The sequence below is a fragment of the Hordeum vulgare genome, chromosome 1H, assembly GCF_904849725.1.
Source record: "Hordeum vulgare subsp. vulgare chromosome 1H, MorexV3_pseudomolecules_assembly, whole genome shotgun sequence".
Classification (NCBI taxonomy): domain Eukaryota; kingdom Viridiplantae; phylum Streptophyta; class Magnoliopsida; order Poales; family Poaceae; genus Hordeum; species Hordeum vulgare.
In genome coordinates this window covers 507,988,292-508,052,534 of record NC_058518.1, presented here as the reverse complement: position 1 = coordinate 508,052,534, position 64,243 = coordinate 507,988,292, and the positions used below count along the sequence as shown (strand labels likewise).

The 64,243-nt window shown below is 43.8% G+C and overlaps 4 protein-coding genes across 4 annotated transcripts; 3 read left to right on the top strand and 1 right to left on the bottom strand.

The window, feature by feature from the left end:
* Positions 1-25,410: 25,410 nt before the first annotated feature.
* On the bottom strand, positions 25,411-28,399 carry LOC123451794 (anaphase-promoting complex subunit 10). The gene is made up of 6 exons (XM_045128338.1): positions 28,157-28,399; positions 27,980-28,040; positions 27,786-27,878; positions 26,962-27,032; positions 26,212-26,316; positions 25,411-25,673 (listed from the first exon to the last, which is right to left on the bottom strand). The coding sequence occupies exons 1-6, from the start codon at positions 28,369-28,371 to the stop codon at positions 25,604-25,606; spliced, it is 615 nt and encodes a 204-aa protein (XP_044984273.1). The 5' UTR covers positions 28,372-28,399; the 3' UTR covers positions 25,411-25,603.
* Positions 28,400-38,859: 10,460 nt separating this feature from the next.
* On the top strand, positions 38,860-39,785 carry LOC123451785 (protein RADIALIS-like 3). Its single transcript, XM_045128327.1, has 2 exons — positions 38,860-39,265; positions 39,403-39,785. The coding sequence occupies exons 1-2, from the start codon at positions 38,997-38,999 to the stop codon at positions 39,422-39,424; spliced, it is 291 nt and encodes a 96-aa protein (XP_044984262.1). The 5' UTR covers positions 38,860-38,996; the 3' UTR covers positions 39,425-39,785.
* An 11,835-nt stretch (positions 39,786-51,620) lies between these two features.
* Positions 51,621-52,516, top strand: LOC123451776 (protein RADIALIS-like 3). Its single transcript, XM_045128316.1, has 2 exons — positions 51,621-52,084; positions 52,169-52,516. The coding sequence occupies exons 1-2, from the start codon at positions 51,804-51,806 to the stop codon at positions 52,188-52,190; spliced, it is 303 nt and encodes a 100-aa protein (XP_044984251.1). The 5' UTR covers positions 51,621-51,803; the 3' UTR covers positions 52,191-52,516.
* An 8,824-nt stretch (positions 52,517-61,340) lies between these two features.
* On the top strand, positions 61,341-62,506 carry LOC123451766 (protein RADIALIS-like 3). The gene is made up of 2 exons (XM_045128305.1): positions 61,341-61,695; positions 62,166-62,506. The coding sequence occupies exons 1-2, from the start codon at positions 61,421-61,423 to the stop codon at positions 62,185-62,187; spliced, it is 297 nt and encodes a 98-aa protein (XP_044984240.1). The 5' UTR covers positions 61,341-61,420; the 3' UTR covers positions 62,188-62,506.
* The last annotated feature ends 1,737 nt before the right edge of the window (positions 62,507-64,243 follow it).

Sequence of the window (64,243 nt, the reverse complement as noted above, 5' to 3'; positions counted from 1 at the left end):
TTATTTATTTTTGGAATCGTTTGATTTGAGTATGATATGAATATGCTCAATACGCATGCAATTATAGTGCTCTATTTTAAGACAGCTGTTGCAGCAGTTTAGTGCCCTACCATCGGCCTGTTATCGGAAAAAAAATCCAGGCGATGTAAAATGCACTTTTTGGTGCCCAACAATAACATTTTGGTGCCCTATTATAGGGCTGCTGTTGGAGATGCTCTTACCAAGCAACCAAGAAGCAAAACATCAAAACCGCACCTAACTTTATTAAGGACAACAAAAATGATGGCAATGTGGTAACATAGTGCCAGATCCTAGTATCACCATAGCATCATACCCCTGTGAGCAGTCCTTCAAAATAACAAAAACATTTTTTCCTTCTGGAAAACATGTAGAAATAACAATGAGGATCCAATATATAGTCCTTTCCAACAGAGAGAGGGAAACCATCTTTTTAATAATGAATTAGTTGATATGCTACTGTCCATAAATCAACTTGTAGAAGATGTTGTTTCCTTAGACATGGATGAACCCTCTGAATTGACAGGCAAGTGGTTGGAAGGAAAGCATGTTTGTAGTCAACAATGATACTCCGCTGTATTGCATCTGGAGTATGAGTATCAACTCAATTGAGTTTTGTAAGACACTTTTTGTTTTGTTTTTTGGTTCAAACTTTGACAATGAATATGATTAGCAAAATATAAGTTATACGTTAAAAAACATTGAAATATCAGTTTCCTATTAAAAATAGATTTCGATTGTATTCTTAGTGGCTTGATTTTGGCCACCTTCGAGTCCCACCAACTTGTCTCACCCATGCAAAAGTCAATAACATTTAGTGAGTCTGATTCGACCTCCACTCTTTGAAAACCCATTAAATTAGCAAAACTAAAAACATTTATCATATATCTAAAGCTCCATAGTCATCACAGCAACATGGATATATTTGCATTGAGCCGCCGTAAAGTTACCCTTTTTCATCTCTAATAATTACAGACGTTGTAGCTCCTACTCCTTCCTCTTCAAGGAAAAGATGTATCCACGTCCCTTTACTTCAAATATATTTTGGTTCTGGCTTCTCCCATTTTTGTTCACTAGCCACTGTTTGCTTCAGGGACGCACCTTTATGGAAATTATGTGCAATTGCTAAAGTTGATAAAGATAATCTCAATGAATGGGGAATAGATTCATCGTGTGTAACTTGTCTTCACAACCACCATGGATACCAACAACCCACAGCTAGAACCCCTTTAAAACATAAGCTGGGCATGATCTCGAGAGAACTGTCTGAAAGATTAAATAGGTGCTCGAAAATAACAGTACTATCACATAGATTTACATGGGATGTCGAGGACATTAATTATTCCCTGCATACCAAGACGCCAACAAAATCGACCTTGGTGATAGTCTGGTAGACAGCGCAAAGCTCCATTCTGTTCTTATATGCCTATTACTTCCTTTGTATCTAAATGCTTGTAGTTGAGGAGATTTTTTCTTCAACTATGAATAGCAAGCATGGATTCAGCAGTGCGATTCGCCGCAACAGGATGATCCGGAACTAAAACGAGGGTGACCTGCAAGCCCGCAAGGCAATTGCAAACACAAAGCGCATGAGCGTGCTGCTGCATGCCCACCACCACCAACCTTATGACCGGACGAGATTCACATCATTCATGTGATGATGTTGTTGATCATTTGCCTATCGTTACGCCTAATCAAAGGACATCGGTCCTTAGTTAATTCCAGGACCAAACCCAAAAGCAGTTAAGCAAGGCTTCATGAGCGCTTATTACTACTGCTAGCCCGTCACGTCGCCGGCCGGTACGTCGTTGCCGTCGACCGGAGATGGACATGCACCGTACCTACACCTACACGACCGCGATTAATGCCCTCGCTATCTCGCACATGGTCCGAGGCCACGTGCTACGGTGCACAAGTTATTAGCCGTCGCTGGAAAGACCGTACGTGTGCACTGCACGCACGGCCGATCGAATGTGGCTTGCACGCCAAACCTTGTGCGACCGAGTGACTGACTGACTGACTGACTGACAGCAGGCACAAACAAAAGAGGTCGCACGCACGCACGTACTTATGCGTGCGCCAGTACTTATGTGTGGTCTGCGTTAGATAGAGAAAAGCAGCGGCTGCTGGTGCATGCTGCGGGACTGGCCGGCCATGCATATGCATGATGCACTGCACCCACGCAGTGCAACATGTCGGATCAGCCACAGCTTTTTTTTAAACACGACTCGGAATAACATCCTAAAATGGTACTGCATACGTTACGTGCTCTCAAGCGGGAGTATAATATACTGTACTAGTTGACATTCTACATACGTACAGTTGATATTCTACATATATACGTATAGCTGAGTAGAGTTGACATTCTCTCAAGCACGTCGGTTGCACGGCAGTATCATTGAGGATGTTCGGTTCACGTTGAACAAAACTACTTATCGTAGAAAAGCGCTTACCTTATTTTATTTAGATTTACTTCCTTCGTCCAAGTTTATTAGTCCTCCTTCAAATTTGAGTCAAAATTCAACTACGAAATTGAATAACATATTATGGTTATATGTCATTGAATTCATATGCAGAAGAACTGTCAAATGATATAATTTTCGTGCACAAAACTCGTAATTCATTGGCTAAATTTAGATCAAAGTTAGCCTCAGAATTTGTGAGGGTCTTGTAAACCCGAACATATAGGAAGTAAAATAATCGTTCATAAATAAAGGGTTGTGACGGAAGGCTGCCTTCTTGTAGGTCAACCACAGTATCTTATCTGATTCGTTAGCGGTTGCAAGGAGGACTCCGTTTGGTCAACCCATCCATAATACAGTAACACACTAGTATTTGATTGATTGAATAATATCTAGTCAACTAAGAGCATCTACAATCGAACTTAGTAAATATGACACCACCCCCCCCTCCTCCCAATACGTCTGAGGGCACGTCCGTTTTAAGCACCTATTTTTTCATGTGCGCAACCCCATTTTATATATTTTCTCTCATATGTGTTAGAGCATATATCTCCATATGTGGTTTTGGTAATTGATGACAATTCCTATGGACTAATGGTTGCCTTAAGTTATATTTATAGGATTTGTCCATAGGCACTTCTTGAAGTCCATCTGTTGGGTTTAAGGAGTTTATATGTTGACCAAGATGTTATTCAAGGTATTATTCAAAGAATAGTCATAGAAACACTAGGTTGATCAAGATCTCAGACAAAGAGTAAATCAAGATAATCAACACACAAAGCGAATACGATGTACCGAGAGGGATCAAGTGATCCCATGGTATGGTAAACATTGTCCATTACGTGTTTGTGTACTAACCCATGGTCTTTGTGAGACTCCTATGTGGGGGTTAGGTATGTTTCCATTGGGCTTGTGTGAAAAGGAAGATCTCATACAACCCATGAAGGATGACGTCAAGTGGTGATCGTCATCAAGATTTTGGTGTGCAAGTTCAAGTGGATCAACACGAATATATCATTGGAACTATTATCAATGATCATGTGTTGATAAGGACAATCTCATGTGCTAACAAGGACAATATCAAGATAAGTATTCCTGAGCACTACATGCTTGATTTTTGTGGATGTTCACATGGTGGACAGGACAAGATCAAGATAAGCATTCTTGAGCACTACATGCTTGATTCTTGTGGATGTTCATATGGTGGACAAATGAAGATAAATACATAAGCTAGGCTTTCCGCATTGTATATGGGAAAGCTACTTGAAGACTTCATCATGTCTTGCTTCCAACTTGAGCCAAGAAGGAACAACAACATCAAGCTCAAGTGAAAGGGCTAACTCAAAGGTATCAATTATTTTGACGTTAGTGGTGCGGAGTGATGATCAGCGAATAAAAGTATACACTCAAGTATGGATCATCAGTACTCTTTTATGATTCTTGAGTCCTTAGGGATCCCGCACTATTAAGAGGGGATCACAGGTTTTGCGATGAACTTGCTCAAACTACAACTTCACTTTCTGCTCAGACCACATCTCCACTGCTTTGCTGATTCTGAAATCAGAACCAGTGCCTCGGACATCCGGCTTCCTCCGGACGTCCGAGGGCCGGACGACCGACTGCCTCGGAAATCCGGAGCCCTGCACCAGAAGAACATGAGCTCTATAACTTGGATTTCCGGCTCCCTCCGGACGTCCGAGGGCCGGACGTCCGACCCCCGTCGGAAATCCGAAACCTACCACCAGTAGAATTTGTGTTGTATAACTTGGATTTCCGGTCCTCTTCGGACGTCCGGTCACTGTTTATTTCAAAATAGTTTCAGTCGTATCTACAGGCCTCGGACGACCGACCGTTGTCGGTCGTCCGACCCCTCGCGGACGCCCGGACTTCCGACAACTGTCGGACGTCCGGATCCTGTGTAACTTAAAGTGCCCACAATATTTTTCAGTGATATCTACAGGCCTCGGACGACCGACCCCTGTCGGACGTCCGACCCCTCGCGGACGCCTGGACTTCCGGCAACTCTCGGACGTCCGGACCCTGTGTGACTTAAAGTACCTCCAACGGCTGGATTTCACTCCACACTATAAATACCTCCCTCCCACTTCGTGAGAGGGCAGCCTAACACAGCCTTATCCTCATAAGAACACATTTCCACCTCACACACATTTGCTCACTCCAAATCTTAGATCCCAAGAGCATTTGTGAGCCCCTTTGAGAGTTGTTCCAATCAAAAGATAGATCGTCTCCCTCTCCTTCTATCAACCCAAGCTATTTGTGATTTGAGCAAGTTTTGAGCATTCCCCGTGATTTTGTTACTCTTGGAGGTTGGAGACTCCTAGGCGGTAGGAGTTCTTCGGAGAGGAATCAATCCGTGTGATTTCTCCCGGAAAAGTTTGTGAGGGTTTGGAAGCCACCTCAAAGGCTTACCACTAGTGGTTGAGAAACGCCTTCGTGGTGTTATATCAGAGGGAGAATAGTGTGAGCCTTCGTGGCGTTGGTGTGCCTTCGTGGTAACATCCACCTCTCTAACGGTGACTAGCTTCCCTCCAAGGAAGTGAACATCGGGATACATCTTCGTCTCAGTGACCTTGGTTATCCTTAACCCTAACTCCTTACTTGTTGTTTACTTGTGTTATTTGAGCATACATACATTGCATATTGGTTGTGCTCATTATATTGTGTTGGCTATTTCTTGTACAAGATTAATCATTCAAGCATACCCTCTATATCCACACGTTCATACTTGCAGCCCTTGATATATCGTGTTGATAAAGTGTGATCTAGTATCTTGTGTTGTTCACCTACTTGTTGTGTGATATAACTCAAGTAAGTTTGTGTAACTTACTTGTGCTTGTTAGTAACTGTATTGTGTTCATCTTGGTAGATCGTGTTGTTGATACACGTTGCAGTGCCTAGTGCATTTAGGATTTGTGCTTGACAAGTACCCTCTTAGTTTATTTCCGCATTAGGTTCAAGACAAATCCGAAGAAGTTTTTAAATAGCCTATTCACCCCCCTCTAGGCGTCATCGAGGTCTTTTCAATATGTTGGATCATTTGCATGTGATTGATGTAAAAGAAAAGAGGAAAAGAGAAGAATGAATAAAGAAAAAAGAAAGGGTGATCCGGATTGGGGTCACGTCCTATATGACGGAGTGACCGGGCGTGCCCGAACGCATCCGGGAACCCTCATATCATCCTCAAATTTAAGACGGGTCTATTTGGGTCACCGTTTTTTGACTGGTCACTCATTGGACAGCTTGCCCAAACGTTTGAGACAGAAATGAGGAGTCTGGTTGTAGATGCTCTAGCGTCGCTGCACCATACAAAGCATCATGATTCATGTATGTAGTTTCTCTTTTTTCACCTTATCTGGCCACCGTTCGTTGGGAGGGAATGACATTTACGAACATTTTGATGGCAATTTTAGTTGATCAAGATGGCGATACAACTAGCCCGCAAAAAAATGGCGATACAACTACTCTCTCTGTTTCTACATATAAATCTTTCTGGAGATTTCATTAGGGAACTATATACAAAGCAAAATGAGCGAATTACACTCTAAAGTATGTCTATGTACATCTGTATGTAGTTTTTTGGTGAAACCTCTAAAAAATTATATTTAGAAACGAAGGGAGTACAACTTAAAAAAAAAACTTTTGAGATGACACGCTTTTCCGCGAATGGTCGCCAATTAGCTTTCTTTTTTCGCTGATAGTTTTGTAATGTAATCATCATCATATACTAGTACGTACTCATGTTGAGGATCGTCTGCCGAACGGTACACCAGAACCTTATTGCACCCAACCAACCCAAACCAAACCAAGGCAGAGCTTCATGCGTGCTTAATATTGAACTGAAGTCGGTCTCGTACGGTACGGTGCTGTCGTGGGAGGAGATCGGGGACAGCCGGGGACACACACGTACGACCGCGATGAATACCCACATGGTCGTTGACGATCCGTCGATCGTTTTAGGGAGTGCCCGTGCGTACACGGCACAAGGCACGCACGCACGAGAGACTAGCACGTACTACGGTGCGGGCTAATTAAGCGCCCGACAGGAGACCGGTGGATTGCACGCCAAACCTCGCGTGAAGCTGACACGCTGACTGACTTGCGGACGGCGACCAACGAGCGGTCAGGCACAATCCCAAAAAAAAGTCAAGTCACACTCGTTTAGACGTATGTTCATCGTGCGGGAGCCATACCCGCAAGTCGACCGCCAAGGCGCCAACGCCGACGTACGGAAGAAAGCAAAGCAACCTGGCCATGCACGGATCCATGCATGCATGCATGGAATTTTTTTGGGGACTGGCTTAGGGGTCGGATGAATGTAAGAATAATTTGTGTCTGTCGATTTTTCTAAAAACATGGTTAATAATATAATCAGTTGTTGGCTATAATCCGTTGACATGTTATATAACTCATCTTACAGCGAGTATGTACTCACCTTCAGCTGGAGTATAATACTCCCTCCGTCTCAAAATAAGTGTCGTAAATTTATAACTAAACTAGTTCAAATTGTATAATAAGTAAGCGATACTTATTTGGGACAAAGGGAGCAGTGGCCGTGTCAGAAATAAAATGATATATGGTCAACTTAATGTTGTGTAGTCAGATGTATGCATTTTTAAGAACTTTTGGCATGATTTCTACTTGATATATGTCGTTCATGCAAAAAGTTGTGTAGTCAAATGACTACCCAGGTGAAGTGTGGCTTCGCCACTGAAAGGGAGTAGTTGATTAGAAGAGTGTATTACGTTTTTTATTATATGGTTCACCTCTCATTCTCACAAAGTGCCTAGGAGCACGTGCCAGAGCAGATTCTTAACTTAGAGCCCGCTTACCTTCACTTTCCTTTTCTCTTTCCTTCAACTAAGCAAAAATATACTATTTTATTTCTTATAGTCGGCTCACTCATCTTTATTGTACTTGTTCTAAATCGGATGTTAATCCATTGGTCAGATGGCCTTCTTCCACCTCCACATCACCGTGTTCATCTTCTTCCCTTAAACCTATGGCCACCACCGACTAGACCACGCGCCCGCATCCGTTGCCAACTCTCTGTGACCGCCTCGCTGTCCCGAGGAGTGACCGGGCACGCCTTAAATAAACAAAACTGCATCCGTATATCTTACACTAGATTCTCAAATTCATACAAAAATATGCAAACAAAGAAACCTACATACTACATAAAAACCTAGCTATTGTTCCTCGTCGGAGATTTCGTCGATCTCCGTGCCTTCCAACGGGTACATGGACGACAACCGCAACTCCGCCCCCTCCGGCTGCTGTGCTGCGGCCTCCTCCGCCGCTATCTCCGCGTCGAGCTCGTCGAAGTGGGCGTCGGCCTCCGCCTACCTCTGTCGACGAGCCCGCGGTTGGCCGACACCTCAGCCTCTCCAGGATGGCGTGCTCCTCCGCCATGTCCTCGGCTTGGGCGATGACGAACTTTGCACCCGCCTTCGCAATGTTCAAGCCCCGAGCAGGCTGGTCCTCCTCGTCATCCTCCACCAGCTTCAGCAGCTCGTCCTCCGGCTGCTCCTGCTCCTCCTTCTTCGGCTTCGGCGAGTCCGGAGGCAGACTCGCAGCGATGCGGGCAACGCGTCGAGCCTGGATCTCCGCCACGATCTGCATCTGGCACTCCGACGTCAGCATAGTGTACGTGGTGATCCTACGGCGGACCATACTGACGGAGGAAAGCGTGCGAGAGCGGGGGAGAGGAGGCACACGGGCTCGGATGGCGGTGGAGGATGAAGAAGGATGTGCTAGGGTTGGGGGACACCCGCCGACTTAAATATAGCCGGCTATGGCCTCGGGCGGCCCCATCATCAGGCCGACGTGGTGGATGCCCGGGCGTCCCATATCTGGCCTATATTTGGGCTGTATATGAGGGGTGCCGGTCAGTCCGAACGTTTGAGGCCCGTTTAAGACGCTCGGTTAAAACAAAATTTCATGACGGGTCAGCGATTGAAGTTTGTTCGGACGTTTGAGACATGTATGAGATGTTTGGCTATAGATGCTCTTAAACTTTTTTGCGCGATGACAAAAATAAGAGCACGAGAGAGCCGGGCCGCCCGGCCGGAGCATGCAGTGGGCGATCTCATTGGGCGGCCATGTGTTCATTTTGTCTGTCCTGTTTTCCCCGGCACACATCATTGCCTATCCGTGCCTGGCCACACCACCTTTCCCTTTCAAAATTTCCGGTGCCCCTTCTCAATCATCACCGCTAGGCTAAGCTCCGGCCAGGCCAGCCAACACCACAAACTCAGCTAGCGAACTCCTGTAGCAGATGCATGTTGCCGTGTCGTGTCTCGTGTCTGCTCTAGCTACCACCCATGTCTCTCTCTGTGTGTTGGTTAGTTAACTAACAGCTGGTGTATCGTGTGTGTGACCACCCGGCCAGTGCACTATGTAGCTAGCTAGCCGGTCCTCTCCAATTAATCAAGCACGCATGTCCAAACAAAACAAACAAACAAGTAATCTGGCCATCATGCATGCACATATAGATATAGCCCCACGACTTTAACGTCTCACAAGTGGTGGTATTACAAAAAGTCTAGCTTCCATATTATTTAAGCACCAGCGTGGGCAAAGTAAATGGCTTGTGTCATGCATGTATGTCATCTCGTCACCCGCACATGCGGGTTCAATCGGCAGTTGTGGTGCCGTTGGTTGCCAGTTTGGGTCATATGCATGCCGTCCCGGGAAATTGGTAGATTATCCATCTGGTTTTGCCACAAATATATTAGTATTCCTCATGCATGCACATGCATGCGATATACGGAGTATGGTTGTGTGTGGTTGGCTGGTTGGTCGGGTCAAGATTAAGGGACTGTTTGGATTGTGACTATCTTTGTCATATCTTACCACATTATTTTTATCACATTTGTCACACTTGTCTTACTTGAGTTGCTTAAATTGTTAGCCTCGCATTGGGTTGCCTAAGGGAATCTTGCCACACTTTTTGTGTCTATGACATGTGTGGTTTAATGCTCATTAAAAAATGCTTGTCTTAGGTATGACTAGAACCAAACACCCACCTAACTTGATCAAATTTACCTAAGGTAAGTTGTGCCAAAGTGTGGCAAGGTGTAGCTAGAAACCAAACAGCCCCTAAGTTTTGGCATCAGCTGACAGCTGGGGCCGTTCACATCCATCGGTTGGCACCTAATTGTTGTCTCGACCTAAATTCTTCTCTTATGGAATCATTTTATATCTTTTTTTTTGCGGGGAATCATTTTATATCTGACGATGAATGAATGTGGACGACGACGTGCCTACGCCTACTATGTGCGTGGCCAGCCCATACATATGCATATACAAATGTGCAAAGGATCCGTGAATGATGGATACAATGGACCAACCATTTCATGATGAGATGGAGCTAATTCTAAGGTAACTAGATATCTGTACCTTGCTCTCATCGATCTTGTCATCTTTTTGTTTGTGGGATCACTCTGCATATGCAACCAGTGTCTCCACCTCACCTGTGAGCTAGCTATAGAATATTGTCCGCATGCCATGTGAATGAAACCTCAGCGCGTACTCCTTCAATTCTTCTACTCCATCTTCGACGTGGAACTCCGCCGGCCCATCAACCGACAGAAAAAAGAAGATGGCATGGCACTCACCTAACTACTTCATAAATTTCACTACGGATTACACACGGATGTATATAAACATATTTTAGAGTAAATTTACATACTTTAGGATGACACTCTAAGGCCTCGTTTGGTTAAGGGGGATTGGGGAGGTTTTGAGAGGGAGCGATTTCAGGGGATTGGGTGAATCCCTTTGTTCCACCCAATCCTCTCAAATCTTCGAAGTTTTGCTTCCACTAGTCCCCCGAAAAGTGTTTTAAAACACATGGATAGGAAGGGATTGAAGGGGAACGGAGGGGATTGGGCTAAGCAAACCCGTCCTATCAAATGAACGCGCGAGGATCTATGGGGTTTCTGGGCCCCCCGAAGATTTTCTTTCAAACCCTCCCCAATCCCCCTTAACCAAACGAGCCCTGAAGAATATCAAAGAGAAATTCCTACACCACTCGATGACAAGTCTAGCTCTGGGATCGAGCCTGCCCCTGCCGTCGTCTATGGTCATGCGGCATCGACATCCCAACGGCCTAGCCAGGCCGGACCACTTTAGAAGCTCAACGCACTGGATGCATCCAGTCGTCACCGGATTCACTAACATTGTCGCCGAGCACCGCTTGATAGAGACTTTCAATTGAGCCCTAAGCTCCTTCTCCGAACACAACAGTTCTCCAAGACCTTCAAAACTTCCCCAACAAGTCGGCCCTTAATCGGACCCGGCGGCGAGCCCTAGTGGCTGCCGGAGGTGAAGGCGGCGGGATGTGGCTACGGTTTGGCGATCGCCTTAGCCTCTATCTAGCACGAGCCTAACGCTTCGTAGCTAGTTAGAAGAAAATTTGGACTATCAGAGTCATTTTGTCTCTTACTATCTAGACATAAGAAGAATTAGCTGCCAACCAGTCTACAGAAAACAAAGAAAACAGTAACTTGTCCAGCTGAAAAAGTTTTGCCCGATCGAACGGGTTTTAGGTTATTTCAGTTGCGCGGTGGAGGAAAAAAAGGAGCTGCCAAATATATCCTCGTCTGCTTTGGACACAATGACTAGAATGTACGTATTGTTTCCATATTCCCATTTTAAATTACTGGCAATGTCGATATGCATGTACACAACCAACTGGTGGTCAAATAAAGCAGTGTATACATGCAAAGAGAGAAGGACGTGGCTTCATCTTCCTGCTGTGAGCTCTGTTGTGCATCAAGTTGATCGTCAAAAGTTTAAGATTCCTGACTCCGCCCCGCCCTGGCCTCAATATACAAATCTAGCTGCTTGCTTTACGGAAATCCATGGCTTGGATACAAAGGATGCGGAAAGAAAGAGAGCTGGACACAACTGGGAGATAAAAGGGATCGTCCGATCACGAATCTGCTGGATGGATACGTTCGTATCTCCCAAATTTAGTTCGATCTTAATCTGTTCTTAAAGCAAAGAGAATGAACGCCGCCCTGGTTTGTGCTTTCACTTTACCTAGTACTCCGTACCGTCTTAGGTTCACGCCTTAACGCAAGGTTCATTGTCATCCCATCCGGAGGAGAAGAACGACGACAATTTACTGGCTCTGGAATATCCACTTAGTTGGGCTGGAATGCAAATGAATTCCCCTGAACAATGTTTGTGGCTCTCGACAGTGGCGTAGCTAGCTTGGTGAGTGAGGGTGGTCCAATAATAAAAATTTCATGTAATTTTATGCATTGTAAAAAATATATGTCTTTTTTCTACCCTATATATTGGCTATGGTGGAATTTCAGGGTGGTCCATGGACCACCCTGTCCATCCCCTGGCTACGCCACTGGCTCTCAAATATCCACTTGGCCGGATTATTCAAGTTGCAATCTACCTATCTCTATCGTGTTTGTCTGCCTGCTGACCAAATATCTTCTACGGCTAGGCGCCTCATATCCATCTCAAACATTCGGACGGACTGCCTAATCAGTAACAGGTAAAAAAGGCATGACTCAACCGGCCACATTAAATTGGTCTTAAACGTGTGGGCTGACCAACATCACCTCATAGTTAATCCAAATCTGGAGTGGATATAAGGAGGCCCGGGCGCGCCGGGCGTTTCCACCATGTTGAATCCAGCCCACACTAGCCTATCCTGACCCCACATACATTCATCTTCATATGTTTATCGGATCAAACTCTAGCCAGATCACTTTACTTTCCTCTGATGCGGCCTCAAGCTCAGTTTCGACGAGCTCAGGCCTTCTTCGATATGGCGGACAATGGATTTGACTCTGATCACTCTAGATTCGCCAATTGGGGAATCGTCCCATGTGGGATGGAGTAGGCTATGGGTCGTCCGCATTGTCCTCCCCCAGCTCCCGGGAGGATTATGCACGACCGACGATCAGATCAGTCCGGCACGCATCCATTGTGTCGACCCAAGGGGTGCTCGAATCCATTGGGACCGGAGTGTGAGTGCTACAGGACCGATATGCCCACCATGATGCGGGGGCGCGTGTTGCGGCAAGGGATGAAGCAATCCATGTCCGCATCCTAAAAAAGCGACAGAGGAGAAACACGTGCGCCTTCGCTCGAGAGTAAAATCAGGCAGTCCGTGCCAAGACAGGATTGCCCAGCCCCCCAAAAAGGAGTAGGAGGACAATGATGGGTCACTCAGCTTCGACGAAGAGCAGATCCGACTTTATCTGTTTTGTCCTTTTGAGCGATACTTTCATGAGATAGACGGCAAGGGCAAAGCGAGTTATGCATTATCCATAGTACTATGTTGATAGAATATGTCAAATTTTGATAGTCTAATGATAGTCAGACGGTTTATGTTGGTTTATCTTGTAATGTACGTTACATGCGTTTATAGAGATTTGAGATTTGTTAATTGAGATGTCCGAGTGTGCAAAGAGAAATTTAAGGTCTACCTGTCATTCGCGCACGGCGTTTGAGGGTCCAGTAGAAGGTGACGGTAATTCCTTTTCTCCTACTCCAACTCCTCCTTATAGTTTGTTTATGACTCGTGGAGATAGATAAAGTACACTCTTATCCATCGAAACAGACAAACTGTATGAATCAATAAAAGTGCCCCTTAAAAAAAAATACTTCTAGTTGTAGAATATGTGTGCAACAATGTACTCCCTCCGTTTTTAAATATATGTCTTTAAAGAAGTTTCATTAATGGACTACATACGGATGTATATACACATACTTTAGAGTGTAGATTCAGTCATTTTACTTCATATGTAGACTCTTAGTAAAATATCTTAAAAGAATTATATTTAGGAACAGAGGGAGTAGCTGAAATGCATGTGCAGCCGCGTCTGTTGACCATGCTTTCGTCTGCTTGGCAAAGCAGTGGAATTTTTAGAGCACGACACTTGCTGGAATGGCATTATATTTTTAGAGTATGTTGACGGTTAGGTGGGCGCGTCCGGCCGGCCAGCCACCGCGGCGGACGCCATCGTCACCAGCCGGCCGGCCAGCCAGCCAGCCATCGTGTACGGTGAACCACGCACGTGATGGCACGTCGTGGACCGCGATAACGACAGTCCGAAAAGAGAGACGTGGCTTGATCTGCTAGCACATCAATAACTCAGGTACAGTTCTTTTCTTTCTTGTTTTTTTTTCTTTCACAAACAGAGAAATGGTATGTTCATACTTTCACTGGCAGCAGGCCCGGTACACTCCCTGGCCTTCGTGCTTTCAGTAGTGGCAACGGGGGCAAAATGGGAATAAAAATGGAAGGCTTCCACAGTAGGGAGAGAAAATTAAACATAGATGAAGAAACTTCAAACTCATTCCAACAAAAATATACTATTAAGAGCATCTACAGCCGGACGTTCTAAACCCGCTTCAAAAGTCCAAACGGATTGCAAGTCACAAGAATGCAATCCAAACGAGCGCGCCAAACAACCCTCGAACGCCCGAACCAACGAACGTCACAAATTACATCAAATCCATCCGTCCATCCCATTTGCTCTCTTTTCTTCTTGCTCCTCCCCGACATCTTTCCCACAGCTTCGCCGCTGCGGGCGCTTCACACCTGTTCCGGGCATCTACGTCGCCAGCACTACCACAACACCCCTCTCTCTCATCACGTCATCACGGTATGTCCGACAACTCTCGCGTTGCCCCTTGCATGCTTGTCTTTGACACATTGTTTGAACCAGTTTGTTGTGATTTTTTTTTAGAAAAAACGATGAATTTGGCGGACAAGTAGTATGGATGAGGGAGAAACCGTATAGTCAACTACAAAAACCACGTCAAGAACACAAAGCGCATGAACGTGCTACCCACCAACCGTATAACCACCGGGGTAGTACTACTAGTAGTAGTAATTCACGTCACTCATGTGATCTTGTTCATCATTCGCCGAACGTTACGCCTAATCAAAGGACATCGATCCTTAATTCCAGCACCAACCCAGAAGCAATTAAGCAATGCTTCATGCACGCCTATTATTAACCCCATCACGTCCATGGCCGGCCGGGCCGGTACGGCGTTGCCGTCCACGTTCCACCGGAGACAGACAGACGACACCGTACGTACACGACCGCGATCAATACCCTCGTTGTGTCGCACATGGTCCACCACGTACCTAGTACGGTGCAAGCAAGCCGTCGCCGGAATTTGGCCGGCGTAGCATTCATGTAACGTGCACCCGACTGACAAGACAAGATACGGTCCATCAAATGGCTTGCACGGCAAACCTTGTGCCAAGCTCTGACTAACCGACACAACGAGTCAGTCCGGCCGGCACCAACGAAAAGGGTCGCACGCGTCTACGTTTACACAAAAGCACAGGCGCAAGTGGCTGTTGCTGCTGCGGGAATGGCCGGCCATGCATGCATGTCGATCACCAACGGTAACGGAGAGGAAAGCACCGTGAGCATGCATGCATGCGCATGCGCCTACGCATGAAGGGTGTGTAAGCCCAAAAATTTCCTTTCCGACTCATTTTTTGTTTTGTTTGGTAGAGTGTACGAGCTGAGGAGATCATAGCTCAACCAATGCAAAAAAAAAGGACCTCAGATATGCTAAGCCAGCACCCCCGCGGAGGCGAGCCGAGGAGGGCATAGCTGAGTTCGACCCACCTCGCCCTTCCCTCGCCCCACCGCTCCCCGGCCGCCTCGGCCTCGCCCCGCCTCGCCTGACCCCGGCTACCACGCCCTCGCCGCGCCGCGCCTCTCGCAAGCCCCGACGGCCTCGCCCTCGCCGCGCTGCGCCCCTCCCAAGCCCCGCTGATCCCCGGTCGCCTCACCCTCGCCCCGCCACGCCGCGCCCCTCCCTCGCCCCGCCGGGCCGCGCCCCTCCCGAGCCCCGGCGGCGGCCTCGCCCCTCCCGAGCCCCGGTGGCGGCCTCACCGGCGCCCCACAGGCCCTCCTCTTCCTCCTCTCGAGCCCGACGAAGGCCTCGCCCGCGTCGCGTCCCTCTCAAGCCCCGGCGGCCTCGCCCTCGCCCCGCCGGGCGCTGCGCCCCTCCCTCGCCCCGACGGCGGCCTTGCTGGCGCCCCGCAGGCCCTCCATTTCCTCCTCTCGAGCCCCGACGACGGCCTCGTGTACACCCCGCCCCTCGCAAGCCCCGGCGGCGACCTCACAGTGCACCTCTTCCAAATATCACACATATTCTACCAAACACAGTCTCATCCAAGCATGTCTCAACACATACATGACCACCAAACAACTGAAGATGTATGTATTCATCATGTTTATACTTAGCATGCATCAAGAGGGAACAACTATGCTCGGGTGAGAACTACTGCCAAATACACCCGCAATGTAAGAGCATCTCAAACGCCTGTGGTGACCGGCCGTGCCCATTTTAAACCCCTACTTTTTCGTCCGTGCAACCGCACCTTTCATATATTTTCTAATATGTCCGGTAACCTGTACGTGATTGGTGAAGTAGAAGGGAGAGAGAGAAAAAAATGAATAAAGAAAGAGAAAAGTGGCCAGGGTGAGGTCGCGTCCTATGTGGCAGACTGATCGGACGTGCTCGGACGAGCCCGCGAGTCCTCATATCGTTCTCATATTTGAGATGGATTTGAGGGGTACCGGTCAGTCCGGACGTTTGAGATGGACATGAGGGGTTCGCCTGAGTCGATTTTTTGTGACCGGCCGGCTGACCAGACGTTTGAGATGGGTTTGAGGGGTCCGACCATGGATACTCTAACACATTGGAGGGATCTGCCACAACTTTTTCCAAAAAAATACTTTTCTTTTACTCTGTTCATTCCAAATTACTTGTCACGAAAATAAGCCGATTAAATGAAGTTTGATAGAAATAATTTAAAGTTTGCAGCAATTTACCCTTACACGGTATGCGTGACACATCCGTATGCTTGACATTCTTTCGAGACCAAACGGATCACATTATCATCACTTTGATTGGAATAATATTTCGTAAGAGCAATGTTATGTTATACCACCATTCCTCATTAGATGTTCTTTTTTTTGCGAATCTCTCTAGACTTTCTTATTCAATGAATCATCGTTGGATCACATTAATGTATGGCTATCATAGTATCCTAGGTAAATCAGACGCCAATCTATCGTACACACAAACATTTTGATTTTATAATGGCTACATATGTTGCGTTGTCGCCTATTATGTCAAAACATTACCTGATTATAAAAAAAAAGTTATTTAGCTTAAAACTAGGTCAAGATCGACTCGAGATTGTTACAAGCTGAATACAAGCCATTTTCTATAACTTGATCCTGAGCTTCACTCAATTTAAGCTCACTTAAATTAGTATAAGTTGAGACGAGTCTAGTCCAATTCACTTGAACTTGAATTATTTGTAGCCCTATGTGTGCCACATCTCCAACAGACTTCCCTATTTTGTACCTACCGATTGGAATAAAAATTGGTCTCCAATAGACATCCCTACTCCCATCCTGATTATTGAAAATCCTCCACTTTGATGTCAAATGAACATGCGGCTTACTCGAGTATTTGTAGTTGTTGTTAGATATTCTATGTATCCAGTTGTATTTTTTTTGTTACTTTTGGTGCTCTCTGCACCGCCATAACAAATGATGAATATATTCAAAGTTTCTACCACAGAAAAAAAAGTGTAGGGAATGCGCATATTGTCCGCCACGTCGATTCGACAACCTACCCTCATCCACAACCCTCCTCTGACGGCTCCCAACCATCGTTGTCGTCAGAGGAGGCACTGTTGCTGTTGCTCGCCATAGATATGAAGGGGATATGACTGGGGAGGAAGGAGAGAAAGAAAGAGAAAGATTTGAGTGGAGTGTTTGATTTCCATTTAGGATTTGTGAGTATATGGAATATATGTGGTGTCCGGATGAGCCCTGTTGGGCCAGCCCAACGTAGCGGATGCGCCAAAGCCTCCCAAACCCCATCCCAGATTTGGGTTGGGTCTAGGGATGTCAATCAACCCAAACGCCCATGACCAATTTGGAGAGCCCGGTCGGGTCAGTTGTTATGACCGGACTGTCCGTTCGGTCAGTTTGGGGAGACCGACTGTAGATGCAGTTAGACGAGAAAGACGAGAGCGGTGCATGGTGCCCCACCACCTTTGAGCTTCGCCTCCACTTCGGGTACTATAGTCTTCCATAGTTGAGTTATATTTAAATGTAGTTTGAATTAAGGTATGTTTGCAATGATCTAATGTTGCTAGCATATACTGTATTAGAGCATTTATAACCGGACTTAGCAAATATGACTCTTTAAACGTCCGCGCACGCGCGTGGTCACTGACCGGGCATATTTTTTATTTGTCAGTTCGGGCAGCCATATCCTTCATTTTCCTCCTCGTATGTCCTCTCACTTGCACGTGATTGATGAAGAGGAAGAAAGAAAAATAAATAAATAAGAACAGAAAAAATAGCCTGGGGTGGGGTCGCGTCCTACATGATGGACTAACCGGGCGTATCCGAGCGCGTCCGCAAGCCCTCATATCTTCCCTATATTTATTCTCAATATGAGGATTTGCGGGCTACCTGAACGTATAAAGATGATACGAAGGATCCGGTTGGATCATTTTTTTTCCTTTTTCCTGTCCGTTTACTGAGCAGGCACATCCACACTACACGAAAGGTTGTTCGAGGCGTCCGATTGTAGATGCTCTTACTATGTTTGAACGTCTGAATGATCAAGGAATACAGTTGGATATTCGGACAAGTAGGCTCGTTTTTTTTTTTGGGCAAAGAGTGGGTCCGGGAACAAATAGATAACTTCATTTGATGAATGAAAGCTCATGGAAATGCCCTAAAATAGAGGGGGCCGGTGGCGGCATCGTAGCCGGCCATGAGCGACGGAAGAAAGCAAAGCAACCTGGGCATGCATGCATACATTTTTACCAGTAGTCCTTGAGATGGGCTAAAACTCTGGATCAGACGGATAGAGCGCTGGTGATCTCATTAGCACCCCCACTAGCCGTTAACCCTTTTTGCACAATGGATGACAAGAGCACGCAGTGGGCGATCTCATTAGCCGACCATGCCACCGGGTGTTTCCCCGGCACACATGATTGCCTGCCGGTGGCTGGCCACACCCGGCACCTTTCCCTTTCCAAATTTCCGGCGGCTGTCCCTTCTCGATCATCACCGCTAAGACGTTGGACGAAAGCCTTTTGGCTATTACGTCGGCGTTTTGTTTCGTTTTGGCGCGAGTCAGTTTTCAGCCGCGCCCCAATTTTTGGTTCTCAGACGTCAACTTTTTTAAATTTATCTTTCCCGCTGCGAAAAGACGTCACAAGTTCGACGATCATTATGTCATAAGTCGACGATCAACATGTCATAGTTCGACGATCAACACAGTAGTTTGGCGATCAGAAAGGAAATGATAGTAGACATGAACCGAATCAAACGACCGGCTCGGCGCAGTGCGACACCTTTGCCGCGGGACTGGCTGGGGTAGTCGGGCTCGTCGACCGGGTAGTCGGGGTCGTCAGTGTGGTCTCGGTCGGGGTCGTCGGCGTGGGTTCTGTCGGGGTCGCCGGCTTGGTTGGAGTCGTCGTTGTCGTGATCACCGCTGCAGTCGCCGCCAACACCGGTATCTGGTTTAAGATCTGGTCGTGCTCCACGAAGTACCACACCTTCACCTGTTCGTCCATCGTCGACGTGTCTGCACCCATCACCTGTTTCATCCTTCACGCTGAACTATGGGTGCGACGTGGCGGCGACAAAGCCGCTCGTGATGATCTCGTCCATGTCGACGTCCATGTAGTTATTAGACTGCAGCGATGAAGTGGGCGCGAATGGAGGAACACCCCGGTGTAGAGACGACGCAAGTGAGGCTGCCGACGAGTACGTCAGCGACAAGTAGTTGTACTGGGTGTTGAGGCTGGCGTTGAACGCGGACGCGGGTCGTGTCAGAAGCCGGTGGGGGAAGAACGCTGCGGCGCGCCATGTGGAAAGGTGGTGTTGGAATTGAAGCCGCCATACGCGTCGTCGTAGGAGTAGCCAGGTGAGGACACGTACCCCCAGGGCGGCATTGACGGCGAGAGGTTGGCCGGCGACGCAACACCCTGACGATCCCTCCATGCGACCTACGTGTTGCGGCCAGGCGGATCCATCATCCCTGCGCGGGATGCCCCTTCCTGATCGATTGCCCCCGCCGCTGTCGCGTCCCTGATCTTCTTGGCGTCGAGCCTCCTCCGCCGGTATGTTGTGACCGCCTCCCAACGTGCGACTTCCGTCCTCCACTCGACATCAGAAACGCCCGCCGGCCTAGGCATCGACTTCCGTTGCTTCGGCTGGCTAGAATCGACAGCGGTGACGGGGCGTGGGAAGGTGTAGTTCTTGTTCGGTGGCATGACGAGAGCCGGAGAAGAATGGTGGGAGGAGGTGGAGAAATGAAGTAGAAGGGAGGAGGAAAGGAGAGAAAACGACGAAAATAGGCCTGGGTGTCGCCGATAGAGCAGGCCCGTTTGGCTTGTCGCTTGAGCCAGCGCTCCCAGGTGCCTGAGTTCGGCTCGGGTTCACCAGGGTGTGGAGAAGCTCTAAGCTAGCTCCTGCTCCTCCGGCCGGGCCAGCCAACGCCAGAAACTCAGCTAGCAAACTCATGTACAGTACCAGATGCATGTTGCCATGTCGTGTCTCGCCACTCTCGTGTGTGCTCTAGCTAACACCCGTGACTCTCTCTCTCTCTCTCTTTCTGAATATCTCTCTGTGTGTTGGTTAGTTAACCAACAGCTGGTGTGTCGTGTGTGTGCCCACCCAAATTGTAGCTAGCCCGTCCTCTCCAATTCATCATGCATGCATGCATGTCCAAACAAAACAACCAAACAATTTCGCTATCATGCCCCACGACGTTAACCTCTCAGGATGAGAGTCGTTAATTTATTCTGAGCATGGGCAAAATGGCTTATGTCACGCGTGTCATACCGGTTCGATCGGCGGTTGTGGGTGGTGCTGGTTGCCAGTTTGGGTCATATGTCGTCCGGGCAGATTAGATTAGAAAAAGGTCCATTTTCAAGCTGAATTCGTACAGGTTCGGCGAAACGAACTTTTAAGTCGAAATCCGGATCGATTACACACTGAACTATACAGTCTCGATCTAAATCGAATCCTAACATCGTTTGAGACCTAAACATGATGACGTGGTGATGATTCGTCCGGCTGATGGGTCAAGGCGCGCATCCGTCCTCCGTCCTTGATCAGCCCATTTGCTTTTTTATCTTTTAAAAAGTTTATTTTTGTTAAAGAAAATACCTATTGGACGCAAAGAACATCGCACACATGGGATCTCACGAGAGCTCGCAAGGCCGGCACACATCATTGCGTGCCCCTTTTCCTTGACAAATTTCCGGCGGGCGTCATCACCGCTAGCTATATAGCTGGTCCGGCCAGGCCGTCAACACCACAAACTCAGCTAGCAAACTCCTGTAGCACTAGAGAATGTTGCTGTGTCGTGTATTCGTTTCTCGTCTCGTGTGTGCTCTAGCTACCCACCCTGCGTGTGTGTGTGTATGTGTGTTGGTTAGTTAGTTAACAGATGGTGTGCTGTGTGTGCCCACCCAATATATGTAGCTAGCCAGCCCAGTCCCACTCAAATTTACAGCAGGCATGTCCAAACAAGACAAACAAACAACGTCGCGCTATCATGCATGTGGTTGCCCCACGACGTTAACGCCTCACAAGTGTTAAGGAAAACAGAGCTAGCTTCCATAATGTTTTAGCATCCGCGTGGGCAAAATGGTTGGTGTCATATCTACTTCTCGTCAGCCACACATGCGGTTCGATCAGCGGTTGTGGTTGTGTCGGTTGCCAGTTTGGGTCGATCTGATCATCCATCTGATTTCTGCATGCCGCACATAAGTATTACTCCCTCCGTTTCTAAATATAAGTCTTCTAAAAAATTTCACTAAAAGAACTACATACAGATGTATATAAACATACTTTAGAGTATAGATTCATTCGTTTTGCTTCGTATGCAGCCCTCGTTCCTAAATATAAGAGCTTTTAGAGATTACAATATGGACTACATACATATGTATATAGACATAGTATTTTAGAGTATAGGTTCATTCATTTTGTTTCGTATGTACTCCATACTCGAATTTTCAAAAAGTCTTATATTTAAGAATGAAGGGAGTATTTAGAATATTCCGTATTTCCCATGCAACCACATGCATGTATGCGGATATAATTATGTGAGGTCGGCTGGCTGGTTGGGCGCGTCAAGATTAAATTTTGGCATCAGCTGGGGACGGTCATTCCGTCGCGTCGGTTGGCACCTAATTATCTCGACCTTAATTCTCCTCTTCCGGAATCATTTCATATCTGATGGTGCTGCAGGAATCTAGACGACGACGTGCCTACGCCTACTTTTATTTGTGCGTGGCCATACATACATACATATACAACGAACCTTGGATTGGATGCGATGCGTGCATGATGGATACACTGGACCAACCATTTCATCTTGGAACGGAGCCAACCAGCCACAGACATCGATATGATCTACTCCTAGCTAGTTCCCTGCTCATCGACTTGTCATCTCTATGTTTGTGGGATCACTCTATAGACTTTTGTCCGTATGCCATGTGAATGAAACGTCAGTACCGCAGAGTACCATATTAACAATTACCATGGCACAGTTAATTAACCAAGCCGCCTTTCCACACATGTTACGCCGGTACCGCGCGCATGCAACGTCACTTTCTCTCTCACCGGCTAGCCAAACTTCACTGGAATTAGCTGTCCAGCAGCCTAACAAAAACAAACAAAGCGTAAATTGTCCAGCTGAAAAAGTTTGCCCAGCGGACCCCCCCCCCCTCCCTTTTCCTGCTTTGTATACAGTGACCATAATGTACTTCATCCGTTTCATAATATAGTTCGTATAAATTTTAAAAAATGTCAAACTATGTAAACTTTGATTAAGTTTATAAAAAAGTATTTATATCTATAACGTCAAATACGTATAATATGAAACTATGTTTTATGATGAATGTAATGATATATACTCCCTCCATTTTATAATATAGTGTGTCCGCGTTTTTAAAGATTTAAATTTGACCATGAATTTAACATATATGAACAACTACGGTGGGAACAAAAATTATACCACTGAAAACTTCTTTCGAATACGAATTCAACTGTATAGTTTTTGTTCCCACCGCAGTCGCTCAAGTTGATTAAATTTAAATCTCGAAAAAATGTGGGCGTACTACATTATTGGAATGGAGGGAGTATTTGATATTCTAGATGTAATTGTTTTTCTCCATAAACTTGGTCTTGATTTTTCAAAAAATCTATATGCACTACATTATAAAATGATAAGAATAGTATTGTTTTCTTATTCCTATTTTTAATTCCTTTTTTTTACAGCACCATTTGAATTGCTGGCAATGTCCATATGTACAACCAGCTGGTGGTTAAAGCAGTCTACATGCCAAGAAAAAATGGCTTGATCTCCTGCTGTGTTCTGTTGCACCAATTTTGATCAAAAGCTTAAGATTCCCGGCCCCGCAGCCTGTCCTCAATATACAAATCTGATTGCTTTACGGAAATCTGTGCCTTGGATACAAAGAATGTGGAAAGAGAGATCACACAGCTAGGAGATAAAGGGGATCGTCTGATGAGGAATCTGGAGGATGGACATGTATGTTCGTATCTCCCTCCTTTAGTTACATCTTAATTTGTTCTTAAAGCAAAGAGAACGAGCACCATAATCATGTGCTTGCACTTTAGTTATAATAACGTAGATTGATGAAACAATGGGGTAAACAATGGTGAAACAATGGAATGTAAATCATTGGTTTCGGAATATCCACTCGGACTGGATTGCAAATGAATCAATTCACCTGAATATCTCGCTGGTCAGACATGAATCACACAGGAAAACAAGCATCTGCATTCAAGTTTGCACTGTATAGGACTCATCAAGTAAGAGAGGAGGCCGGAGGCAGCCCACCGTCACTACTATTTTTTAACACAAAAATACATTCATCCTTATAAACGCATACACGTACGAAAATTAGCAATGATGCACGGGTATCTTAGTGCCTGTTTTTGAAAATCATTTTTCTGCAACATAAAGAACCGTTTTTTTATTTGTAAACACACACGCATGTGTATATTATTTTATCTGTAAAATTCTATATCATTTTACTCTCACACATGGCGTATATAAAAAGACAAATGCGTATTTTCAAATGGGCCTCTTTTTTCTGTTATTGGGTCGGAATTTTGTTATTTTTGCACACCACACGAATTACATTTTTTTTCAAAACCAATTTCATGGATCCATAGTGAATACATACAAGTTTCAACTGAATTATTTTTGAATTTTTTGGAATCCTTTTAATATGTTTATTTTGATTTTTCCTATAAAGGGCACCAAGGTGCCCGAGCACTACAACTTCACACTCCATACACGTACCCCTATTCCTATGAGCATATTTGAAAGACTGAGCCGACTTATCATCTTGAGGTTGATAAAGTCGTCAAACACGCCTTCGTTGTGAGACGGGAATGTCCCTCCTACTGAGTGTACATCGTCGAACGCCAACGTCAAGTTAACACTTAAACTCTGGTGGACCGGGCATACCACTGTCCTCCTATCTGTCCAATAAAATGTTGGTCCACACCGCCACTATGATTCGAGGCCCCTACCCTACATGGCTGCAATATTCAAGTCGCCGCCTAACTATCCCTGCTGACCTAGACGGACAGAATATCTACGATCCTCGAGATGGGCTGACAGTCTTAATTCGGAGCATCTTTGCGTTGTTGTTGGGTCGGACGAATGGACCGATAAGTACCCTGAATTTTTTACTGATAAAATCAAATCAGCAACAAGATCGTAGCTGGAGAGAGTATCTGGTGCACCGGGGAATTTTGTGCTACCTGTGCATCGTACCCCGGTAGCACATTGAAAAATGTTTTCAAAAAAAAAAAAAATAGTGCATTGACCCACAATTTTATATCAAAATCCGAAATATTGTATGAGATACAAAAAAGATAAATATGGCATCAATGTAATAATGAGTCAAATCTAAAGCCCAACTTATATTGTAGTGTTCGGTGTCAAATTTGTTATTTTTTGTATAGCACGCTAGGTCTTGCATTTTGATTTGAAATTTTGTGACATCTGACAATCATGTAGTGTCTATGCACTAATTTTTTTTTCTGTTTTTTCAAATATTTTTTGATGTGCAACCAATAGTACCAGATGCCCCAATGCACTATACATATATGATCACATTTGGCTGTTGACCAAATGTTTTCCTTCTCTTGGCAGCGCAACGGAATTTGAAGAAGATGACAGTTGCTGGTAGGCACGGCAATCATGTCATTTATGTGACGGATGACACAGACATGGCATTAGTTTTTTTTTCTGAGGGGTAATACTGGCATGAGGTAAATATTTATTTATTGCTTGTTTTTTCTTCTGTCCTGGACGGAGTGTTCATACTCAAGGCCCGACCTGGGCCCAATTTATGTTAATAGGCCCAGCTCGGTAGTCCCCAGCATTCCTGCTTGGCAGCTTCCACTGTAGAGGATCTTCCAATCCATTCCAGAAAAAATTTACTACAACTCCAAATTGATAGATGGAATTAAATCTGGGCATGGGCAGCCCGGCCCGGTGACCCGGCACGAGCCCATCCCAAAGAAGCCGGGCCAGGCCAGGCTTGCAGTTCGGGATGGGTTTTTAAGCCCAGGCAGCAGTTCAAGCTGGGCTCGGGCTTGCACAAATCACCATTTACACAGAGGCCCAGCCCGGCCCGGCCCAAAAATTCCCTTTTTAGTTCATTCAGGCCGGGCTCGGGCCTGAGGTTTGCATTTTTTGACCGGGCTGGGTCAGGCTCGGGCCTGCGATTTTTGGTTCGGGCATTCCAAAGCCCAGCCCGAGGCCCGGCCAGGTTTAGATGGAATGGAATACAACATCAGCCACATGGTAAATGTTCACACATACACTCCGATGCTTCAGCATCAGCTCAACCGACACTACATGTTCATACAGGCTGGATACTTCAGCAGCTACTTAATCCCAATGTCAGTGTTCATTCGTTACGGCGGGATACAGCGCGGGGGGCCACGATCAAGGTCCGCACCTTGGCTCCGATCGTGACAAGGGTTCATGGATTGTCACCTGATGGTGGAGTACATGATGAATTCCCTGGAGGTGACGTGGAAAGGCTGGCGGGGTACGGGGTTCCTGGAAAGAAAACAGGGCCTGAATAACAATAGGATCCATAGCGACAATGGTTCAAAATCTGCAGTGTATGCCATGCTTATTAGCTAGTTAAATCAGGTTAATCAGCAGATACTAGTTAAATCAGACATGATGCATTCCCTGTATTTAACTCATGCAACTCATGTACTCCCCCCATTCTTAAATATAAGACCTTTTAAAGATTCCAATATGGACTACATACGGGTGTATATAGACTTGTTTTACAGTGTATATTCACTCATTTTGCTCTGTATGTAGTCCATCTTCAAATCTCTAAAATGTCTTATATTTAGCAACAGAGGGAGTATTCAATTAGGGTTATATAAGCAGATATTGTCTGTCATATGCCTGTAAATATCTTAGTTCTGTGTGAACTCTCACTCTGGTCAACAGTGAATCAGGGTACCAATACCACACTCTTGGATATGATTGATGGTGAGAGGACATGGCCATTGGTTTTACCAAGCCATGTTAACATATATACTTGTATTAAGGGATGCAGATACGAAATCCAACTTACGGTCGTGGCCCGTATATCTTGATCTGTCGGACATGAGTGTCCCTCCCGTTCAGGTGATTGGCCAACACCGCGATTTGGAGCATAAATGTATGAACGAATGTTTCTCTGCACAAATATGCCAAGAAAGAGAATTATGAAACTGTCTGCAAAGGCAGTACAACTAATCGGTGGGATCCAAACAGTATCACTCTTAAACTTAGTTCTGAAATCATCACATATTTCTAGAGTATACTCTTGGGCAAATTATATGTCAAATTGGAAGCTAGCGCGTTATTTATGAGACTGAAATGAATTAGCTGCAGCCTCAGATATTCTTGCACTTGGACAAAGTATCTAAGTTTTTCAAAGTCCAAAGAAAATTCAGCTGCATAGCAAAACAAAATTAGTAACTCCGCCTATGTTGTCTCAACATAGCCGGTCCCAAGCTCGGGTAAAGGAGGAGGGTTGTGATAGGCTTGGCGAGCCAACATCAAAACTCAGCCACTCTTATGGAGATGAAACCCAAAAAGCAAAACAAAATTAGTACTAACGTAATAAACCATGGAATTCATGCAAGCAGTGGCCTGGACAGGCAGTGTGCTGAAAATTAGAGTCATCCAACATGTTGACATGGAATTTAATTGTCACAGGAGTTGGAAACATAGATGCATAGTATGCCATCAGATGGTAAGGTGAGCTACCTTCTGAAATTTCAATGCCTAGAGGCAGGAAAATAAAGGCATCACAGGGTTTAAGTTACAAAATCCATACCGGGGATCAGTGCCAGATAATGATATATGAACCCATCCTACTGGCTTCAAAAGGTCCACCGTTTTAATTTCCTGGAAGTATGGTAAATACAGTGGTCCATTATTTCAGAACAAAGAAAATATTATCACTGTAAATTTGAATTTTCAAGGATCAGTTGTTCACTGACAAGTATGCGCAGTGCAGAATCATTATAGAACCCAGAACATTACTGTAAATGTAACCTATGATATGTCAGAATATGATGCAATAGTAAGGTAGTTTTTTTTCTCAATAATCAGGGGTCACCCCCCGGTTCCATTTCATTACGAAAAGAAACCAACAAGTACCACAACTATATGTCTCAGCAATGTAAGTTGCAACTCAAACACAGGTCCAAAAGGGAAAAACACAACACAGCACTACAACCACAACTAGGCACACAGGCCCTCCGATCACCAGCCAGAAAACACAACATGGATAGCATCCTCTTGATGTGAGTTTCACTTCATATATTCGAGTGCGCTCATGTGTTGCATTTCCCATGGCGGTTGCCCTCACATGTGAGTTTCACTTCATAGTGTAATCCATAACCATAACACATCGGAACATGGGTAGCCCCAAGCTCCGGAAACCCGAATGCACGGACCAGGTTCTTAGTTTGGTGCAAGATGAGGATCAGGGTTAGAAATCGAAACTGAAAGGGCGAGGCATCAAATGCCATCCCCAAGCAACAACATTTGCTGAGTGCTCTCACCATCAAGGACAGACCATAACTTGTAGTTCAGAGATACGCGCGAGCTCTCTCACTGGGCACCTCACTGCTATGTTGAGAAACCAGGAATTACCTTGAGATTGTGGAAGCCATCACCGGCCCGGATGGAGATCTTGCTCGGCGTGTAGCTCTCGTCCAGCTTGAAATCGACGTAGAGCGCAACAAGCTGAAAGCCCCCAGCAACAAATTCAGAAACAGAAATCCAAACAAAACTGATTGGGAAGCAGCAGCAGCAGCAGCAGCAGCTCGGCGACTCATAGTGATCACCTGCAGCTGCACCTTCTTCTGGAACTGGATGTTGACCAGGTGCGGCTGCGCGCCGTCCGACCTGACAAAAAAAAAATCCACCGGCGGCGGCTCGGCTCAGCCTGTGATTCCGCGAGAGAAGGGAGAGATTTTGAGGGGGAGAGGAAGAGGAGGATGGATGGGGTCGGGGGCGCTTACTGCCAGTAGGTGTCGAGGCTGTCGTCGCGGAGGGAGGCGACGCCGTTGCCGGGCTTGCAGGAGCTGACGCTCCAGGCGGCCGTCTTGGCCATCTCCCGCATGTCGCCCTCCACCGTCAGCTCCGGGCAGCCCTTCAGCCGCCCCGCCGCCGGCGCCGCCGCGGCCGTCCCCGGCGTCGGCGTCGCCGCCGCCTCCTCCTCGCCGTCAGACTCCATCGATTCGGCGCGATGAGGGCAGAACAATTTGGGGGAAACAAAGAGATGGTTTGGACTTTTTTTTTCTTTTTTTTTGAGACAAGGGTTTGGTTGGACTTCCGACTGTGGCCCGGACGGGAAGGAGGTACATGAGCGTAGCAAAGCGGCCCAGCCTGGCTCGGCCCGCCAGCCACGTCTTATATAAAGCCCAGGTTTAGCTGGCCGCGCTGGGCTTGGCCTGGCCCCCGGTTGTGGAGCAATTCTCGCTTTCTAGTTGAGCAATCGAGTAGTCTCCAACTAAATGTTCAGAGTGAGCTCATCAAGCATGCACCAATTAAACTGCGGTTCAGAGATTTGCGGCGTAACCACTTGATGAATGAAATCTGAATTTAAGTAGTGTTTCTGGCCCAGGTCCTGGCAAAGTTTGCGTGAGGAGACTAAACAATCCAATCGACAAAATAAAATTCCATCCTATTTTATCCTGTCACATGTGTTCGACACACTTTTTTTTTGCGCAGAATGTGTTCGACACACTTGCACGAGCTTAATTTTGGCTGTCGTTAATTCAAGGCCGGTCCATCTGACGGTAGTCATAAAATATTTGCCAACTCAGGGGCAGTCACTCCTCATGAATTTTAAAATATATTCAAGATTTTTTGAATGAATTTAAAGAGTGTTCATGTATTAAAAAAAGGGGCTTATATTAGAAAATTTCAAAAACATGTAAGACAAAAAATTTGACAGGAAAACTAGGAAAAAACCCTCAAGAAAAACCAATGGAAAATCGCAACCCAGTGGAAATAGAGAAACAAAAAAACACTTTCAAAGCTGGTGAGAAAATATCCAGAGGCATACAAATTATAATAAATGGCCTTGTCAGTTACTGTCCATGATGAGCGGTTTGTACGAGGACAGTATCATTTTACATTATGAGCGAAGAATAGGAAATTCGTCGAAGAGGGAAAGGGAGGAAAAGGTGGTTCGAAAGGAGAGAGAGAGAGACAGGGAAACAAATTAAAGCGGCCCGGCCTGGCCCGCCACGTCCTAGCTAACTAGGCCGGATTAGGTGACCGCACTGGGCTAGCCAATGGTTTGGTAAAAGTTTGATATGTGTTTGGTAAAATGATTTTCAATTTTTTTAAAAGGTTGACAGAAAATTTCACCTCAAATGATAGTTTTTCTTCATTTACGAGAATGTAATTTTCTTTCATTTGCTTTATTCATAACATCTGGCTGCGAGAGTTTCTTCTCGTAAGGATTTTGCAAATTTCCTTCAGAATATTTTTGTTTCATTAAGAAGAAGGAGAAGGAGAATAAAGTGTCTGAATGGAATGGCCCTTTTCTGACAGAGGCGAGTGCCCTGAAGACAATGGTGTACCGTCTGGGCAGTTGTTTTCATCATCTGGTATCTCCAAAAGCCACGATAGGAGTAGCAATCTTATCTCTGTAGCCGTCGGTCGATTTGAAAGATCTGCCACGGCAGGCAGTAGATGCTTATCCTCGTCGCACCCCCACGAACGCAGGCAAACACCCTCCCTCCTTGGGGGCGTGCGGCCAGCAGAATCTGTCTACGATTGTTCTTTCTCCCCCACAAAATTTTACGCTCATGCATACGTGCAAAAAAGAGCAACGTTCACCAAGCAAGATTCTTCGTGGAGCAGCCACCTCGCGCTGGATAGTACTGAGCCAAAATGCCATTACTGTATTTATCAATCGCCAACCTGCAATAACTCTGGAGCCTGCCTTTGACCAGCTCCGTTGGAGCTGCTGAAGGTTCTAACATGTGCAAGTTGTATATTTACAGATATGCAGGATGCAGCTAGTGGCCGGCCCGCAAACTTTTGGGAGAATATATATATGCTTCTTCTCAATCTCAAGCCTGCTTGCTAGTTGCTACAACTGTTTTTGATCAAAAAATCAGGTAGCATGTATCACCGTGGAGGCGTGGACAGCCCTGACCTGATAATGATTTTGTTGTCGCTGCTGCACGCCAAGATTAAGAATCTTCCTATTATTTGTGCTTTTGCAGGTAGATGTAGCATATATTCTTGGCCGTGGCTGTCAGAATCCGACGCCCTGAAGGCCAGAGAAGATAGGCCCAAGTTGGGTTGGGTGACAATTTGATTCGACAGGGAAGCGTAGCGTTTTCTGTTTATGAACCCACTTATCATTCCATTTATGCCCTTCCAGTGGATCTTAGGCTTCCACACCCCATGGAATCGAAGAACTGTTAATGTATACGCTGCTTCCCTCGGTTGCATTCCATTTATGCCCTTCCAGTGGATCTTAGGCTTCCACTACCCATGGAATCGAAGAACTGTTAATGTATACGCTGCTTCCCTCGATTGCATTCCATTTATGCCCTTCCAGTGGATCTTAGGCTTCCACACCCCATGGAATCGAAGAACTGTTAATGTATACGCTGCTTCCCTCGGTTGCATTCCATTTATGCCCTTCCAGTGGATCTTAGGCTTCCACACCCCATGGAATCGAAGAACTGTTAATGTATACGCTGCTTCCCTCGGTTGCATTCCATTTATGCCCTTCCAGTGGATCTTAGGCTTCCACACCCCATGGAATCGAAGAACTGTTAATGTATACGCTGCTTCCCTCAGTTGCATTCCATTTATGCCCTTCCAGTGGATCTTAGGCTTCCACACCCCATGGAATCGAAGAACTGTTAATGTATACGCTGCTTCCCTCAGTTGGTCAGTTGTTTTTGCACAAGTGATTTCAGTATTCGGTGCTCTACAGTGACATATGCATACCAAAAGAATAATAGACTAACAAGTGAAGTTTTTTTTTTCTCATGGCCTAGAGGAGTACCACACAACAAGTTTTATATATAACTACTTGTATGTACTCCAGTATATAGGAGCCAAATTAAAATTTTGGGTAGTGGCTATTTGAATGGATGCATATTTTTTTTCTCCAACCGGGCTCACACCCCTTTCCATTAATCACTTGACGGTAATACATCATTTGAGTGGATGCATCTCTTATGATTCATTTTTTTATTTTTTAGAAATAAAATGAAAATATTAATTCAAATTGAAAAGGAAAACATACCAATGAAACTAAACACTAAATTTTTGCCTTCTTCTAAATAAGTAAAACAAAAACAAAGACAATCATGGAATATACTTTTTTATTGCAGAGATAATTATTGTCTGATATAGAGCCCCCCCCCCCCTCCCGCGCTGTGTTTCCAATTTCATCATCTCGTATATATCTTCTAAAGTCCTGATATCTCCTCCCTATAGGCTCCGATGGATACAAAGTACCTAGTCATTTGTCAGGCCTATTATAGCATATATAACTCAGTATCACTAGTTGAATGGTTTGTGCCATATGTCCCCCACATGAATCTCACCACAAAAGTTACACCCCATACACAACAAAAAAACTATATTGTTTTTTCAACCACCTATTATGCACCGAGCAAGAACTACAGATACTCCATCTATCTGCAAAGAATTTAAAAGCCGTCCGATAGAGCTAACAATCCTAACGATATGTTGTGCATCACAAGTTCAGATAGTAGTACAGATGAGCGATGAGTGTTAACCGTGATCTCCTCGCTTGCCAGTGTGTTAACAATTCCGTCATCGCGTTGTGACGGCCTCACGGGCAGAATCCAGAATCTGTCAATCATGTGGGATTTTTGCTTGTCAATGTGGCATACGTTCTCGGTCAGCCATGGTTATCAGAATCTGGCTAGCGCCTTGGAGATGGGAAGAGATAGGGCAGAAGTAGGGTGATAGTTTGATTTGAAAAGAACCCATATCATTGTTTTTAACCTTTTTATAGGATCAAATTATAGCTCCATTAGTTCGCTTCAAGTGGATCATAGACTTACACACCCCATGACATTGGAAAAGTACTTTGTATATGTCTTGGTGCACGTACGCATATGGTAGTGTCTAACAGAAAACATATCCCATCACTTTTCTACTTTTACTCACGGTTAACAACTGACAATAGAAGAAGTGCATCAGGCTAGGTAAGCAACAAAATGTTGCATCTCTCGGGCCGTCAGGGAGATAAGATTCGAGTCGACAAAAATATATGATCGGAGATTCATAATTGTTCCATTTCAAATTTCACAGAAATTTAGAACTTGCATAGATAGTTCTACATAATCACGTGTATCTTCTAAATATACAAATTTGTTGAAAACTCGCATACAATACTTGAAGGTCACCAAAAACTCAAGCACACGTCTAAAAACACGCAAGTCCTTCAACAACATATGCAAAAGCGAGAACCTTAGTTTTCACTCAATTGTATCTCGACTTTGAAAATTCTTTTCCAGATTAGCCATTGAAGCTGTATTTTTTTGGTCAAGTTATCTATATATGCTTTAAATTTTGTATACAGTTTTTCAACCAACCATATTCTACATACAACAATTAAAGGAATATTGCAAGAACAAGGACCATTATCTATATGATACATTAATCATCTATTCGGCATCTCAATTTCTCACATTTCGCCAATTTTTTTGGCTTCATCCCTCTAATATGATCGCATACTAACTGAGTTATATATGGCAGAACTATAAGCCAGAAAATTGTATAAAAAGTTGACAGCAAATGCATGACCGATGTTCCTATGAGAAAATAGTAATACCTATCCATTGAGAGGATACGTCTTCTGTTATGCAACGGAAGGCTAAACAATCAGCAGAGTACATGGAGAATCAATTTGGATCAATTTATGATATGCCTTGAGCATATAGCACTATCTAATACATAAACCACTCGACCATAATGGAGTGTTAAATATTTGCATTTATCAAAATAATTACATGTACCCTTGCTGGACGTTCAACTAGTGTTTGCTACTTGCAGTTTTAACTAGCATCTAATACCAGTGAGGTCACTAGTGCAATGTGGCAATACCAATTTACCCCGGTGGGGTGGTATCCAGAACGGAGTTGGGGACAGATTGGAGTAAGTGATGAAGGTAGAGTGGTTAAGAGAAGCAACACGATTGGAGACAAGAGGCTCAGGTCCTCAGGTGACCTCGGAGAATAGGATTTAGGATGGATATAGGATATTTGAAGGCCATTTGGTGGCTAGGATTTATCTCATCCAGGATATTAGCATGTAAATCTAGGGATATAGAGATTAAAGAGGGGGATAAGAACACAACATACTTTCATGTTGTTGCTAACGAGAGGAGAAGGAAGACTATGGTCCATACCCTTCAAGGACCTAATGGCACCACCTCGGATAGCAAGGAAGTGCTAGATATTGCTTCCACTTTTTATAAAAGCCTGTTTGCCAAGGAAGAACAGACATGCTTCTCCTTATCCCCTGATTTCTTCTCCAATTATGAACTAGTAATCTCTGAGGAAAATGAACAATTAATAGCTCCCTTCTCTAAAGAAGAAGTTAAGGCTGCTGTTTTTGGCTCATATTCTGATGGGGCCTCTGGACCTGATGGCCTACCATTCCTTTTCTACCAAAAAATTCGGGACTTGATTAAGCATGACCTAATGGCCATGTTTTTGGATTTTCATGTTGGCAATTTAGACATCTATAGGTTGAATTTTGCCACGCTCACCTTAATCCCTAAGGAACCTGATGCCTCTGTGATGAAGAAGTTTAGACCTATCAGCCTCCTAAATTGTGTGTTTAAGATCTTTACTAAGGTCCTTAGATTAGACCTAATCATGAATAATCTTATTTCTTGCAACCAGTCTGCCTTTATCAAAGGTAGGTACATACTGGAAAGTGTGGTTACAACCCATGAGCTTATCCATTCTGTCAATAAATTTGAGGATAAAGGTGTAGTCCTTAAGCTTGACTATGAAAAAGCATTTGATAGAGTGGACTTAGACTTCCTCAATGACTTACTCAAATTGAGGGGTTTTGATGGTAGATGGATCAATTGGATCTGGCAGATCACTCACCAAGGGTCTGTAGGTGTCAAGATGAATAAGCTAGAGAGTAGTTTTTTTTTCTTACTAGTAAAGGGTTCATGCAAGGCGATCCTATATCCCCACTTCTTTTCAGTTTAATGCTGGATTTGCTGACCAGAATGCTTGCCAATGCCTCTACCAAAAACCTGGTCAAGAGCATGGGTCACTCCATCATCCCTCGGGATGTCATGAGCTTGCAATATGCTAATGACGCCATCATGTTTGTGGACCATGACCCTGCACTTGCGAAGAACCTTAAATGGGTGCTCACTTGCTTTGAGCAGGTCTCAGGCATGAGGATTAATTTTGACAAGAGTGAAATGATACCAATGAAGTTGGTAGAGGAGGAGATTCAATCTCTCTCCAACATATTTGGCTGCCCTTTGGGTAAATTCCCCATTAAATACCTAGGGATCCCTCTTCACCATGATAAACTATCTAGAGAAGACATTCAACCTTTGGTTGATAAGATTCTCAAAAGGATAGCTGGCTGGAGAGGGAAACTCCTCTCTTATGCATACATGATTGTTCTGATTAAAGCTTGTCTAGCTAGTATCCCCATCTACCTCCTATCCTTTTTCAAATTCCCTAAATGGGCAGTGGACCTGATCAACACCCAAATGGCCAAGTGCCTTTGGAATGATTTTGAAGGCCACATGAAAATCCATCTAGCTAACTGGCCACTGGTGTCTATCAAGAAGGAATTTGGAGGATTGGGAATTCCCAACCTTCAAGACCTGAACATTGCCTCTTGGGGGCTTGGATTAAGAGATATACAAATAGTGAAGGCAAGACTTGGAAGGATTTAGTATACTCCAAGTATAAGCCTCTTCCCAACATCCTTAGAATCCAGATAATGGTGGGGTCTCTACTTTTTGGAAAGGAGTGATCTAGGCCTCTAGAGCTGTTAAATTTGGATACCGATGGGTAGTTGGCTGTGGCAGAAGTGTGAGCTTTTGGGAAGACCTGTGGTTTGGGTCCTCCCCACTTTCTGTCCAGTTTTGGGACCTGTACTACATCTGTAGAGAAAAAGGCATCACCATTAGACAAGTGTGGATGGGGGCACCCTGAAACTTATCTTTAGGAGGTCCTTCATCCCTACACTCATGAAATCCTGGTATGAGCTTGAAGCTATTGCCTCAAGTGTAGTTCTCTCTTATGAGACTGATGCACTAGTCTGGCAATACAATTCTAGTGGTACCTATACCTCCAGCTCTCTCTATGCTATCATAAACTACAGGGGGGTTACTCCAGTTTATATACCAGGAGTTTGGAAGCTGGTGGTTCCCCCTAGGATCCAATCTTCCTATGGCTGGTTTCCTACAATAAAATCATGACTAGAGATAACCTCCTGAAAATGAACATACAAAAACCTAGTGACTGTGTATTCTATTCTGAACATGAATCTTTTCAACATTTGTTTTGTGATTGTGTAGTTGTTGTGCGGGTTTGGAAGGAAATTTCATCCTTATTTAACATGCATATAGGTGCCTCTATCCTTTCCTTTTCCTCTTTTTGGATTGCTGGAAAAAGACTAGAAGCCCTAAACACAGTAGTTGCTGCTGCTCTCTGGATTTTTGTGGAAACACAGAAACAACATTGTGTTAAATGGGGCAGTTTGGTTGTCCATGAAACAGATCAGGTCGCAACTCTCAGGAACAATCAGAAAATGGTGGCTGCTCTTCAAGGACCACATGTTGGAGAAGATCGACACATTCTACCTCCATCTCCAACAATTGCTGAGAGGGCCATTGAGGATTGGGTGGGGGTAGATGGCTTCCAAAGTGAGCCACCTGCTCTCAAGATGTTGTCCACGGTTCATACCGATGACGTGCTGAGCCCGACCTCGGTCCTCCAGGCGCTCGATTCCCCTGTGGCGCGTTATGCATGAAGGTGTCTCTAGAGAGAAAATGTTCCCCGTTTGGCACATCCCTGAGTTTTCTTTATAGCCTTCCTTAATGTCGTGTAATGCTCTGGGACCCGTGTTTGCCTCCTTAGCATGGCTGGTAGATATCCAGAGCTCTCCTTTTGTGTTGTGTTTTATCTTTCCTTTTACCTTTTTAGACTTGTATCTTGAACCTGACATTATGGCTTCTTAATGAGTAATGGAACCGGGGAGCTCCTCCCTATTGATCTAAAAAAATTTGGCGTGCAAAGGATACACACGGCGGACCTTATTCTTTTGTGATGTGCATGCCAAAAACTTGCCACGCGGTAGTGCTTTTGGTGGGTGGGTTGTGTCGACCATGTTTCTTACTTTTTTGTGGGCTGAGGACAAACATGGGTAATAATTTTAGCATGAACTAGCACTATAGCGACAAGAAAATCATCGACTCCCAAAAATATTTTGGTTTCCAGTAGTGTGGGACCACTACATTTCTTTATACGTGGTACGATTTTGATTATGTTCCGAAAGCATCTTTTGTATATCGGTTTCGCTAAGTCTAAGTCGACGATATATCCATTAGATCTTACATGGAGATCCATACAGATTTTTAACATTTTTATTTATTATTGTATCCATTTGATTGATTATACAATTTTTTTACGCCATGCACACCTGTTGTTCCCAAAGTTTTAAATAAGGGTTAGCGGGCTGGTAACGGATTGTGTTTCACATAGAAAAATGCGGATAGCGGACGATATTGCGGGCGCTATGTCCACCGACAACGAGCAAATAGAGTTGCATGCCCGTCGGCTATGTGCAACTACATGTCCATGACAACACACAAATACAGTTGTATGTCTGTCAGCTGTGCACAACTACATTTATGTATTTTTATTTTATTTTAGCCTCAATTGATAAATAATAAAAATATATTCATGTATCAGAAGATATAATTAACGAAAAAAGGCTGAAGAAAAGTTGGGAGCAAAGACAAATACAAAAGAAAAATAAATGAAGAAAAATAAGACAATGATGACCTAAGTCTATGTCCACGGAGAACTACACACCCTTTCAGGCGCAAGCTGAATTTACACGTGTAGCTGGCTCTACTACTACTGTATGTATTGATATTTTAACCATAATTAGAAACCCATATACATGTATGTTTATTCCATTTTTGTCTGACTTATTATGTAGGAAATAATATTGGCTATTCGCGTACGTATATATTTTTTGGAAAAAAGCACACATGAATGTACTTGTTTAATTCCTCAAATAAAATAATTTTATGATTTGCTTATGCATAGGTACATATCCTCGGACCATAAATCACAAGGTAATGTCAAATCTCATCGTAGGCTAAGGGAGGGAGCATAATTGTTGCACTGGTGTAAAATTAGCATAGCCTCAGACCGTAAATGTCTGTTCGATCCTAGTTCTATATATTAAGTACACATGTGTTTGCTGTTTGGTGTCAAATTAACATAAATCCTATACATTCGATGTGAAGCGTTTATTTGCATTGACATAATCTCACTTACAACTTATCGCCTGTGCTTAAAACACAAACCACCTAGTTCTTGGATATCATGCCCCCCCTCCTCCCCCCCCCCCCCCCCCCCCCTAAAAGTCATCACTTGTGCTCAACACACAATCTACCTAGTTCTTGGATACTACCCCCACCCTCTATTTATTGAGCTTTGTATCACAAAAGGTTGCCTCTCAACATTTCGGAATTAATTTCCAAAATGGAGGGACAATCTAGAATCAAGGAGGCGTGCCACACATCCACTGGGCTTCAGGAAATACAATTCTTTACAAATACAATTTTTGTTGCAATTAGTTCTTAAAACCATAGTCAGAGACATGCACTAAATTGCTGGAGCTAGATTTTTTATATTATTCTCTCATCCAAAAAAGCAAGATATATCCTGGATCGCATGGCCAACGCGCACCCGCTTTCTGGTGATGGAATCCCAATCTTCCTAACTAACTATTTGTAGATAGCGATATGATGCTCTTAAAATAACTACATAGCTAACTCCTTTACATGTTACAATTAGCTAATTTTCTTTATATGTTATGCTCTCTGAATATAATGAAGAATGGAGATGTTTAAGGGTACACTCAAGAAAAAACAGCCCAACATTATTACCGTAACAAATATGTCGATGGTAGAACCAATATCATCACGCTCGCAAGAAGTTGGTTGAACGAACCACAACTCTAGTAAAAAGAACAGTTTTTCGCTATTTTGTAGTGCAAATAAGAGTCGGCATATATGTACATGCACACTTCAAAGCTAATAGAACTTGGTTAATTTGGTGTAACCAATAATTAACTTTTATTCACTAACCATCGATTGTCAACTTTAACTACGAGCGCATACATGTATATGCATGTAGGGATGCATATATATTGCATTTTTTTTCTTTGAATCTTTGAGAGGGAGGATGTGAGGAAGGATGCCGAGGCGATTCGCGACGCAAAAGGGCCGAAAAGATAGAAAGGTAGATCCCCCACTTCCAGGGGACACAAATGTTTGTTCCTTTCTCCAATCTCCTCGCTCATCTCGTTCTGCCTTGCTGCTTCAAAATTCCTCTAGTTTTTCCCTCTCCACTCGTATGCACATTCCTCTTCTTTTCCGGCCACACACAAAGCTGAATCGTCCTCGACTGCTATAAGTAGCACCTCTTGTCACACCTTCTTCCTCATCCATCTCACCAGCAGCCAACATCCAAGCGTAGTTCAGGTCATAGGTCGAGGTACGTACATAGCAGCTTTGCCAGCTTAATTGTCGATCGAGGAACCAATCGTCGAGCGACGTCAATGGCTTCTCTGTCAATGAGCGTGGGGTGGACGCCGAAGCAGAACAAGCTGTTCGAGCAGGCGCTGGCGGTGCACGACAGGGACACGCCCGACCGCTGGCACAACATCGCCAGGGCTGTCGGCGGCGGCAAGTCGGCGGACGACGTGAGGCGCTACTACGAGCTGCTCGTCCATGACATCGCCCGTATCGAGGCCGGCAAGGTGCCCTTCCCCGCCTACCGTCCCCCATGTCCCGGCCCCGGCCACAACGCCAGCTACGAGGCCGACAGGTATGACCGCCATCACCGTGTTTCCATGCAGAGGCCGGGGGTGACCCCCCGTTTCAAAAACATTAAAAATTCTCTGTGCTTCTTCTCAGTTATGAATGCGCTTAAGCTGGAGTTAATCACGTAATTTCTGTGATCAGGTTGAAGCACCTGAAGATCTAGGAGATAATCGGTTAATGGACAAGAAATGATGCACACTAAGCAGATGGATTGAACGAAGCAGCATGTGCATATGGTGCTTGGGGTGTACCTTTTACTATAAGCGTGGCTGCGTGGGCATGGTGTCCATGTAATATATACATGCAAAACTAACCGGCAGAAAGAGTCGGCCGACCATGCAGTGCATGCATGTTCATAATACACTAGTGGCTATGGCTAGTGGTCTATAAGTATGTACTGAGACCGACTTGTCTCCTTACTTCCATGTGTTTAACTTATCTCTCTATTCTGATGTACAATATTTATATTATTGTCTGCACATGAACCATATATCCATATCAATGGAGAGAAAGATTAATGTTAATGCCAACTATGTTATACACACACTTACTACTACTAATACAAAGATTAAACACATGCGGTGTCACACATTTTTTGGGGAGTATTCACGGCTTAGCATCTCGTTAGGGTGCCATGATAGAGGCTGTGGAGATCACCAGTATATGTGTTAAAACAATATTATTTGACCAAGGACAGAGAACACACACCCATTGATCAGATGACAAAGCAGAACCGAGAACAAATCACACAACTACAAAGCACCTATCTCATGCTAGGGTTGCCATCTCTCCTTGCATGGGTGCATCGTTGTCGTTGATGGCGGAGCTCCCGCGGATATTGTGATACCAGGTCCGGGCCATGGGCCGCTTCCCAACCTTCCACCCGTTGAGGTCAATGATTTCTCTTTCACTCAGTGAAACCGCTCCAACATCCCCTTTTATGTTGGAGGAGCCGCTTTTGCTATGCTTATTACTCCGAAGAATCACGTTAGGCAGCCGTTTGTTTGCTCCCCAAGTTCAAGGGTTTGCAGAGGTAAGCCCCCACCCCTAGTTGAGAACTGTTGTAGAAATAACTAATTTGCCTCGATCCTACCCGCTACTATTTGGTAAAATGGTCAAGACGACGACAAGTCAAAAAATTTCAGACCTTCATGGTCAACCAGTCAACAAAAAACCTAGTAAAAAAACAAGGGAGGCTGAATAAAAGAAGAGCTAAAGGAGCCCAAGTGAAGAATTGCCTCAGACAGCCAGAGCGCATCATGGTAGCTAGAGGGATGGATCACCGTGGACTCTAAACCCTCCAATTTTGACTAGTCTTCATAAATTAGGGCAACTCCAACGCGAATCACTAAATCGCACGCAAATATCCGGAATGGAGGACATTTTTTGCCATCCAATGGCGTACACCAAAATTATTTGGACCGCTCATGTTATCTGGAGTCATATAACCCGACAACAAACTGGGGAAAGGTTTTAGGGAGTATGGAAGTCCTCCACGTTAGATTCCAACACACTGTCCAACCCAAAAAACTCACCTAGATCCCTCCACCCACTCCGTACCTCCCCATGTGCTCCGTATCCTCAGTCTTGGTGTGCGTCATGCCGTTATACCACACCAACCATCTCCCAGGCCTTGCCAGACCTCCGCAAATTCACCCAAGTACCTTTCCGGCTTGGACTACGCTGTCGTTCTACCCCGGATTTGGCTGCAACCTAGGTATCCTCTTCTCCTACAATTGATTTCCATGGAGGACACCACACCCTGTAAGTGTTTGGCCAATTGCCATCGCCATTTTTTTATGTTCTCGATGTTTATTGGTTTTTCTTCGTCGTATGAGGAGGATGAAATAACAATGATAAAGGCGATTCTTGCAGAGGTGATGCATGAGGAGGAGCGTGTTATCAACTAGAAGTATCAATAAAGGGGCATCAAGTGTTGAACAAGAATAAGACATGGGGGCATCTAAGGTTGGCGACGACTACTTTTACCCCAATGCACTATGATCCCTATTTTTGTTGTCGATTTTGGACACATCGACAAGTGTTCGATTGCATCTACCATGGTGTTCGTTACTATGATGATTACTTAATCTGAAGAAGGAAGTCCTTGGAACCATTGGATTCTCTGCTTTAGAAGTGCATGGCTACAATGTGGATGCTTGCCTATGACACGGCTACATATTCTTCAGATGAGTACCTCCGGATGTATGAAAGCACTCGCCTCAAACTAATGGTCAAATTATCTACTAAAGTGGTGAAGGTGTTTGGATTGCAGTACTTGAGATTACCAACTCCCGCAGACACAACAAGGCTCATGAAACTTGAAGAATCAAGAGGGTTTCCATGTATGCTTCGTTCCCCGGATTACATGCACTAGAAATGTAAGAACTGCACATATGCTCAACAAGGGTAATACCAAGGCCATTGCAAAAATCCCACCACCATTCTTGAAGGAGTTGCATCACATGACCTTTGGATTTGGCACTCTTACTTTGGCATGCATGCATGGTTCTCAAGATGACATCAATGTGTTATGATGGTCTTTATTGTTTGCAAGGTTGTGTTCAGGCGAAGCTCCTGAGTGCAATTACACTCTCAATGGTCATGACTATAACATGAGGCCTTCTTCAAACCAAGAGGTAACAAAAAGTGTCCCTCCAACCAAAGATAGGAAGCTGCTAGAAAGGATGTTGAGTGGCCATTTGAAGTGCTCCAAGCCTATTTTGGAGTGTTTGCGAAATTCCTAAACTAAGACATTCTAGGAGGTGATGGCAACTCGTGTGATCATCCACAACAACATGATTGTGTGGGATGAGAGTTATGGATTGGCAATGGTATGTGTTTTCAAAATGTGGGTGATCCTATCTAGCTTTGAGAACATAATTCAATGTCATTTGAGGGTTTAAATGCTTCATCAGATTCACAATCAAGGAACTCATGAGAAGCTTCAAAATGACCTGGTTGAGCATCATTGGTTTTTATTATATAAACCACTCGACCATAGTGGAGTGTTAAGTATTTGCATTTTTTCAAAATAATTACATGTACCCTTGCTGGATTTTCAACTAGCGTGTCCTACTTGCAGTTTTAACTAGCACCAAATAACTAGTGAGGCCACTAGGGCAATGTGGCAATACCAATTTACCCAAGTGGGATGATATCCAGACCGGAGCTGGGGAGGCGATGTGGCCGAATAGAAGAGGATCCATATGGGAGGCGGTGTGGCCGAATAGAAGAGGATCCATATGGGAGGCGGTGTGGCCGAATAGAAGAGGATCCATACGGGAGGTGGTAAGCGATGAAGGTAGAGTGGTTAAGAGAGCAACACGTACAGATTGGAGACAAGAGGCTCAGATGACCTCGGGGCATAGGATTTAGGATGGACATAGGATATTTGAAGGGCATTTGGTGGCTAGGATTTATCTCATCCAAGATATTGGCGTGTAAAGGATACACGTAGCGGACCTTATTCTTTTGCGATGCGGGCCAAAAACTTGCCACGAGGTAGTCCTTCTTTTAAAAAAAAACTGGTTGCAGAGATTAAATTGTTGATGACCGGCAGGAATTTTATCCCTTAGAAAATCGGTAGGGTACAAAATAGAGTGGCAGATCGACCAGCTTTATACAGTCGCATGGAGTGTTCTACTACGATGTGGCTTAACCATGTATAGCACCCCTTGTATTGAGGAACTTGTGCCTCTCTATTATGATTCTATTTATTATTCATAAATAAAACTACCTTCTACCTCGCTTCGCTGGCTACACTGCTGCACCTTTTCTTTTCTTCGGGTGAACACTGCTGCACTTAACCTATTTATAGAAAAAAAAACAAGCAACAGAAAAAACAAAGCTACAGAAGGAAATAGCCCTGCAAAAACGACTGAAGAAAGAACACGCATCAGTTAACCGAAGCACAACTCACAAAGCACCATATACTCCCACTAGTGGAAAACAGGGCATTAAACCCGGTTCCACAAGGCCTTTAGTCCCCGTTCTTAAACCGGGACAAAACAAACGGGACAAATACCCAGAATCTTTAATCTCGGTTGACTTACGAACCGAGACCAAAGGAGCTCCACGTGGCCGCTGCGGGGCGCCCAGGCAAGAGGACCTTTAGTCCCGGCTGGTAACACCAACCGGGAACAATAGATAGCCACGCGTCAGCAGCTCGCAATCGCTGGGTTTTTTCTAGCCTCTGTTGCTCCTCATGGTTCTTCCTCACCCTATCCGGTCATCATGTCCCTCTCCTTCCGCTCCCTGTGTAGACGAATCCATCCCGTTTCTGCCCCTCTCCTCTATGTTGAGCCACCTTCCATTTCCGCTTGTTTCGCCACCCTCTCATCCTGCGCGGGACCATGTAGGATCCGTCCTACGGTCCAGTCGACCTCCAGGTTTGCGGCCAGCTCCCTCCCCCCAAACTCACCCACCCTCGCGCACAACCGCTGCCGCCTCTGCTTGCTGGAGCTCGCTCTCTCATGTCCTCATCAACACTGGATTGTTGCTTCCCAAATGTGTTGACTTTGCCACTACTCCAACATTCCTTAGTGAATATGCCATCTACTAACTAGAGCCTTGACCGGTGTAGAAACGTCAATTTTGTGGGTTTTAGGGCGGTAAGTACATAGTTTTTCGGGTTTTTTGTCCCATGGAGCACCGATTTTTTGTTTAGAAAAGGAGGGTTCCCTCCGGCCTCTGCATCGAAACGATGTATGCAGCCACTTTATTTATGAAATCAAATAAATATCCAAAGGTTCCGAACAAGCTCTAAAGTGGCAACAAAATCATCTAATGAGATAGAAAAGATGCCACAACCGGCAAAAATAGGCATAGATGCCTAACCATCTATCCTATTACCGGACCGTCATCCAAACCGGTTGTAGATATCTCGCGCTACCATCTCCCACCGGATAGACCCAGTAACCAAAGGCTCCCTGATTTCCGCACGAGTGAGTAACGACCATGTACGGATCAGCGTCGATGCCCTGTAGAGTACCTGCAAGAAATTAACATTTGCTAATCTGTTAAAGGTCACATCATCCCTATAGTTCCATATAGCCCAAATTAATGCACATACTCCTATACGAATATGTGTGGCAATAATTATGTCGACCCCATTTAGCCACGTCCCAAACAATGTATCAATGCTATCCGGTGGTATGATATTAAATGCTATACGGACTGTGTGCCATAGGATTTTAGCTAGTGGGCATTGGAGCAAGGGGTGTTTGATAGTCTCATCATGGTCACGGAAGGAACAACGTTTACTCCCCCCCCCAATTTGTCTTTGCCGAATTATCTATGGTAAGAATCACCTTCTTGTGCACAAACCACATGAAGACTTTGATACGCAAAGGCACTTTCACCTTCCAAATATGATTGGACTTGGGTATTGTTATTGTGTCGATGAGGCTTACGTACATCGACTTCATAGTGAAGATGCCAGTAGGTGTTAGCTTCCAATGAAGCGTATCGTCCTCCTCCGATAACCGTACATCGAGTCTTGTGACTCAGCCTGGGCATTCGGGTATTTTGGTTATTTCGGTTCGGGTAGTTCGGTTTATGGGTAATTCGGGTATTCGAAAATGGGAACCAAATTTGTTTCTATAAAAAAAAACCGAATCCAAATTACCCAAAATTTCGGTTTGGGTAATTTGGGTACCCAAAATACCCAAAATATTCGGAGCATACATCAACTTTTGATATGAAGAACTCGGATAGTATGGGTATTTTTGGATATATGGGTATTTTAGTTAGTATGGGTAACAAGTTAGTGTAATAATAACATGAAAAATTTGGACAGTATGAATAATTTGGGTAGTATGGATATTTCGGGTTTTCCAGACTAGAACCCGAACCCTAACCCGAAAACCGAATAGTCAAGAAATGAGAACCGAACCCTTACCCGATACCCGAATTACCCGGCAATTCGGGTAATTCGGTTCGGTTCGGGTTCGGGTAACGAGTTCGGGTACCCAAACGCCCAGGTTGACTTGTGACTAAGTGCAACCATGCCTCCCATCTATGACCTATTATAGCTCTCCGGAATTGAATATTTAGAGGGTTAGGCTGTAATATTGTGGCAACATATGCCTCGTTACGCTGAACAATATTATAGAGATATGGATATTGTATGGCTAGAGGCGCCTCCCCCAACCACATATCCTCCCAAAATCTCGTAGACTTACCATCTCCAATGATGAACTTTGCTTTCTGGAATAATGCCGCTTTCATTTTCATCAAGCCTTTCGAGAAAGGTGAATCATTGGGCCTCACTGTTACCTGAGCCAAGGTTCTAGATTGTAGGTACTTATTGCACAGAATTTGTACCCACATGCCCTCCGTCTCCATAGATAGTCTGAACAGCCATTTTCTTAGCAGACATGTGTTCCTTACCTCTAAATTTTCAATAACCAAACCTCCGTGTTCCTTAGGTCTACAAATAATGTCCCACCTAGTAAGCAGGTACTTCTGCTTAATTTCATTACTCTGCCAGAAAAAGCGGGATCTATAAAAGTCCAATCTTTTTCGTACCCCTACCGGTACCTCAAAGAAGGACAGAAGGAACATCGGCATGCTCGTGAGAACTGAGTTAATCAGTATGAGCCTTCCTTCGTATGACAATAGCTTACCCTTCCAGCAGCTAAGTTTTTTCTCAAAACGATCCTCAACACATTTTCATTCTTTGTTTGATAACTTACGGTGGTGAATTGGTATACCTAAATATTTGAACGGTAGGCTTCCCAATTCAGATACAACAGTTGTTTATATGAATCTTGTTCATCTTTGGCTCTCCCAAAGCAAAACACTTCACTCTTGTGGAAATTAATTTTCAATCCCAACAACTGTTCGAATAAGGACATTATAAGTTTCATGTTTCAGGCTTTTGCAATATCATGTTCCATGAACAATATAGTGCCATTAACATATTGTAAGATAGACACACCACCATCCACTAGATGTGGTACTAGTCCACCAATCTGGCCTTCCTCTTTAGCCCTCCCCATTAGAATTGCCAACATGTCAGCAACTACACTGAATAGGATGGGGGACATTGGGTCTCCCTGCAGAAGCCCTTTGTGCGTTTGAAAGAAATGTACTATATCATCATTGACTTTAATTCCAACGCTTTCTTTTTGTACAAATGATTCAACGTGTTTCCTCCAAACCTCATCAAATCCCTTCATAAGTAAGGCTTGTTGTAGGAAAGGCCATTTAACCTTATCATACGCTTTCTCAAAATCCACCTTGAAGATCACCCCATCTAGGTTCTTCGAGTGAATTTCATGCAGTATCTCATGTAGGACAACCACACCCTCTAGTATATTTCTATCCGGCATGAACGTCGTGTGACTAGGCTGCACCACTGCATGCACGATCTACGACAATCTATTCATCCCGACCTTTGTAAAAATCTTGAAACTCACATTGAGAAGGCAAATGGGTCGGGACTGTTCAATGTGCACCGCCCCTCCTTCTTTCGCAACAACGTAATTGTCCCAAAGTTAAGGTGAAAAAGCTGTAAGTGGCCATTAAACAGGTCCTGAAACATTGGAAGTAAATCACCTTTAATGATGTGCCAACATCTCTTATAGAACTCAGTCGGAAATCCATTCGGACCTGGTGCCTTATTGTTTTTCATATGTGAAATTGCATCAAACACCTCTTTCTCCGTAAATGGTGTGGTTAATATCTCATTCTCATCATCCCCGAGCGGAGTAATATCACCGACCATCTGCTCGTCCATGGACACAAAGTTGTCATCAGGCTCCCCGAATAGACGCTTGTAACACTCAGAGATATACAACTTCAGATTTTCGTGTCCCACGATCGTACCCTCGTCTTGCTCAAGCTAGTAAATTATTTTCTTTCTGTGTTTTCCATTCGCAATGTGATGGAAAAACTGCATATTGTCATCACCATAAACCACCTGCCACACTTTTTCTTTAAGTGTCCATTTCAACTCCTCTTCTCGAAGAAGCTATTTAAGATTTAGTTCTGCGTGTGCTCTAGATGACCTCTCATTGTCATCTAACAGCGTGGATTCCGCTTTTAAGTCTAACTCATTTATAAGATTGAGAAGTCTTTCTTTCTCCTTCTTATATCTCCCGCTCTCATGTTTAGCCCAGCCCCTTAAAAACTGTTTTAGGTGTCTAATTTTGTTTTGCCATCGATCGACAATCAATGATTCCCAGATGACCTTAGCCCATTCTCTAGCTATTAGGTTCACAAAGCCTTCTTTCTCAAACCCTGCTAACTCGAAAGAAAAGGTATTCTTGTTGCCCGCATGTGTAGTGTCACCTGAGTCAACAAGCAAAGGGGTATGATCAAAAATCGCTCTCGGCAACGCTCATGTTGTCACGAGAGGGAATTTCTGCTCCCAATCCACACTAGTGAGAATCCAATCCAACTTCTCAAAAGTTGGATTAGGCAAAGCATTGGCCCAAGTAAATTTTATGCCCAATAGCTCAATTTCTCGCAAATCTAAGCTTTTGATATTTGTGTTAAAGATAAATGACCATCTGCCATCAAAGTTGTCGTTATTCTTTTCCTCTCTTCGCCTAATGATATTAAAGTCTCCCCAACCAAAATTCGTAACCGCTCATCCCCACAAATTTGGATGAGGTTGGCTAGGAAATCCATTTTTAACTCTGGTTGGGCGGCACCATACACAACCACAAGTGCCCACTGGAATCTGTCCTCCTTCGAGCGGACTCTAAATTTTACAGCGAAGTCCCCGAACACTACGTTTCGGACTTCGAACGTTTTGCACCTTACCCCAAGTAAGATCCCACCTGACCTTCCTATGGGCGGTAGACGGTGCCAATCAAAGTCAATACCACTAGAGACAATACTAAGAAATTGTGACGTGAAATTATCTCTCCCAGTTTCCATTAGTGCAATAAAATCTAATTTGTGTTCTAATGTTGCTTCCGCTAGAAATCTTTTTTTAGCCAAGTCTCTAGACCTCTGCTGTTCCAAAAGATTTCTTTCATTTGTCATCTTTTTTTTTGCAGTCTTAAGTCTTGCGCTTCTGCGAACCGCAGATTCAGGATAAACCTTGCGCTTCCAGGGGCGTTTCGCCTTATCCTGTTCAGCCATTTGATCCATATAATCGGTCTTAGACTGTGCGCATGCACTAAGTTGCAAAGGGTCCACATAACCCTCCGAACCAATTTGGTTACCCTCTTGTGGCAATAGTGATGGTGGCCTAAGATCCTCACAGAGACCGTCTAATGCCTCCATCCCTAGTGCATTAATATCAGAATCATCCATAGGCTTAACTCCCGCAATATTCCTAAGCATCTCCATAGCTCTCTCAGCCTCTAAATCTAAGAGATTGTTCACTGATTTTGATATTTCCTTCCCATTATTACCCAGACAAACCCCGATTTGGTTTGCACGTAATATAATATCATCATCTGAAAAATGCAAGATAGAACAATATTTACTAACCAACATACCTATAGTTGTCTCAATGTCACGGAGCTGGGCCGTCCGCATGGCACAGCCCAACTGAAGATCGTCGATGTCCGACTGAGCCTGGAGACAGCTACTCGTCCGCCTCTCTGTTGTCGCCAGGTCGGGGATCCCTTCGAAGGTGATGATCTCCTTGGTGGTATGCCCATGCAGACGGTGGCCTCCTGCCTCTTGTCTGGGGCTCGACTGCCTAACGCCGGCACGCACGATCATCTATGGTGTGCCCGACAGAACAGTCGTGCCCACCTCGGTCGCACCCAACAGCCATGCCCATATCTGGGCTAGGGTCACTAGCGACGCCCTGAGCAGAGAATGTCGTCACCGAAGCCGTTGGGGTATGGCCACCTGCCAGCTTCCCAACCGCTTCCAAAGTTCCAAAGTCCCCATTAGGGGTAGAAGTGACCGCCCTGGCTCCATGCTGCGTGGATGCCGCCATCTCATAAGCAGCCGTCCGTTGTGCCTCACTCCGGTCCCCAGATCTCATGATCGTCCTCGGCGAGGTCTCCTCCAAGAAGGGCCGAGTGAGCGACGCTGGCATCTCAATATCTCCCGATGTAACATGTGGTGAAAGTGGTGGCAGCTCCTGCTCCACCGGATCGTCCATCTCCACCCTAACACCCCAGAGTCTGCCAGGCGCGGAGGTAGACTCGGACGACCCAAATCTCAACGGATTCGTCGGGGTGGATGTATGTGGCTGCTCCTTCGTAGAGCCAGTCTCACCGCTGGTTCGGCCGTGGGTGTTTTACCGCTATTAGTATCATCCCCCGTTTTTGACCCACCATCCCGAAGCTGTATTTCACACTTTTCCAATTATGCGTAGATGTGATTTTTACCAAGCTTCAGAGCGCTCTAGCAGAGTCGTCATATGTGTGGTCGCCATATGAGAAATGTAGCGCGCTCCATATGGATATGGAGGCCGAGAAGTTGTGCGCAAACACAAAGTCACCAAATCGAGTCATCCGGGCGGCTAGCTCGCCGTCTTAGCCCATCCGCCGCTGCCTTGGACGCCGTCGACGCGAGGTACGAATGATGTGGGGACATGCTTACGTGAGTGTGCGTGTATGGATGCACGTGGCCCGACGTGCCGGCGTGCGTGCGTGCATGTTGCATGGACATTGATGCTGCGTCGGTGGCCGGCCGGCTTGGCTTGCCGGCCGGTGCGTGCATGCATGCCGCTGTGTGCCACATGAGATCTAATCCTGATTGATATACACATGGGTCAGGCAGATGGTGATAAGCTTTATTATTAGCCCCTTCGAAACGTACAACACCGGCTCCTCCGAAGTGTGCCACTATCATGCGTATGGCTGTTGACGTGCATGCAGGACTGCATATATGCTTACTTACATTGATTACTGAAATGACACTGACGCCGGGCCCCTGTTTCTCTTTGTCTACGGATCAATCTACCTTCTAAAGCTTCGTGATGAATTCTACTTACAAGACTAATAAGTAAACTATATATATAGTTCAATGGACCGACGCTGCAGGCTAGCTGTAGAATCACTGCGTTAAAAACATGAAACGCATGAAATTGCTACAGTCAACAAAGCAAATGGGTCTCGCGCCCTAGGCCGCCGCCTGGGCTGCCTGGCCAAAACCGCCACTGATAGTGTTATAAACCACGTCATGAGCACAGTGACATGCATGACCCATGTGTCTGATCCATGTCACTACAGTTTTCAAGTTTAGCCTCCAACCATAAATCACAAGGTAATGCATACAATCATAGTAAGCTAAGGGAGGGAGTGTAACTCTTGTAATGGTATATATGCCCATTTAGTACCAGTTCTAATAAATACACATGTATTTAGGTGTCAAATTAACATTTCCATTCCCCTGTCTATATACTGTGCTCAATATCAAGGGAAAATTTGCCCTTAAACGTTCCTGAATCGTCTAAACGAAAGGGCAATTTAGCATCGATGAGCCGCAGCACACGGAGGAAAATTCTTGTGGCTTAATACCAGAAAGAGTTTCTTCTTTCCGTGGGACTCCAAAATAAACAATTCTTGGAATGTTTAATGCCATAGGAAGAATCATGCACAAAAAAGTTGGAACTTGGTTTCCAGATATGATTCTTTCATCCGAAAAAGTGATATATCCTGGTTCGTATGGCCAGCACGCACCTGAATTTTTGCGATGGAATCCAATCTTTGCAACTAGCTATATGTAAATAGCGACTAGATGCTCTTAACTATATATCTAGCTCCATGACAAAGAAATAATTGATTAACTTTATTTATACTCGATGTTATCATCTATGAATATTACAAATAATGGAACATAGATTTTATTTTTAAAAGAACTGAAACTTTGAAGGTACAATCAAGAGGGTAACAACCCGATGCAATCCCAGTAAATATGTTGGAGGTTAGAACCAAGATCATCATCCACGCAAGGAGTTAGTTGAACCAAATTACTAGTAAAAAATATGTTTTGATATTTTGTGGTGTAAATAAGAAGTCAAGACATGCACGTTGTAGCACTTGCATAATTTAGTGTAACAGATAGTTTTGATTCTTGTTTTTAAACAAAGTACATAGCCATAGCTTTGATTAATATTGAGAGATGAGAACCCTCTTTCTGCATATTGCATATGAATATGCACAAGTCTTCACTTGAACTATGAGAATGTGTATGCATGTATATGGACACATACATTTACATTTTTTACTTTGAATCTTTGAGGAGCAAGACGTCGATGAAGGACGCCGACCTGATTCGCGGCGCAACTGCACCTAAGAGATAGAAAGGTCGATCCCCCACTTCCAAGGGACACAAATGTTTGTTCCTTCTCCAGCTGAGCCCCCCTCCTCACTCCTCTCGTGGTGGCCGGTTGCTTCAAATATCCCTCTCTCTTTTTACCTCCACCCGTATGCACATTATTCTCCATCTTCTCCGCCCCCACAGAGCTGAATCCTTCCTCTCAATTGTCCAGTCCGGCCGGCTATAAGTACGTAGCATCCCCTCTCACTCCCTTCTTCCTCATCCATCTCAGAAGCAGCCTGTGCAACCAACGAGTTCACGGTACCAAAATCATAAGCCCAATCGTAGATCGAGCAATGGCGTCCCTGTCAATGAGCGCGGCCGGGAGGGCTGGGTGGACGCCGAAGCAGAACAAGCTGTTCGAGCAGGCACTGGCAGTGCACGACCGGGACACGCCGGACCGCTGGCACAACGTCGCTCGTGCCGTTGGTGGCGGCAAGTCGGCCGATGACGTCAAACGCTACTACGAGCTGCTCGTCCACGACATCGCCCGCATCGAGGCCGGCAAGGTGCCCTTCCCCGCCTACCGTTCGCCCTGCCCAGGCTCAGGCCACAACGCCGGCTACGAGGCCGACAGGTACGACCGGCGGCTTTACTGTGGTTCCTATAGAATTATGTGTGGACTAAAGCTGGGATTAATCTTGTAATTTCTGACGATTAGGTTAAAGCACTTGAAGATCTAGTCGGTAATGGAGAATGAATGATACCGAAACGCATGCACTACATCGATGGATGGAAGTGGAAGCATGTGCATGAGATAAGTCTCGTGCATGGTGTCCATGTCAACTTGTCAACGTACGCATGCAAAGGCTATGCAGATGCATGCAATATGTTCATAATACTTTAGTAGCAAGTGGTCTATGGCGCGATCGACCTGTCTCCATCCTCCATGGGTTTAACTTATCTCGTATGTATTCTAATGTACAATATTTATATCGTCTGCACATGTAACCATATGTCCATACCAATCAAAAGAGGAATTGATGATAATGCAGATATGTTATACACACATATATATTACTGAAACAAAATCTATACTAATGCAGTCTGTTTCACACTTCACGGGTTCCTTTTTATTATATCATCCTGGTGCAACGCCAGAGCTTTTTTACAAGAATGACAATGGGGTCATGAGGAACTCCCAGCCACAAGTGGCGGCCAGAGTCTTAAATACTAGAGAATTTTACTGAATTATGAGCTTCCCAATTCATAGAGCAACCGTCAAAAATGAATTCACAACTGGAAAACTCTCCTGCCTGGGCTGCAATCTCCTTGGTGATGCTATATATAGTATCTGCCTAAAGTACCCTTTTTAATTTCTGAAATCGCTGTCTTGCAGTCACATGCAATAATGATTTTGTATAACGAGAGATCAAGTGTGAGTGACAGAGCTTCCCGACATGGAAGGGCTTCGAGCGTAGCTGAGTCAACAATGACGGAGAATGCCATGGCAGAAGAGCCTAAAAACATACCATTATGATCTTCTGCATATTGCCGTGGAGTGGGACGAAGGCAACATACAAGCATAGGGGGGCAAGTTTGTTCATGGAGGGGGCAAAGTTCATATGAAGTAAAAAAATAGCTACAACAACCATTATTATAGTAGAAAAATCAATTTGTTAGGGGGGGTCTAGCCCCCCCCCCCCCTTGTCCCCCCCTAGAATCGTCCCTGCCGCGGACGCATCCCTCTCTCCATTTTTGGCTAAGCCGATGTCCAGATGAATCTTCGATATTCCCACTCCTGGAGACCTCCAAGTTTGGAAGGGGTGGTGGAAGTTACTTATATGCACCGGCAGAATTGGGCCCTAGGCAACCAGGTGAAGCATAGCATTTTTTCTTCCTATTAACTACCAACATTTCTATATTGGCCTGGGGTTAAGCACACCCAACAGTGCCGAACCTCAGCTCCCTTTCTAATGCACAAACACTCCCGTCACCCAGATAACGACGTAAAAGGGTGTTTCAACGCGGACCCTCATTTCTCCCCTATATGTCTAGACCTGATATCCAGACACTTTTGGACTTCCAACGCTATTCCTCAATTGTTCGAGGACCGTACTGGACATCCAAACTCCCCCACTCCATGCCAAATTGAGGGAAGGAACATGGTAGTTCGGATGATCCTCGTGGACCACGTCTCCCCACAACGCACGTCTCTCTACTCATCTCTTTTTGTTCTCAGTCAATGTCCTGCCGATTGTCTATCACATTCCGTAGTCCAAAATATGAGGGGTACCGTTGTAGAACGTCAGCCGGTTGGCTATCTGTGGACACGTCCGTGGACATTTGAGGGCGCTTTTTAAGGATAGCGGTGAAGGTGTCTAACACTATAAGACATCAACACACATGATTGGAGTCATGCAACCAAATCTTCTACTCCTACAAGTCAGTCGTTGGTGTCGTCTCCCTGCTCCCCGATCTTCACCCCCCCCCCCCCGGCACCTGCGTTCAGGAGTCGGGCCCGACATTTCCCCGCCCTTGGCTATATTGCACAATGTTGTTGCGGACCTATGGGTTGTGTTGTTGTGCTCCTACGGGCCACAAAGTGCTACCGTTGTGCTTCCCGCTGCCTCCATCTACAGTGGACCGAGGTTGCCGCATTCAGAATATGAGTATCTAAATGGGGCAGATCGGTCCATTGTGAACTTGGTAGTTTCTTTTGTGAATTGGTGAAACTTTTTTAGTTTGTAAAGTTGTAGTATCTTTTATGAATAGCTGAAACATTTAGTTTGTGAACAAGGTAGTTCATCAGTACCAACATTTTGGTGAAACTTAGTATATATGTTTATATTGCTGCAAATATGGAATAAGCTTCCACTCCTATGTATTTTTTATTAGCTAAATATGATAGTGTAGGTGTGCAACTCTGTCCAACGCCATAGGTATTCAAAATATTGCCGGCGTCGTCTCCAACGCCACCACTAAGTTCTAACAGTGATGTCGTATTGATGGTGTCGGATGTCCACGCCAGCAAGTCCATTTTCACCACTCCAGAGCTAGGCTTTTCTGCACTAGTGCTAACGAAGGAAAGTACAATAAAGCAAAACACAAGATGGTGTCACACTATCACGTTTGCTCCATTTATCCTGGTCGGATTTTGTGCCTCCCATGTGGTTCTTTTAATGGAAGCAGGTATCTCATCTAGTACCTTTGCTCTTTGTTTTCCATTTTCATGCTACTTACATGAAGTGGATCAGTTGCTAGTAATTCTCTCTACGAACCATGTAGTATATATATTCTTAGCAAACAAGCATTGATCGAGTATATTAATCTTGAAGTTAATGTGCCATTCTAACGTTATAAAACTAGGCCTAAATCTTACCTACTAATAAAGCAAATATTGCTTCTGTTGTACGTCATTTAAATTGCCCCTAAAGTTGACTAAAATTACCCATCAATGCCACCTATAAGTCATAAAAAACGTTTCAAACAGGAAAATCTCCGGACTGGGCCGGCCCATGTAGGCACCTGCTATATTACACTCTGGCCGTTGGAAAAAGATGCAGCACACCTATTTGGGCCGGCCCATGCATGGGTGCCTGTTTTTTTTGGTTTAGTTCTTTTATTTTTCTTTTCAGTTCCATTTTGTTTTTGTACTTTAAATAATTTAGAACTTCAAATAACTTTTCAAGATTTAAAGAAACTGAGAATTTCGAAATAAAATATTCAAAAAAACATATTTTGTTGAGAATTCAAAAACTACTGAGGAGTTTTGAAAAATGTTTGCATATACAAAAAATGTTTAAATTTTGATAAAATGTCCATAAAATATAAACTCAAAGATTTTAAACAAAAGTCCGTGTAAAAATCTTAAAAACAATTTGTGCCTCTGTTTTTAGTCTCGTTTTTTATTTTAATATTTCCATTCCATTTTTTAATTTAAATAATTTATAACTTTGAAAACTTTTGCAATTTATAAAACTGAGAATTTTGAAAAAAAAGTTTGCAGAAAACATAAAATGTTTGTGAATTCAAAAAATGCTCGGTGTTTTTGTAAAAATATTCGCATATTCAGAAAAATGTTCATAATTTTGAAAACAATGTTGATGAAAACAATAAAAGTCCATGATTTTCAAAAACAAATTGGGTATTATTTTTTGAGTGCAATTGAAAAAAATGTTTGCTAATTCAAAAAATGTTCATGCATTTCAAGAAATGTCCTAAAATTTTAAAGACATAATATGATCAGCACCATTGGAGATTTAATTATTTTTCTCCCGTTGCAACGCACGGGCCCTTTTGCTAGTATATCATAAATTGTATAAACATAAAAAATATTTATTATGATTTGAGTCAACATGAGCTCATAACTTCCAACATAAAAATGACTAGCTAATTATTGAAATTTTTGTACCAAATAACAGTGGCGGTGTAATTTTGCAAGAATATGTGAAATTATCCAATAATCACGCCATATGGTTGTCACATACATATTTTTGTATGAAATTAAAATAAATTCCTTGTGCTTGATACACAACAATATATAAGTGGAAATGTAGCCTAGACAACAGTTTTTTAAAATTACTCCCTTAAAACTCTGAAAAGTATGTATTTGATATTGATATGATATATGTGCATACACATTTTCACCAATATAAATTTTCCATTGTGATATACATAAAAAGGCAAATATGTGGATCAAAATAGAGCAATCACTTTTATTTTTAGAGGCAAAAAATTATTAATATTAAGCCTACAAGCTAATGAACTATTTAGTAAAGAATAAGGTATGTAGAACACATCTACATATAAATCAATTAAAACCCTTTTTAGGATTTCTAGAATCTTCTAAATATAGTTTTATGCATTTCCCAAACTGGAATACTTAGATGCTACTTATGCTGAAAACACTAATCAACTACTTCTCACGACAAAAAGTTCCCTTCCCCCAGAACCAAAAGGAAATCTTACCCTATAACGTTCATGAATTACCTAAAAAAAGGGACAATTTGGTACCAAACAACTGCAGCACACACAACAAAAATCCCTGGTGAACATTTTTTATTATTTTCCACGGAACCGTAACATAGGACTTTTTTAATTAATGTTTAATACCATGGGTAGAGTTGCACATTAAAAGGTTGGTGCTAGATTTCTTGATAATATTCTCTCATCCAAAAAGCAAGATATATATTCTAGCTCCTGGATCGTAAGGCCAACACACACCCATTTTCTAGTGATAGAATACAATATTTGCAACTACCGATTTGGAGGCAGCGACATGCTAGTTGGTCCGATAACAATTGTATATCTAGCTGTTTTACATCAATAGTTAGCTAATTTACTCGATGTTATCCTCCCTGAATGTTTCCCACAGCTACAATCATACAAAGAATGTCAACATACTTCTCGGGATGAATTTCATGGCACGCTCAAAAGAATAACAACCCAACGGCAACCCAAGCAATACGAAGGCGACTGAACCAAGATCATCACACCACGAAACTTGGTTGAACCAAACCAATAAAAACAATTTGATTTACTTAAAAACATTAATTGATATATTTGTACAAGTTGCATGCTTTGAATCTTTAAGAAGAGAATATATGCCAGCGACCGGGTCAAAAAGATAGAAAGGTAGATCCCCACTTCCTAGGGACAAACATATTTGTTCGTCCTCACTCTTCTCGTAGTGGCCACTGCTAAGGGTCAGTTCTCTTGGTAGCTTTTTTAATAGGCTTCTAAAAAATAATTTGATCGGGCTTCAAGAATAAGCTGGGTAAGGGACAAATTATTCCAACTTATTCTAAAAGCTACCAAAATAACTGGCCCTAATTCTCCTCCTTTATTCCTCGTGTTTTTACCCTCCGTTTTGACCTCAACCTCCATCACCCATATGCACATTATTCTTTTCTCCCGCCACCATTGGGACTGAGCATTGAATCCTCCTCCTTCCTAGACTCCTGTCTATAAGTAGCGGAAAAGTAGTAGAATGATGAGGTGGGAGAATTGGAAGAAAGGTAGGGCCACCCATAACGGAGTGGTGAGCACATTGTCGGCTTTGGGGGGATGCTCTCCAACAAAGCAGTGGAATTGAAGAAAAGATATCACGGAGGAGTAGAAGGGGGAATATACAAGCTCTACTTGATGTCCATACGGAGATGGACTTGGAGAACGGATATGCTAAGGGAGAGGCTGCTACTTGAGAGGGAGAGGGTGAAGATCGAGAAGATGAAGGTGTGCGAGAAAATGGAGCTTGAAAAGAAGAACTCAAAGGAGCACACAGAGATTGAGAGGGGGGAGGGTTGAAGCAAAGAAAGGCGATAACCAAAACCGAGCAAGTTGTGATCGTGAGGATCACTGAGGAGTCGAGGGTCGTGTTGGTCGACATTGGCCTCATGAATACATATGCCAAGTGGTTGCACTAAAAAAGTATGATTCATTCGATTTATTGGCAACATTTGAGTTGTTGAATTTGTCGAGGGTCATGTTTGAATTGTTGTTTTATTTGACTTGTTGATTGTAATTATCTGTGCTCATTATTTATTGCTGAATGCATGGAATATGGTAAAAATATTCAGGTTTATTATAGGGTGTGAAGATTCATATTTATATAGCAACTTGCAAGAGAATCTCCTGTTAAAGAGGGGAAGTGGGGAAGAGAACCGAATCATGTTGATCTCAACTCTGTCCATTTGCTCCTGGTATATGTAAAGGCATTTGACCCATAATAAGTAGTGGGAATCTCTATAATTTATCTGCATATGATTACATGCTGAAATGTTTGCTTCACTTTCCCAAATATATGTTGTATTTATTGATCAAGCCACAAGAGCTGAATTCATCTGACCATATGGTTTAAAAGAAGAATCCTGTCTGGAAGCAAAAGTACACGTAACCCCTGTGAAATAGAAATCTCTCCCTAATAATAAAGCAAATACGGTTTCTAATCGTCCGTCGTGGCATTTTTGTGAAAACACCCTTTCATTTCTTCTAAATCAACCCGCAGTCCTTTGCAGTCCTTTATTAAGTTGAAAAACGTTTCACTTTTATAGAATCACCCCACCCTGTATGATGGGCTCGAGCACGACGTACTCGCGGGAGCTTCGGCCGCAGGTCGTCGGCGCCTGGTGCCGGCGGTGTCGAGGCAGAAGGAAGTCGGTGCTCCGCCGCCCCTCCTCCTCCTCCTCCATCCCTCCCCCCTCCTCCTCCTCCCCTCGTCAGGGATAGCGTGGCGGCTTCGCTCCGGCCGCCCATCCTCCTCCTCCTTCCCTCGCTGATGCGAGAATGGGCCTGCGTGCCACCCCTCCTCCTCCTCCCCTCGCCGAGGATAGCGCGGCGGCTTCACTCCGGCCGCCCCTCCTCCTTCCCTCCCTGATGCGAGAATGGGCCTGCGCGCCGCCCCTCCTCCCCCCCTCCTCCTCCTCCCCTCGACGGGGATAGCGCAACGAAGGTGGCGTGGCTGACAGAACGCATGCGAGAAGGTGTCTACACAAGGAATGGAAGAGAGGGGGCGGCCACCATTGGAATGAGGAACCGGTAAGAACAAAGTGAAGAGATAAGGAGGACTTTTTTTAAGATGAAGATGAGGAGAAGTTTTATTTAGGGGTAAACCAAATTTTTATTCATCAAAAAGCACAAAAAGTGGGATTACATTTGAGTAACAGGGTTTCAAAAGCCATATATGACGATCCTGAACTAACGAGAAGGAAAATCTAGCTAACTTATGAGCATCCTTATTGGCTAAACGACTTTCAGAAAAATTACAATAGAAGTTACTTGTTCTGCTTTTAACCTCTTTGATAACGACTGCATGACGCCCCAACTTCCTTTACATATGTCATATTTATTTGACTAGCGCATATTTTTTCTTCCGTTGCAACGTACGGGCTCTTTTGCTAGTACTCACTTATTTCTGAAAGGTAAGGCGCATTTGACTTCCTCAAGACTACGATGCCTGACTTTGACCACAGTATATAATAAAGTATATGAATTAGGCATATATGAATGTTATGATCATATTTATCTTACAGAATACTTTTATGTAATGTCTTTATACTAATTTTATAAACATACTATAAATGAAAATCATAGACTGAAAAATGTCAACACTTAAGTCTGTCATACATTTTGGGAAGGAGGACGAACCACATAATAATAATAAATGTATTGTCAAATTATAATGTTTTCCTGCAGTTAAATACATTTCTTATATGTACAATCGTCTGTAACAAGAAGTAGCATGTTGCTGTTGTTCCGTAATTTGTGTTTTCCACTTACAAAAATAGAACTCACAGCTATCGTTTAGTGCACATATGATATGATCACATTTGTATTCTAGTATTTCTATCCTGTGGTCAAGCTAAAACTATTGTGGAACGGACTATTTCCCAAACTATACTGGAATATTTAAATGGTAATGTTGTCATTTAGGGTTCGTCAATTACGAAAAAGGTGGGACAATTTAGAATGGACCAAGCGCAACACACACAAGGAAAATTCCTTTCACTCATTAAAGGAAAGCAGTTTTTCTTTCTTTCCATCAGAATATGAAACGACATTTCTTTTCGGCATAGCCATAGGTAGAGTCACACAAACTGGTTGAAGCTAGATTTCTTGATAATATTCTCTTATCCAAAAAGCAAGATATATATATTCTAGCTCCTGTGTCGTATGGCCAACACACACCCGTTTTTTTATGATAGAATCCAATCTCTGCAACTAGCTAGCTATTTGGAGATAGCAACATGGCCCTATTAAAATAAATTCATAACTAGCGCCTTTACAAGCGAAAATACAAAGGTGAACAACTGAACATCGGTAAGTGCGCACCCACATGAATAGTAAATTATAAAAAATACTGAAAGTTTTTAAAAAATTCTGAAATTCCATGGTACGAAACTTAGTCAATCATCTACTCATGTGGGAAGTTTCATGATGTATTGACACCCATGGTATTTTTAGTGAAGAAACTACAATTGTGGCCATACTATTTATCAAACAGTGTTTTTTAATATAGCTTTGGTTTTGTCATTTTTGCCCAGATTACCACGGATGTGATTTCTTCGTGAAACTTCATACACGAGTATACTGGTTGACTATGTGTATTATAAAAATAAATTCCTTTTTTTGATTTTGTCTAGCATTTCTTGAATTTAGTTTTCATAAAGGGTGTGTGCACACCCATGTTCACCAAATCCGCATCGCTTTACAGGCAACAATAAGCTAACTTATGTATTGCTCGATGTTATCCTCTCTAAATATTTCACACAAGTACGAAGAAGTTCTTTTCGATGGTATACTCAAGGCAATTACAAGCCAAAAATATATATAGGCAGTTTACGCATGATCATCATGCGATGAGAGTTAGGTTGAACCAAAACACCAACAAAAACGACTCCCTCCAATATATTAGTTTTCGCTGATTTAGTACAACTTTAGATCAGAGGGAGTAGTTTCGTTAGAAAACATCAATCGACACATTTGTGGGGTAAATAATCTTAATCATGAGAGTGTATATACATGTGCGTATAAATATACTATAATTTCGCATGCTTTGAATCTTTGAGCAGGAGAAGATTGAGCACAGATGCGATGCAACTAGGCCAAAGAGATAAAAAAAAAGTTTGATCCTCCACTTCCCGGGGACAGAAATCTTTGTTCCTCCTCACTCCTCTCGTAGTGGCCGGCTGATGATTCTCCACCTTGTTCCTCTTATTTTTTCCACTCCAACTCCCTCAATTTGACCTAGATCCACCCACATCACGCTTATGGTCCATATGCATATTATTCCCTTCTCCCGCCCCAGACCGATCATGCAATCCTCGTCGACTCCGGTCGGACCGCCTATAAGTAGCACCGCTACTCACACACCCTTCTACCTCATTCCTCAACAATCTCACCAGCAGCCAACTATAGCTCACATTGGTCGACTAGGTAGTGGGTGGCTAGCGCTCTCCCGATCGACTGATCAATGGCGTCGTTGTCCATGAGCACGGCCGGGAGGGCGGGGTGGACGCCAAAACAGAACAAGCTATTCGAGCAAGCGCTGGCAGTGCACGACAGGGACACGCCTGACCGCTGGCACAACGTTGCCCGCGCCGTTGGCAGCGGCAAGTCAGCTGATGACGTCAAGCGCTACTATGAGCTGCTCGTCCACGACATCACCAACATCGAGGCCGGCAAGGTGCCCTTCCCCGCCTACCGCCCCCCTTGCCCCGGCCCCAACGTTGGCTACGAGGCTGACAGGTTTGTACCTTCCTTTAGCATGCTCTTCGGGCGTGCTTATATCAAATTAATAGCTTGGGTGTAGTACACCGGAGTAAGCAAATGATTGAAAAAAGAAAATATGATCAAACATTATCAAAAAAATCTGAAATTTTGGGACATGAAACATTAGCAGATGTGTGAGGTTCTTCCAAAATTTCATCTAAAAATAACATCAAAGTCACTGCTCAAACTGTGCACAAAACATTCAAAAGCGATTTAGTTTTTTCGGTGAAAGCTCCTTAGATGTTATTTTGAGAACCTCAAACATATGATAAAGTTTGATGTAGCAAAATTTCAGATTTTTTGGATATCGTTTCATAAACCTTTTTCAACATTTTTCCTAACTCGGGTGTAGTACAGCCGACAGTAGAAAATTCAGTCTCTGGGTGTTGATGACATCGATTCTTAGGTGAATGAAATCTGGGTTGTTAACTAATTCATGTATGCAGGCTGAAGCACCTGAAGATCTAGTGAGATAGATGGTATGTACATGGATATGAAGCATGTGCGTGCTCGCCAGCAAGGATGGGGATATCCTATGATATGATATGCATGCAAGTCATGGCGTGATGAAACTGTATATGAAAGGCTGCTAGCTGGAAGAAAGAGTTGACCGATACATGTTCATATGTATACGTATAAATATTTGGCAATAGTAGCTAGTACAGTACAGATTACAAGTTAAATAGGACGGTCTATCTCCTTCTCCTGTGTGTAAATCGCAATATTCCTTATGTAACTGTACATTATATCGTCTGCAACAAAAATACAGTACGCCCTCCATTCAAAAGGTGTAGTGCAGTTTTTTCTTTCGAAGTCAAACTTCGTAAAATTTGACAAAATTAAATAAAATATCAAGAACATCAAATAAATAAAATTAGAAAACATATTTTACAATGCATTGAAAGATATTTATTTGTATTGTAGATGCAGTACATTTGTCCATCTTTTTTCGGGTGAAGTTTCATTAAATTTCACCTTGTTTCTTGTTTTTTGACATGAATAAAGGAATAAACCAATAAGAAACGTGTGGCGTGTACGTTTTTAATGACTTGAAACTAACTAGCACGACATGCAGTGGTCAATTCATTAAATACAATGATATTAATTAGCAAATTAACATTAATTTTCTCGTTTTTCTTTCAGTTTTGGTCGTGGTGCACAACTTAAGATGACTTATAAACCGAGACGGATGAAGTAAATGATAACTTAGACCACGTGAAGTCCATCGTAAATAGAAATAGATCAGACAAAATTGTCCCTGGCACCAATAACGCTATAGGAATTTTTTTCCCTAGTACGCACTGGGGATACAAGGTCTGTTTCTCAGGTTCTCTTCTAGCTATAACTGCTCCTAAACTTTTCTCCCAGGATTGTACAACCAGCCTCTACTTCCTTCTGTAAACACTTCCTGGAAGAAAATTGTAATTTCCTTTAGGGAAAGAAAAGAAAATTATACTTTCTTTGCAAAAAACGAAAGCACCGATGCATTTCAGAAGGACTTGACCAGATACACTTCAGAAGGACCCATTTTGGGGAATCACTGAAATTGTGAAATCACATCAAAGATGTATGTGCTGATGTTATCCTTACTGGTTGCAGAGATACTATTGAAGGGGCCTTGACAAAAAAAACTAAAGCACCGATGCATGTTCTTATGAATACCTAATTATTATTTGCCAATATTAGGCATTATAGTATAGAGTACATGATACTATTATAAGAGATGTTATTCTCACTAATGTGTGTGCTGATGTTATCCTCACAGAAAGAAAGAGCCGACTGATCGATGCATGCTCATATGTATACCTAACTACTAAGGCAATATTAGCCATTACTGTACATACTAAATGATATAGGATGGTCAGTCCCCTTCTTTCGTGTGCAAATTGTGGTATTCTTTATCTAAATATATGTTATATTGTCTGCAACAAAAATATAGTACTCTCTCCATTCGACAAAAGGAATAGTGCATTTTTTCTGAAGTCAAACTTCATAAGCTTTGACCAAATTAAATAAGAAATGTCAAATATCAATAATATGAAATAAATAAAATTACAAAAACATATTTTTATGATACATCTTAGGATATTTATTTTGTATTGTATCTCGATACAGTAAATTTCTCCACAAACTTGATTAAATTTTACAAAGAACATCTAGGAAAAATATATATCTATGCACTATATTTTGAAACCGAAGGGGTACTAAATAGATCTAACTTAGAGAACATGAAATTCACCGGAAATGGAAATAGACCAGGCGACATCGTCCATCCTAAACCGATAATGCTATAGGCTTCTTTTTGTCTGCATTGAGTTACAGACGCTACATGGTATGTTTCTCACGTTCTCTACTAACTTATTGCTCTGAGTTTTTCTTCCAGGGTTCTACAACAGGCGTCAGTCTATAAACTCTTACCACAAGAAAATTCCATTTTTTAGGGAGAGAAAATAAACTTGTTTGTTTTTTAGGGAAAGATGGGTAAATTGTACAACCATTGTATCAAAGTGTGAGGCTTTTTGAT

Coding starts and splice junctions, on each gene's coding strand:
- LOC123451794 (XM_045128338.1), bottom strand. CDS start 28,371: ATGGAGTCTGACGGCGAGGAGGAGGCGGCGGCGACGCCGACGCCGGGG. Junction 28,041..28,156: donor AGCCTCGACACCTACTGGCA/GTAAGCGCCCCC, acceptor TTTTTTTGTCAG/GTCGGACGGCGCGCAGCCGC. Junction 27,879..27,979: donor AGAAGAAGGTGCAGCTGCAG/GTGATCACTATG, acceptor GGGGGCTTTCAG/CTTGTTGCGCTCTACGTCGA.
- LOC123451785 (XM_045128327.1), top strand. CDS start 38,997: ATGGCTTCTCTGTCAATGAGCGTGGGGTGGACGCCGAAGCAGAACAAG. Junction 39,266..39,402: donor GCCAGCTACGAGGCCGACAG/GTATGACCGCCA, acceptor TTCTGTGATCAG/GTTGAAGCACCTGAAGATCT.
- LOC123451776 (XM_045128316.1), top strand. CDS start 51,804: ATGGCGTCCCTGTCAATGAGCGCGGCCGGGAGGGCTGGGTGGACGCCG. Junction 52,085..52,168: donor GCCGGCTACGAGGCCGACAG/GTACGACCGGCG, acceptor TCTGACGATTAG/GTTAAAGCACTTGAAGATCT.
- LOC123451766 (XM_045128305.1), top strand. CDS start 61,421: ATGGCGTCGTTGTCCATGAGCACGGCCGGGAGGGCGGGGTGGACGCCA. Junction 61,696..62,165: donor GTTGGCTACGAGGCTGACAG/GTTTGTACCTTC, acceptor TCATGTATGCAG/GCTGAAGCACCTGAAGATCT.